The sequence below is a fragment of the Micromys minutus genome, assembly GCF_963924665.1.
Source record: "Micromys minutus genome assembly, chromosome: 5".
Taxonomy (NCBI): Eukaryota; Metazoa; Chordata; class Mammalia; order Rodentia; family Muridae; genus Micromys; species Micromys minutus.
In genome coordinates this window covers 31,287,368-31,359,456 of record NC_137974.1, presented here as the reverse complement: position 1 = coordinate 31,359,456, position 72,089 = coordinate 31,287,368, and positions in this window count along the sequence as shown.

The following is a 72,089-nucleotide window of genomic DNA, read 5'->3' as shown; positions in this document are numbered from 1 at the left end:
TATGAGTCAGTTTTTACCAAGAGTTTAGAATGAGAAGAGAACACCCTCCCCCGAAAAAAAGAATATATTTACTAAATTGTTCATTTATCAGATAAAAATGTATGAGAAAACTGACCAGCATTTATGAATTTTAAATTAAAAAGTCATTGGAAACTATGAAGATTATAAATTATGTGCATACTAATTAAACTAATGGTTAGGCAATAGATTATGTAGCTGAAACTGAGTACATTAATTAAAATTACACCCCTTCCAATAATTTCATTGAATATAAAAAATAATCGACATGTAAGTTGATTCCATATTCTGAGTGTGTACCTGTACTCATAGGGACCATCCCGGGTTCATAAGGTGGTGTTTTAACTTTTAAGTAATTTCTATATCTCTGGACTAATTAGAATTTTCAAAATGGGCAGTGCATGAACATCTTTTCTGCATGGGGCGAGTCATGCTATATAGGTAAAATAGTAATTGGACAAGCTTTCAGCTCTTCACTGACTCTGCTGTGTCAGCATACAGTCTGGTACTGTGAGACCAGCCTTCTGCCATAACAGTGGGCATCATGTAGGAGCTTGGGGCTTCAAGGATTTCCTGTCACTGGGTTTTAGTACATAACGTCCTCAAGGAGACTGCAGACAGTCTCAGGCTCAGTTCTCTTCTTCCTCCGGGGAATAAAAATATTTTTTCTTTGCAATGTGCTGTTTGGAATGTGTTGAAGGATATGTAGATAGTGAAAAACTATATTATAATCTTTCCTTCTGTTACTGTGATGGTTTTATCTTTTATGGTAATTTCTAAATAATGAGATTATTCATGTGTAGTTACATACACTGATTCTGGGACAGATATGTTATAGAAAGGTCCACTCTCTCATCTTACTGGCATCTATGATCTATGATCTGAAGACTACTCTTTTGATACAGAAAAAAACTAAAGGTATGAACCAGGTACACCCCATTTTTTACAAGTAAAAGATTTCACATGCAAGTAAGTGAATTATCTTTTGTAAGCAATAACACATGGAGTAGCAAAGAAGAAAGTGAAGTTAGAGAATTAGCAAGCAGAGAATGTTCTTTATATCAGTGTAAGGAATAAAAATATGCTATGAAGGTGTCTGGTCAGGTCCTTTGCCACCTGAAATAGCAGAAATCCATGGACAGAGGCCTGGTGATACTGCACAGTAAGTAACCAAAGGACAGAGAGGGCTAGGCAGAGCATGCTGAAAACCTGCCCCTCTGGTCCTCAGTGGAGAATATGAACTAAGAGGCACAGTAAATATCTTCAACAAAATCATAGCAAAAACCTTCCCTACCCTTAAGAATGAGGTGACCATGAGCATAAAAGAAGCCCAAAGAACTCCAAATAGAGTGGACCAAAAATGAAATTCTTCCTGACACATAATAGTCAAAATGTCAAGTGTTCAAAACAAAGAAAGAATACTAAAAACAGTAAGGAAAAAAGGTCATGTAACATGTAAAGGCAGACCAAACAGAATTACATCCGACTTCTCAACAGAGACTATGAAAGCTAGAAGAAACTGGACAGACATCATACAGACCCTAAGAGAAAATAAATGTCAGCCCAGACTGCTATACCCAGCAAAACTCTCAATCACCATAGATTTGAGAGAGACAAAGATATTTCAGGACAAAACTACATTTACACAATATCTGACCACAAATCCAGCCCTACAAAGAATATTAGATTTAAAACCCAACACAAGAAGGAAAACTACATCCTAGAAAAAAAAAAAAAAAAAAACAGGAAAATAACTAAGCAAGAAAACCAAAGAAAAAAGACACACGGGCATAATTCTACCTCTAAAAGCAAACATAGCAGGAAACAGTAACCACTATTCCTTAATATCTGTTAACATAAATGGACTCAATTCCCCAATAAAGAGATATAGGCTATAAGACTGGATACATAAATAGAATCCAGCATTTTGCTGCATACAGGAAACTCATCTCAGAGACAAAGAAAGACAATGTCTCAGAGTAAAAGGCTGGGCAAAAACCTTACAAGCAAACGGACCCAAGAAACAAGCTGGAATAGCCATTCTAATATTGAATAAAGTAGATTTTCAACCAAAAGATATCAAAAAGATAAGGAAGGACACTTTTTACTCATTACAGGGAAAATTTATCAGGAGGAATTTTCAATCCTTAACATATATGCTCCAAATACAAAAGCACCCATATTCATAAAAGAAACCTTACTAAAGCTCAAAACATACATTGCACCACACACAATAATAGTGGGAGACTTCAGCATCACACTTTCATCAATGGACAAAGCATGGAAGCAGAAACTGAACAAGGACACAGTGAAACTAGCAGACATTATTAATAGACATTTACAGAACATTTCACAATAAAACAAAAGACTACACGTTCTTCTCAGCACCTCACAACACCTTCTCCAAAATTTACCATATAGCCGATCACAAAACAAGCCTCAATAGATATAAGAACATTGAAATACTCCCATGCATCCTATCAGATCACCATAGACTAAGGCTAGTCTTTAATAACAACAAAGACATCAAAAAGCCCATATACACATGGAAGCTGAACAATGCTCTACTAAACAAATGCATGGTCAAAGAAGAAATAAAGAAATTAAGGATTTTATTTAATGAAAATAAAAGCACAATATACCCAAACCTATAGGATGCAAGAAAAGCAGTACTAAGAGGAAAACTCATGGCTTGAGTGCCTCCAAAAACTGGAGCGAGCATACACTAGAAACTTGACAGCACAGGTGAAAGTTCTAGAACAAAAGGAAGCAGATACAACCAAGAGGAGTAGACAGCAAGAAATAAACTCAGAAGAAATTGACCAAATAGAAACAAAAAGAAACATTCAAAGAATCAACAAAACCAAGAGCTGATTCTATGAGAAAATTAACAAAATTAAGAAACCCTTAGCCAGACTAACAAGAGGGCAAAGAGAGAGTATCCAAATTAACAAAATCAGAAATGAAAGTGGAAACATAACAACTGAAATGAAGAAATTGAAGAAAACATCAGATCCTACTACAAAAGCCTATACTCAACAAAACTGGAAAATCTGGAGGAAATGAATGAATTCCTAGACAGATTCCAGATACTAAAGTTAAACCAGGACCATGTAAACCATCTAAATAATCCCATAACACCTAAAGAAATAGAACCAGTTATCAAAAGCCTCCCAACCAAAAAAAGCCCAGGTCCAGATGGGCTCAGTGCAGAATTCTATCAGACATTTAATGACTACCTAAAACCAACACTCTCCAAACTATTCCAAAAATAGAGTCAGATGGAACACTACCTAACTCATTTTTCAAGGCCATAATAACCCTCATTTTTAAACCACACAAAGACCCTACATGGAAAGAGAACTTCAGACCAATCTCACTTATGAACATCGATGCAAAAACACTGAACAAAACTCTTACAGACCGAATCCAAGAACACATCAAAACAATCATTCACTATGGTCAAGTAGGCTTCATCCCTGGGATGCAGGGATAGTTTAATATAAGGAAACCCATCAACCTAATCCACCATATAAACAAACTCAAAGAAAAAAACAACATTGTCATCTCAGTAGATGCTGAGAAAGCATCTGACAAAATTCAGCACCCCTTCATGTTAAAAGTCTTGGAAAGAACAGGAATCCAAGGCCCATAACTACCCATAATAAAAGCAATATACAGCAAACCAACAGCCAACATCAAACATAATGGTGAGAAACTTGAAGTAATCCCACTAAAATCAGGGACTAGACAAGGCTGCCCACTCTCCCCCTACCTATTCAACATAGTACTGGAAGCAATTAGACAGCAAAAGGAAATCAAAGGGATACAAATCGGAAAGGAAGAAGTAAAAACATCACTATTTGCAGATGACATGATAGTATACTTAAGTGACACCAAAAATTCCACCAGAGAAATTTTACAGCTGAGAAACAAGTTCAGCAAAGTGGCTGGATATAAAATTAACTCAAACAAATCAGTAGCCTTCCTCTACTCAAAGGACAAACATGCGGAGAAAGAAATTAGGGAAAATGTACCCTTCACAATCGTTACAAAAACTATGAAATACCTTGATGTGACTCTAACTAAGCAAGTGAAGAACCTATATGACAAGAACTTAAAAACTCTAAGGAAGGAAATCGAGGAAGATCTCAGAAAATGGAAAGATCTCCCATGCTCATGGATTAGCAGGATCAACATTGTAAAAATGGCCATCGTACCAAAAGCAATCTACAGATTCAATGCAATTCCCATCAAAATTCATACTCAATTTTTTATAGGTTTGAAAAGAGCAATTTGCAAATTCATCTGGAAAAACAAGAAACCTAGAATATTGAACTCCATCCTCAACAAGAAAACATCTGTGGGAATCACTATCCCTGACCTCAAGCTATATTACAAGGTAATTTGTTTAAAACTGCCTGGTAATGGTAAAGAGATAGGCATGTTGATCAATGGAACAGAATAGAAGATCCAGAAATGAACCCTCACACATATGGTTTCTTGATATTTGACAAAGGAGCTGAAAACATTCAATGGAAAAGGACAGCCTCTTTAACAAATGGTGTTGGTCCAACTGGCACTCAGCATGCAGAAGAATGAAAATACACCCTCTCTTATCTGCTTGTACAAAGCTCAAGTGCATGTGGATCAAAGATCTCCATATTAAACCAGGTACATTTAAACTATTAGAAGAGAAATTAGGGAAAACCTTAACACATAGGCACAGGGGGAAATTTCCAGAACAGAATACCAATGGCTTGGCCATATGAAGCTCAAAAAAGAAAAAAAAAAAAAAGGCCAAAAAGTGAAAGCCTCAGTCCTTCTTAGGAAAAAAAAAATAAATGTATAGCACCCTCTCAGAGTATGGTACACCTGGACCTTAAATCATTAATAATCCACAAGCTAAGAATATAACCTTTGGACAATTTTTGGTATTCCAAGATCATTATGCTTAATGTATACACACCAAAAAAATCTTGACTGTTTCCATGTTATGTTCTGTCCTACATATACTTTATGCTTATGGTAACTAGTGGGATTTCAATGTATGCTATCAAACCTCTAAAAGAATTAAGTACTGACAAATATATACGCATATAGTGTTATGCCAAAATGCCTTTAAAAACCAGGGGGAAAAAAGTGCCTGTAATTATCATGGTCTGAGAATGAAAACCTGGCTTAAAATTTGGGGCTGGCAAACAGGAGAAGGCAGCACAAACAGAAGACACACATGAAAAGAAAGGAACCTGGTACATCACAGGAAATAAAGAGCAGAGAACAAAATTACAGAAAGCTATTAAAGCAATTTCAAAAATAACAACTCATTGTAATTATTCTTATAAGGTATTTTCTGAAACTTGAGAGAAACAATTAAACCCAGGGTACATTGGAACATATAAAAGGTGAATGAAAGAAACTTAAAGGGTAACAGACGGCTGAGAAAAATGTGTTTGGTAAGTTATTTCAAGTATCTCCAGAAAAGTATTTATCTGGCAGGAGCAGGAGAGTTTAGAAAGTCATTTTGTCCTCTGAATGCCCCATTTGCTATTCAAAAACAATGAAAGAAATGAGAAATAAACAGTATGCTCAGGACAAGACATCAAAGTTGTCATTCCTCAGATATTGATACAGTAAAACACAGAACAAAAATCTATTTTTTATTGGATACTTTTTGTACTTACATTTCAAATGTTATTCCCTTCCCTTCTCTCCAATTCCCCTCCCCCTCCACTTATCTCCATGAAGGTGCTCCCTTTTCCAACCAACCTCTCCACCTCAGTGCCTTGGCATTTCCCCTATATTGGAAAAACACACCCTCACTGGACCAAAGAAAAGGCCTCTTCTCACATTGATGCCAGATGGTGCTATGCTCTGCTACATATGCAAATGGAGCTGTGGGTCTCTCCATGTGTGCTCAGTGGTTGGAGTTTTAGTTCACTGTAGTTCTGGGGGCTTTGGTTGGTTGATAATGTTCTTCCCATAATGTTGCAACCCCTTTTAGATCCTTCAGTCCTTTCTCTAGCTCCTTCATTGGGGTCCCCATGTTCAATCTGATGGTTAGATGCAAGCATGCTCAACTGTATCTGTATGACTCTGGCAGGGCCCCTGAAGAGGAATTCATATCCGGTTCCTGACGGTAAGTACTTCTTGGCATCAGCAATAGTGCTTGGGTTTAGTGGCTGCATATGGGGTGGATCCCAAAATAAAGCAGACTATGAATCATCTTTTCTTCAATCCCTGTTCCTCTATTTGACCTTGTACTTCTGCCTGAGAGTATTTTGTTCTTCCTTCTATGAAAAACTGAGGCATCCACATTTGGCCTTCTTTCTGTTTGAGCTTCATAAGGTCTGTGAATTGTTTCTTGGGTATTCTGAGCTTTCTGGGGCTAGTATCCACTTATCAGTGAGTGCATACCATGTGTGTTTTTTTATGACTGGGTTACCTCACTCAGGATGATAGTTTCTGGTTTCATCTATTTGCCTAGGAATTTCATAGAGTCATTGTTTCTACTACCTGATTAGTACTCCATTGTGTAAACATACCATGATTTCTGTATCCATTCCTCTTTTGAAGGACATCTTGGTTCTCTCCAGATTCTGGCTATTATAAATAAGGATTCTATGAATATGGTGTCCTTGTTAGATGTTGAAGCATCTTTGGGGTATATGCTCAAAAGTGGAATAACTGGGTCTTCAGGTAGTACTATGTCCAATTTTCTGAGGATCTGCCAGACTAATTTCCAGGGTGGTTGTACCAGCTGTCAATCCTACCAAAAATGGAGTATTCCTCTTTCTCCATATCCTCATAAGCATCTGCTCTCATTTGAGTTTTTGATCTTAGTCATTCTGACTGGTATAGCATGGAATCTCAGGGTTGTTTTGATTTGCATTTCTCTGATGACTAGGGATGCTGAGTGTTTCTTTAATTGCTTCTGGACCATTCGGTATTCCTCAGTTGAGAATTCTTTGTTTAGCTCTGTACCCCATTTTTAATAGTGTTGATAGATTTTCCACAGTCTAATTTCTTGTGTTCTTTGTATATATTGGATATTAGCCCTCTGTCAGATGTAGGATTGGTAAAGATCCTTTCCCAATCTGTTGGCTGCCGTTTTGACTTCTTGACAATATCCTTAGCCTTACAGAAACACTGCAATTTCATGAGGTCCCATTTTTTCGATTCTTGATCATAGAGCATAAGCCACTGGTGTTCTGTTTAGGAAATTTTCTCCTATGCCTATGTGCTCTAAGCTTGTCCCCACTTTCTCTTTTAATAGTTTCAGTGTATCTTGGTTTTTATGTGGAGATCTTTGAATCACTTGCACTTGAGCTTTGTACAAGGAGGTAAGAATGAATCTAATTGCATTCTTCTGCATGTTGACTGCCAATTGAACCAACACCACTTGTTGAACAGGCTGTCATTTCTCGAGGAGGTACTGATCTCCACACCAGATCACCTGAGTTTTAATCTGATAACTTACACATGGGAAGGAGAGACTAACTACCATGTTATCCTTTGGTCTCTCATATATGCCTTAGCATACTGTAAAATAATTGTTGTACAGCAACATGGATGATCTGGCAAGGGATCACATCCAAAGACCTATGTCTGTCTGATCCTGGTAGGATAACACACATTTAGTTTCTTTGGATGTGATAAAGACATGCCTTTAGTATACACCTTTTATTCCAAATAATAAAGGTAAAGTTAGTTTGTAGAAGGAAGCAGCTTCATTTGAAAATGATGGTCAATTGAGGCAGAAAAAAATGATGAGTCAGAATGATTCAGAGACAGGATACTCCCAACTCTAAAGAGGACAGCAGAGGAAAGATAGGCAACTTAGAGAGTCTCTCTCTCTCTCTCTCTCTCTCTCTCTCTCCCTCTCTCTCTCTCTCTCTCTCCCTCTCTCTCTCCTCTCTCCCTCACACACACATACACACACACACTTACACACACACACACACACACACACACATACACACCACAGAGCGAGATAGACACAGACAGACAGACAGACACAAACACAGAAAGAGACAGAGACAGAGACAGAGAGAGAGAGAAAAAGAGAGAGAGAGAGAGAGTCGTTTTACAGTAGCAGGTTGCATGTAAAGACAGAACAAGCCAGAGAACGAGAAGGAGCCAGAAAATTAGAAGAGATTGTCTGAGTTAGTTTGAGGCCAAGTAGAGCAATTTAGTCAGAAAGCCAAAAGAAGCCAGTTTGAATAAGTCATCTGGGAGAGGAGTTTGAGCCAGAACAAATGAATTGAAGCAGCTAACCAAAGTTTGTAAAGAGCTAGTAAGGGGGATTTATTCAACTGGAAATTTCTGAGACAACAATTACTTCTGACAAATAAGTTACATTTATAGCACACAAGTATGTAAATAAATAGGTAAATTAGATAAATAGATCTAATATTCAAAATAAAATCTTAATTATTATAAGTATTTTAAAGATGAGGTCTTCTGAATTATTTGGAAGTCCTTTCTTCTCCAAGCTATGTGCTATCCTGTGGACATCTCTCCTATAGGTCCCATTCTATAATGTTGTAAGTCATGTGACACAGAGAGGCCCTGGTCCAATTTACTCATCACTGTTATCACGGTGTATAGCTTCTAGTTATCTCACATTATAAACTAAGCTTTAAGACACTGTTATAATAGCAGTACTAATAGCACTATCATACAGTGTGTGTGTGACATACACTATCCTTACACATAAGATGGGCTGGTAGTTTCTTATAAAAAGATGCAAGAGCAAATGTTCTCCAGTATGAAAGCAGCAGAGTTGTCAGAGCTGATGCAATTGCTTCCAAAGTAAGAAAAACAAATTAAACCAGATTTTTCTCTCTAAAAATTGCCAGTTGGTAAGCTTAGGAAGACAGGAGGTTTCTAATATATTAAGTACTCATTCAATGACTGGTAGCAATTAAGCAAATAAACAGAATCCTGAGGCAAATTAACATCAAAAGTTTAACTATCCTGCAAACTCATTTATACAAAAAAACTGGCTACCACATCTGGAAAATGGTTCATACGGAGGATGTCAACTATTCCTGATATTGTCAAACAACAAAAGAGAACCAAACAAACAAAAACAAGATTAAGACAACAGATGAGTGAAAGCAGTGATAATCTATTTCTGAATTTTGTTGCAACTTTAAGTATAAATAAATAAATAAATAGATCTTTCCAAGTGGGTTTCAAAGTTTAAAATTTATGATTACCTTGTAAACCAATTTTAAAGTGAAAAGCTATTTATAAATATGGGCTGTAACAAATTGAGAATATTACATTTAAATGAGATATAAGCATTTAGAAAATTAAATTTAAGGTGAAGACACTGGACTTAAAAAACACATTAGAAAGCTGCTTTGATGTACAATGTAGTAAAGTAATCCCTTTATGTAAGTTATAAATGTGGTGAATTGTAAAGCTCATTGACAACTCTTTTAACTTGAGGAAACACTTATCTACACAAATCCTGGGTCTTCCAGAGCAGTGCTCAACAGTTCTGTTTGAATCTGCATGCCATAAAATATAGTGTTGACTATATTATTTCTACAGATCTGGCCAACAGTGAAAGGTACAATTCAAATTCTGCATCGGCATCAAAAGATCTACCTCCTATCACAGCACCATGCATAAGACACAGGCATGCCACTGTCAAGAAAGCATGTTCAAAACCAGAAACATGTTTATTTGTTTTTCAAGGTGTTCTACTTTAATCATAGAGCCAGAAAGGGAAAAATGAACATTTTCTGGTCAACATTTTCAACATATACAGTGAGTTCATACTAGGTAAACAACCAAGAGGGAAGGGTGGTGCATTATGCTATTCAGGGGAACAAATAGTAAAGCAAGTAGGAGCCATGACTTCTCAGAGTCTGTTCTAGGCTGGAGATCCCAAACCCAGGTCGCAGATACTGCAACACGTTATGCTATGTGGCTGGGCACTGTCACAAAGAGCCTTAAATATTATGCCAAAGAAACTGGAGTTTAGTGTATGGGCAGTTTTACCATAATAAAGTGACAACCTCCAAGAAATAATTTTAAACCCAAAGTAAAATGAAGTGCAAAGAATGGGACTGTTTATTTGGGAAAATTGACATTGGATGACCACTTCTGAAACATCACTGAAAAAATGTGCAGGAAGCAAGATTCTCTAAAGCACTTTGCTCTCAAGATCAGAAAAAGAAATGTACAAGAGAGTTTGAAGAGCTTACTATTGCTACTGTTAAATAAATGACAAATAGTTAATCTGAGCAAGAAGTTATGAGGTTCTCAAGTTGATATAGAACAAATAAGAAAGAAAACCCCTCACTGTTTGCCTTGGGAAAAGTTAATAATTTCACTGAGATGGAACTTACAGAAGTTTTAGTTATAACTTTAATATTAATCAAAATGACAGGTGAGCAAATATGAAAATGTATATATTTAAGGAATTGTAGTATAAGATGTTGGTGCAAGACAAAAGGCTAAATAGCATCATGTATTCCACATGCAATAAAGGAGTTGTAAAATAAATAAAACTGCTACAGATACTTTGAGGAAGAAAAGTATTCAAGTTAAATCAGCAGTCTTCAATTAGAAGTGCTACATTCCCATAACATTTATGATATTTATCCATTCAAAACTTGCCTGCATCTACTTTATTGTGTTGGTTTTAACAAAATCTCAGTAGTTTGATTTTTTTCAGGAGCTGGATGCTAGGGTGAAAGCCTGCTGGCTCAGAAAGGCAGAGAAAGCACCCAATAGACATTCCTCCACAGCCAGAGTGGCAAAAGGAAAAGCAAGCTCTCCTCAGAAACCCTCCAACTGAATGTCCCTTTCTTCTAGTTCCTCTCAACAGGTGGCTTGCACTTTGACTGTGGTAGACTTTAATCCTGCTTATAATAAACAGAAAGTTCTTGGATTAAAGGTGTGTGGTGGTTTGAATTTTCTTGGCCCATGGGAAGTGGCACCATTAGGAAGTGTGGCCTTGTTGGAGTAGGTGTGGCCTAGTTGATGGAAATGTGTCACTGAGAGACTCTCCTCCTGGCTGCCTGAGGAAGACAGTCTTCAAGTTACCTTTGGAACAAGATGTAGAACTTGTCCCCCATGTCCTCTTCATTCTTCTCAAACCAAGCATTACCTAGGCAAGTCTTAAACATTACCAAGTCAAGCTGCAGCACGAGATACAACCTTGGCTATCTCCAGAACACACAGACAATACTTCTCACTGAGATTTCACCTCAGTGATACTGGTCTCTTTTTAATAACCTTTAATTTCTTAGCTCCAGCTAACCAGCATCAATTGTCCCAGTAGTCTTCTCCTCTTGAATATAAAGCCAAAGCCATGTGGCTAACACTGCTGAATTCTGCTACTTTTTGTGGCTGGAACATGGTCCCCTTGTTCTATTACATTATCATAGGCTTTCTGTTTTCCAATTCCTTCACTGCCTAAGCTTAGTTGTCAACTTCTGGGTAGTGCATACCTAAAATGCAGAATCATCAAAAAACCAGGTCCTAGTCTTCTCTTTCTCAGTCAACTGACACTAGGGACCACCACATGAGGCTATAGGTGCATGCCTGAGAGCAGACAGCATTGTAACAAGAACAGGCATTTGGGTGACTTCTTCATGTAATTTGCTTATGCCTTCAGGACCTGCTCAGATCTGATCACATACATACCATTTCCACTTGATAACGGACTGCTTCTATGCATGTCCTACTTTATGACTTGGTGGGTCCAGTAACACCCAGATCATAATGGGCAGTTCAGGTCACATGGTAACTTTGTGTCTTATTGTCAAACATTCAAACATTCATTTTCTACTAAGACCCAATATCAGGTCAAGAGCTGGTTTTCTAAGGGAGAACAGTTGTTTGCAGATGATGGTAGAGTATTACTCTAAAATACCAAAGGTCTATTCTATGATTCAACCTTTAGGGGGCCTGCCAAATAAATGTTTCAAACTATATCTCTATCTGCCACTGACACCAAGTACCACTGGGTCTGCTGGATCATATGACTCAAGTTGCAGTGCAGCCTGCACAGGAGCCTGGACCTTTGAAGAGCCTTCTCCTGTTCCAGGCCCCAAACAAAGCTAGCAACTTTGTGAGTCCTGTGATAAATATGCCTGGGTAACACACCCAAGTGAGAAATGTGCTGTCTCCAGTCCAAAAAGACCCAATAAATGATGTGCTTATTTCTTAGTGGTGGGAGGAGCCAGGCGCAATAACTTTTCTTTCATCTTAGAAGGAATAACTCTGCACGCCTTACATCACTGGACTCCTAAGAATTTCACTGAGATAAAAGGTTCTTGATTTTTGGTTGGATTTATTTACCATCCTCTGATACTCATGTGTTACCCTATGAATCCAAAGTGGTTGCTACATCCTACTCACTTGACCCAATCAGCAAAATGTCATCAATATAATACAAGATGTAATATTTTGTGGAAGAGACAGACGTTCAACAGCCCTTCTAACAAAGTTAAAATACAGGACATGAGAGTTGATCTATCTTTAAGACAAAAATTGTAAAGGTATACTGTTGGTCTTGCCAACTGAGATCAAATTGCTTCTGGTCGTCCTTATGAACAAGTACTTTAAAAAAAGGTTTTTGATAGACCAATAGCTGCACACCATGTCCCAGAAGATGTGCTAATTTTCCTAAGAAAGGAAGCTACTTCTGGTACAGCAACTGCAGTCAGTTACTACCTGATTTAGTTTTCAATAGTCAACTGTCATCCTCCACATTCCACCTATGCCTATTTTCTGCACTGGCCAGACAGAAGAGTTAAAGGTAAATGTGGTGGGAACAAGCATCCCTGCATCTTTCAAGACTTTGATGGTGGCTCTAATTTCTGCAATTCATTCAGGAGTAAAATTCTTAAGTAAGTAAATTTTTAGAAAGGTAGAAATTAATAGAAGACACCAATATCCATCCTCAGTCCTCCATATACACATGCATGTACATGTGTATAGGCTGCACGCAAATACACCCAAATGTGTACACACACGTACACACACATACACACTCACTCACTCACACAAATCCCATATCATTAGAATCCACACACGCTCAACGTTTTCATCCTTAAGTATAGACACTTTATCTATGTTTTTCACAATATTTTCTAGTTCAGAATTTTATTTCATTGAAGCATTGATTTAAAAAGTCAAAAGTTCCTTTAAATATTACCCATGTCTTTAATATAAGTTGTTACTCTGAAGTCTTTAGCTAATGAAAATCTACACATAGTAATTTTGAAATCCTACCAAAAACATCTATGCCAATATATGCAAAATATTTCTACAGGTTACCCAAGCTATATTTAATAAAAATGTAAACACCATAAAGGTTTCTAATAATCCTGCTTAATTAAAATTGTACCCTTGTATAATGAATTATGAGGAAATATTCCCTTATTTCTTCTTACCAACACCAAACTCCATGGCTTTCTCTTCACCTCTGCCCTGATCTTTCTTATTAATAAATTATTTGTATTTCTGACAAGGTAAATTAAAACCAACTTCTTATGTTTTTCTGCCCTCCTTTTCACCCTTAACCTGGACTTGGCAACCTGACAGTTGGAAATGAGGGGAATGATGTCAGCTCTTCTCTGAGCTTTTCACTCCCTTCCTTCCAATTTCCTCTCAGGCTGTACTCATCCTTTACTTTCCTTGGCTTGTGAGAGAAAGTAACTCGCATGATGAGACAAACTGGAAGGGGCTGAACCTTAGAGCCAACACTTGAGCTCCTAATGTGAACTTCAGAGCAATGAAGAGAATTCCAGAACTGAGTAGCATATTTTTATGTAATCAGGAAAGATGAAGTCTCAATGTTGCCTTTTGGTTGTTTACTATCTTCTTTGACTTACTTGTATTTTTACATCCCTGGTCAGCTATGATGACCAAAGTATTGTGTTTCCCAAGTTGCAACATTCGACTGTGGATGTTTGAATACTAACTTGAAGCTCTCAAAAACCATTTGCAATTCTCAGAATATTTTAAATTTGTCTGAATGTTGAAACTCCTATGAATATGTCCTTAAAACTACATATATCCTTAAAGCCAGAAAGCTTAATTGGTCTTCCCATATGATGCTCTCTACATGACTGTGCTGATGTTGTTTTTGAGTTCTGGCTTCAGCCTACTTTGACCTTCTTCCTCTTTCCCTTCCCAGTAACAAGAATGTATCTTTCTACTGGCACCTTTCTGTTTGGATCTTGTGAGGGAATATGATGCTATGTCTCAAGAAATGTTTTATTCAGTACCAAAATAATCCCATAAGTGCTTGTTGATTTAATTACAAAATGTGACACTTCTTTCATGATTGCATTTCTCCCTTTACCATACCTGCCACAGAGTTCTGGATGGTTCCTTGGAGGATGACCCTTCTGCATTTCATCAATGTGATTAAGTTTTCTCCTACATGATGCTATTAGAATACTAAATGCTCTGTGTGATGTGAATTTCCACATATTTAATTTTGCTATTTCTTAACTAAGAGGTTTATACAACATGTTTTTTGATCTTATTTACCCCATCTGATATAACTCTTCTCAAATTCAGCCCCCTTTCCTTAATCACCTAAATTCTCTTTCTCCCTCCCTCCTTCCCTTCCCTCCCACTCTCTCTCTCATATGCATGCACGCGCATACACGCACACACTGTTATTTCAAAGCACATTACATCATAGCAAATCCAAATAAAATGGTGAAGATTGTATACACCAAAGCTGTCTAAATTTTCTACTTTGTGAAAAACCAGGGACAGTCACTATAAGATAAATCACTCTAAAATTGAGAGCTTGGGGACATGTGCACTGGAAGCACACAATGGTTTATATCATCATTGCCTTGAATTCTACACATTTTCTTTTTTGGCCCTTTGTAGTAAAGTAAAGAATCAAAACAAAAAAAGAAGCCTTTATATAACTCTGGGTCTTGCTACAGAAGCCTCTTCTCCCAGCACACCACCACCAAGGAACTCTATGTTCTAGGATCCCCTTAGTCCTTTCCCACCTGCCCTTTACACTTTTCGTAATGGTCCATCTCTGGTTTTCATGACATTCACCAGGCCAGAGAAGCACTCTAAGAGCCACCAAGAACAGACTACCTACCCAGGAAACACGCAGTCAGATGTCTATAGGAAGAGACGTTTCAAATGTCATAATTCCAGATCTAGCACAAAAAGAAAAACATGAACAGTCAGGACAATATGCTTCCTTCAGAATCTTACAGCCCTATTGTAACACGTTCTGAGAAAAGCAACTTACCTTAAGGGTATCAATAACAGCCCTAATAAAGAGGATGAAAACACAACTAAAGGAACCAAATAATTGTAAGAAATAATGAAAAAAATTCAAGAACTGAAAGTAAAATATGACAAAGTAAAGAAGCGCTAAAGGAAATCCAAACTGAAAATGAAAACCTCAGTATGTCAAACAAATACCTCAGAGGTAAGCCTCACCAAAAGATTAAATGAATGCAAGAGAGAATTTCAAGTCTTAAAGACAAGGTAGAAGGACATAGATAGCTCCATCAAAGAAGCTATTAAACCTAAAATTTTCAGCACAAAATATCAGAGAATTTGGGAAACTATGACAAAAGCAAACCTATGAATAGTAACTATAGTTAGGGGATGAAACTATGGTCAAAGGCACAGAAAATATTTCCAGCAAAATCATAGTACAAAATTTCTTTAATGTAAAGAAACAATTGTCTATCAATGTGCAAGAAGTATTAAAAAGAAAAAACAGACAGGATGACAAAAAAAAAAAAACTCCTCGTGACTCATAATAATCAAAATATTAAATGTATAAGACAAAAATATATTAGGAGCAGCAAGGGAAAAACAAGCAAGTTATATATAAAAGCACACCCATTAAAACAACATCTGACTTTGTGAAAGAGTGTATGAAAGCCAAAAGTATCTTGACAAGCTCCACAAGCTCTGAGAGACAACGGCCAGCCCAGTCTACAAATCTACCAGAACTATCAATAACAGCAGGACAGGAGTGGTGTGTGCCTTTAAAACCAACACTCAGGGGGCAGAGACAGATGTATCTCTGTGAGTTTGAGGCCAGGCTTGCTTAAAGAGACAGTTCCAGGAAAGCCAGTGATACACAAAGAAACCCTGTCTCCAACAAACAAAACAACAAAGCTATCAATCACAATGAATTGAGAAATTAAAATATCCCATGATGAAAACCACATTTAAGTAATTTCTGTGCACTAATCCAAATATACAGAAGTTACTCATTCATACAGAAGTCACTCATTCACACAGAAGAATAACCTCATTCTGAAGAGGTTAACTGTACCCAACATGACACAAAGAATAAATAATGAAAAATAATCAAGACAGAGGGGGAAATCCCAAGTGAGAAAAAATAACTGGAATCACTCAACATTGTTTATTAATAACATAAGACACAAACTAACAGACTAGATGAGAAAACAGGATCCTTTTATTGGTTAATAAGACTTCAAACCAAAACTAACCAGAAGAGATAGGAAAGAAGTACATATTCCATTTAAAGATCTACTAAAAGTTTATCACATTTCTAAACATGTATGCACCAAACATAAGAGCAAACAAGTTCTTAAAAGCAATCCTACTACAATTAAAATCACAATATTGTCCTAACACTGGGTGACTTCAATACCCCCATCTCACCGAAACACAATGGAGTAATTATTCAGCTATTAATAAAAAATCAGTTATGAAGTTTTCAGGTAGTTGTATGAAACTAGAGAAATCATCCTGTGTAACATAAGACAGACACAAAACACCAAAGAGTTCTCCTTTATCAATGTGTTACCTTTTAAAATTTCTATAGTGTTTCTAAATAACAGAGGTTGGGCACCTAGTAAAGCAACAGGAAGAAGGAGGAGCTTTTCCAAAAAAGAGAAACTAGGTACTATTAAAAGATAAAGGAGAAACTACACTGGGTGTATTACATGGGAAGAGGGTAGAAGAACAGAATAAAAAAGGAAATATAAGGTGGGATTAGTAACACTAAAGGACTTTTAAATCCATGGAAACCTACTACTATAGAAACTGCCTCAAATGGATATATGAAAGGAATTCAGAGTCACAATATCATGGGGGAGAGAATGCCCAAAAGAGACATCTTATGCCACCAAGTAAAACCTTCAATGCCAGAAATGAGTTTTTACATCTTGTTTTACTGTTGTCTTAAGGAATCCTACTGCCCTACTCCAAATATCACAATATATTACCAAGGCTACTGGTTCCTCTCTATGGCATCTTATAGTAACATCCTATTGCTGAAGAGACCACTTGCTTATGTCATCAAACATGCAGAAATAGAACGTGTATCCAACTAAAAGCTTCAACTAAAAGCCCCATGGTACTAAAATGTGGCTGCACAGTGCTGGAGGGTAATTAGTGATATCCCCAGATACAGTCCTGAACTGCCCGCAAGACATACTGGTATTAGTGTAACCAATTTTCCACGAGGAAACCACTTTTGGGTTTGATTTAAGGCCCACTCTACACATGGATTCCATGCCTGGAAGTGCTGAAGCGGCCTAGGACCAGAGATTAGATAGGAAATGAGCCTAATGCGAAACTAACCCTATTATTCTGCTAAAGAAACATAACAACAAAATGTCTCCTAATAACAAACATTCTTTAATCACAGATCAGTACTTAATGCTCATCAGAGAAGCTTTTTCTTTCAGTACAGGGTAATTATACAAAGACCCACAATTATACAACATTGTGTACTGTAAACCCCAGTACTAGGAATGGGAAGTAAACACAAAGGCTCACTCCAAATCAGGAAGCTACTTATAGTCAATATCTGTTGGAAAGGGTAAAATAATCAATTATCTCCAGTAGAGTGTCAGTGGGCATATCAATAACACTCCAGGGCAGACTCTATGTCCGCAGTAGTTAGATAACACAATGAACTCCATGTTTTACAAGAATTTCCTTTGTTATATTTTCTCTTAGAAATTTTGTTAACTTTAATTTCTATACATTTCGGGGGGCAATCTTTTTGAGGGGGAGATAAAAGGGATTAGGAAATTGAGGAGGATCTGGGAGAAGTTGGAGAAGGAAAATGTAATCAAAATATAATTTATAGAAAAATTAACTGAAGAAAACTAACGTATTTTCTTAATTTTCAAAAATCTTATGAATCATTTAAGGCAATATTATATTTCTTTAAACATTAATATCTATGAAATAAAATGACTTAGGACAATATCTCAAGTAAAAAAACCAGTATACAGACTGTCTCTGACATAACAAGTGGTTTATTTATGGTTTTTAAGCTTCAGAAGTTTGAAAACATTTCCCATTTTATATAGACAGTGCTTAGAATTTTGATCTGTATGTCTGATGATAAGCAATGAAATACCTTCTTGTAATGCTGAGAATGAACAATAAACAGTTTCTAGGCAGCCACATGACCAGAAAAGGAAACAACCAACACTTCCTTGTGTATTGTATCATCAAACAATGATGTATGTGTGCTAGGTAAGCAAGAATATCTGACTAAGGTCCAGTCACTCATAGACCTTAACCTACAGGCAGGATCCTCAAACCCCATGTTATAGACAGAGACATGAGGTTCATACTCAGTTAAATTAAAGAAATGAAAGAAAACAGTGCGCGTGTATTTTGACTCAAGTCCTTCTCTATATAAAATTTATAGTCATTTTCATTATCTTTGGCTGTCTTATAATCACCTATCCCAAGACATAATTGAGACTTAAAATACCTGACATATTTATAAACAAGTGTTTTCTGGTTGAACTGAATGCTTGTTCCATAGGAGGAAAGTCATGTCTGGTACTACAAACCAGACAAAAACCCAAGGCTATAGAGGTCATACATCCTTCAGGGGAAGCTACTCTATTGTTCTGCTAAACATCGTACATAAAACTATGTACTTATAATCAAGTTACTTTTTAATAAGGTCTGTTATTCTCATATAATAATGTTGCTGTCAGCTTATATCGGGGAAGATTCTTTTTACCATGGTCAGGAAGCACTTCAGAGATGCATAACATTTTGTTGACATGTAAACCCACCCCACACCCTAGCCCCACCAGTAAAACTGTAGCCCTTTTGTTCCATGCCTGCCAACTATTTCATAGTTGTCATAATCTGCCTGCCAGTAATTGACAAAGAAAACTTGATTCAGAGCAGGTCCATGCTGACCACATACCCTGTTGTGTTCCTATTTGTTAGTCTTAAGAAATTCCACAACGTTTTGTGTAGTGCCCATGAAATTATAGGTCACTATGAACTGTTATGTATAAAATAGCTTGAGTCAGAGCTGACCAATGGGGTAGCCCTTCCTGCACCTGCGTCCGAGCTCATTGTACTGTTTGTAGCTTTTCCTTTATAAGATGACATAGAAAGATGTTAAGTGTCATAGCCTCAGATAATTCTGAGCTATATCCCTGATTGATCAATATTAGGGTATGTGCTCAATAAAACATCCCTGCGTGACAAAAGATCAGTGTTTGTGAGGTCTGTGGAGGTGACTCATAGACCGCCAAAAGGGAATAAATTACTAAATTAAATGCCCAGACATAAATGGGACATCTGTGTCACTCAGGGCTCAGGGGACATTATAGACAAAATCTTCAGAAGAATGTAAGAACATGAGAAAGTTGGATAAGTGGTGTAGAACACAGACTCCTGGCTATGATATGACTAAGGTACCCTGGAGCTCACAGCAGCTGTGATACCTGTACAAGGTCTACATGTGCCTAATGTTGTCATGGGAAGAGTGCGGGGTCATGGGACTCCACCTCTCCCCCAAAGATCCATACGCAGTTCATAGTTGTTGAGAAACAAGAAGATATTTTCCACATTTTTGTAACTACTGACATTGTGGCCTTTGCTTCTGCAAACAAGTTCTCACCCATGTTCCTATAAGCAAACTTAAAAAAAAAACTGATAGGATTACACACACACACACACACACACACACACACACACACACACACACATTCACTCACTCAGGATGCTACCACCTACATGAACAATTTCACTTCAGTAATACTGTCAGCTTTCAACACAAGCCTGCTGCCCAGAAATATGAGTATGTGGAACCTGTCCATCTAGCTGGTGTTCCATAACCTGTATCTTTTTATATTGTATATATTTAAGTACTTACCATTCACTATTCTCTTTGTAGCCTAGATGCTGATGTCATTACTGCAGAGACATAAATATAAGCTAAAAAGTGAGCAGGTTAACTGATACCAACGGTCAATTAGTGCTTCAAAAGGACTGGCTCTGAGCTTTACACACAGAGAACATGAAAGATTCTAGTCTGTTGTGGCAAATCTCTGTTATTTTGGTCAGAGCTATGTATGTTGTGGGATGGATTCTTCAGGAACAAAGCAAGTTTCTCACTGGTTGCCAAATGGTATGGTTGCATTGTGGGAAACAATGTTATCATATAATTTGAACCTATTAGCTTTCCCTTTCTAAAGCTTCAGACTAAACCCACTATGGCTCTGTTCAGGTCAAAAGTCTTCTTAATCTCTGTGTTATGCTGATCAAACCTCTAACTGTCGGCTCAAATCATTTCCAAAAGACTAGTTCTATTTGTGATTAATTAAAATTTCTTCCTGGTTGCATACAGTTCTTTTAAATGTATAATCCCTTTATTGTGTGGCGAATTAAGAATATGGTCCTAAATTAAAAACAAATATTCATTTGAGCTTCTTGGTATAATGCAAATCAGAAATTTCAGTAAAAAAATTTAAAAAAATAAAACATTTTGCTATTTTTTGCATGAGCATCTGAGTGTCATTGCCAAGAACCTATGTGTCTTAGGAAGTGTCTATCAGTGTATAAGATTTGATTGAGGAGGCAATGTTTGATATTAATACAATGTATATAATTTTACCCAGACATAATTTAGTTTTGAAACAACTCAAATGATGACTAAAGTTTTCCTCATTAGACTAAGAGGTAAACATTGTACAGCTTTTCATTTGGGCTATTGTATGATTAAATATAAAATAGTAGTTTTCTGTGTTAGACTTTCTCTATATATAATTTTATTCCAATTGGCTACATGATTATTTCTTGTATACTTAGTACAGGAAATAGAAAACTTTGTTCTTTTATTCATTTTCTCCCTACTAAGAAAAGAGCTGAGTTGTGTTTGTTAGAACCTATACAGCAATTTTCAGATAGGGAAGAAGGTTGTGAAACATTTGTTCTTTACAAAAGTAAGTTTGGCTACTCTCAAAATTAGTTGCTGAGAATAATGAACTCTGCAGGTGAAAAGGCAAGAAGCAGAGATGTCAGGGAAGAGAATCAAAGAGGAAGAAATTTCCGAGCCTACAGAAGAGGGATATCTACAAAGCTGTCATGTAAAACGAGAAAGGGGCTCCGCTCCAAGATACATTACTAGTGGTGACATATTGGAGGAGCCATAGGACAGGGAAGGGAGTAAAGTCACATGACCTCCAGGAAGTGCTCAAGTGCGTCTCTCCCTGGCGTTGCCATTGGTCTGGATTGGAGCTATCATGATTAGAGAAAATGACAGATGAAACATTTCCTGATAAGACAGAAACAGAATAACAATGTAAGTAAATGACAACACAGTTCTCTCCTTGACAGAACCATAGCCCAGCTAAGATCCAGCTGTACTAAAGTGTTCTGCTTAGTCCATCTGTTAAGATGAACATTCGCAGGGACCACCATATTTAGTCCATTTTTTGTTTTGGTGGTAAATATATTTCAGTCTCAAAGGAGATTTATTTAACTTTTATTCTGGGAGTTAAAAAGAATCTCACTGTCCCACTGGGAGCTGCTGAGTATCCCCTGGCGTTACAATGGCAGTGGCATATGCAAGATTACACAGAGATAATGCGCCAAGCTCATGCTTCTGAAAAAAATGTTTTCTTGATAACTAAATAGAATTATATGAACTCCTTGCAAGGACAGTGTCTTCAATGAGACAATTCTTTCCCATTGACATGTATGCCCTTAAGTCTCAGCAATTTGCCACATCACCATACTGAGGACCAAGCTCCTCACAATCTTTTATCTCTAGTCTCTGATCTACTCCTTCAGTTCTTCATCATCCCTCGGGAAATATGTGAAGTCTGATCATTCTAACCTGTCTTGAGGAAGAATCCTGTTAGGTTGATTTAGTTTTCCACTTCGAATTTTATACATAAAAAATAATCATCATGAAGCTGAAAGAATGGCTCAGTACCTAAAAGCACATGCAGTTCTTTCAGAAGTCCCAAGTTTGGTACCCAGTATCCACATCAGGCAGCTCACAAACAACTGTAACTGCAGAGCCAATTGATCTGATACTCTTTTGGCTTCCACCACAATCTGCACACATAGGATGCACATGCATATACATACATACATACATACATACATATATATATATATATTTAAACACACATACATAAAATTAAAACATAATTATAAGAAAATAGCTATTAAACTGAGAAGTACTTGAAAGTGTTGTGAATGAGTTGAAAAGATGAATCATTGTTTATCTTGTATTGTATAAACTTTTTAAATATAATTTGGAGGAACTTTATTTGGAGGCTTAAGTTTTTTGAAAGAAATATACTGTTATTATTTTATTTATTTACATTTCAAATATTGTCCCCTTTCCCATCTCCCCTTCACAAATCTTCCTCTCCCCTTTGCCTCTAAGAGGGTACTCACCCACACACCATCCTGCCTCACCCCTCCAGCATCCTCCTTTGCTGGGGCAACAAGCCTCCACAGAACCAAGTATCTCCCCTCCTACTGATGACAGATATGATAGTCCTCTACTACATATGAATTTGAATCCATGGACTTACCCATATATACTCTTTGGTTGGTGGTTTAGTCTCTAGGAGCTCTGTGGTGTTCAATAAGTTCATAGCAACTTTATTCGAAATAGCCAAATATCTCTCAGCCAAAGACTGGATACAGAAAATGTACACCTACATATGGATTATTATACAGTTACTAAAAACAAGTTCATCATAAATTTTGCAGGCAAATGGATGGAATTAGAAAATATCATGAATGAGGTAATCCAGATGCAAAAGGACATTCATTGTATGTACTCGCCAATACATGAATATTAGCCATAAAGTAGAGAATATCCATGACATACCCCACATGCACAAAAAGTTAAACAAGAAGGAAGACCCAAGCAAGGATGTTTGCATCACACTTAGAAGGGAAAACAAAATAGTCATAGGAGACAATGAGAGAGGAAACTGGAGGAAAGGGGGGCAGGGATAGGGAACAGGATTAGGTACAGAGAGAAACAGGAGAAGGTACAGTTAGCCAGGAGAATAAATAGAAATGTGCAGCTACCTGGTTTGCAGAGAGAAGAGAATCTAGAAAGTTCCAGCGATCAATGACAGTGAAGGCTCCCAGGAGTCCCTGTGGGTAACCTTAGCCAAGACACCCAACAATAGGGACATGAAACCTGAAGAGGCCATCTCCTGTAGCAAGACAGGACCCATGATGGAAGGATATAGACACCAACCTACCCACTAAACTTTCAACCTAAAATGTATTCTGTCTAAAAGAAATGCAGGGATGAAGCAGAGACTTAGCCCAACCAATAACAGGACAAATTCGAAACTCATCAGAGGAATAACCAATTTCTGACATTATTAATGATACGCTGTTAGGCTTGTAGACAGGAGCCTAGCATAACTGTCCTCTGAGAAGCTCTACCCAGAAAAGGAGTGAAAAAGAAGCATATACCAACAGCCAAAGATTAGTGAGAGATCAAAGACACTTATGGAAGAGTTGGGGGAAAGACTAAAGTCCCAGAAGTTGATGGAAACCACAAAGGAAGACTAAACGAGTCTGAGCCAACAACCAAAAACCACATGAGGGCTAGAACAAGGTCTCTGAGCATGTATGTAGCAGGCAGGCAGCTCGGTGGCTTCCCTATCTGGCCTCAGTGGGAGAGGATGTGCCAAATCTGACAGACACTTTATGTGTCAGGGTAGGAGGATATCCAAGATAGTGGGTCCATCCCTTCCAAAGAGAAGTATATGGGAATCAGGGTGGGACATGATGAGGAAGGGACCAGGAGGGGAAGCAGTGTTTGGGATGTAAATAAATACATTTTTAAAAGACGTGATGAAAATTTTTTGAGCTTTTCTTGGCCTCAATTCTCTTCCCCTTCCTTTCTAACTGGGAAATTATCAAATTTGAGTTTTCCATTTTGAATTTCTCTATGTTCCTTTTTATTCCTTATCTTTGATTCAGTTCCTAAAATTACACTCCCCACCCCTACTACTTCCAGTAACCAAAGGCTTGAGTGATTCCAGAAGGAGATAAACGTCTGAATTTTTTTCAATGAGGTAGAGAAGAAATCCTACTGAATAAACACATCCGTTTGACTCATAAAGTTGTCATCAATTTTAAACCATATCCATAAAGCTGAGGTTTCCCAGCATCTCCAAGCCACCTCATATACCTCAAGATTATACAATTTAGGCAGTCAATTGCTCAAGAAATGTCCTTCTCCAACACAAACATTCAGCCATCCTCCCCATCTTTCTCTCAGAGTCACTTGTCATAACACTTCTCATTTATGAGACTCCTCCACTTGTAGCTGAGTTTTAATCAATTCAAAAATTTAGCTAATTTTAAAAAACAACTTATATGTAAGGAGACTGATCCAAGTAATTTATTCTCTATGTTCATGGCTGTTTAAAGTATAGAATACTTAAATTGGTATGTGCGGATATGACTCAACTGATAGAATGCTTACCAGTACAATATAAAATCTGGTGTGGTGATCTTAAGTGTTTAAGAGCTGGAGGCAAGTAGATTGAGTTCAAGGTCATCCTTAACAACTAAGGGAGTATGAGGATAATCTGGTTAGTTAGGACAATGTCAGGAGATCCAGGGACACAGGTCTGGTGAGACCACGTTCCGAGTAGCCGGGGAGTAGAGAGGTCCGGGCTGAGCATACAGAAAAAGTGCGCCGCCCCCCCCCCCCCCCCATTGGTTCAAAGGAGCTGGAACCCTGCCTTAGGGTGTCTGTTTCCAGTCGGCGGCCCTTGCATGCAGAACAGACGCTCAGGTCATCTGCGATGAGGAACAGCAGAGATCTAGAAACACAGGCCTGGTGAGACAGTGTTCCCAGTAGCTGAGGAGCAGAGAGGTCTGTGCCAAGAACTCGGAAAGTGTGCCCCACCCTAATTGCTTCAGAGGAGCAGGAACCCTGCCTTAGGGTGTCTGTTTCCGTGCATGCAGAACACGAGCTCAGGACATCTGCCACCAGGCACAGCAGAGATCCAGGGACACAGGCCTGGTAAGATGGTGCTCTAAGTAGCTGGGGAACAGAGAGGTCTGTGAGGAGCGCTCAGAAAGGGCGCCCCACAACCAGAGATTGGTTTAGGGGAGCAGGATACCTGCCTTCTGGTGTCTGTTTCCAGAAGACAGCCCATGTGTGCAGAACAGGTGCTCAGGCCATCTGCCACGAGGAACAGCAGAGATCCAATGACACAGGCCAGGTACAAGGAAGAGATGAGAACCAATCACTGACAACAAGACCACGTATAATCACAGACAACCAGATGGGAAGAGGAAAGCAAAAGAACTTAAGCAATGAAAACCAAGACAGCCTGGCAACACCAGAACCCAGCTCTCCCATCACAGCAAAGAGCAGAATCCAAATCACTCCAGAAAAAGAAGACCCAGACTCGAAATCATATCTCAAGATGATGATACATATCCTTAAACAATAATAGGAGGAAAAGCATAAAGAAATAGAAACTTTTAAAGAGAAAACAAGAAAAACACTCAAAAAAATTCAAAGAACTAGAGGAAAACAGAACCAAAGACATGAAGGAATGGAAGAAGGAATTTAAAATAGAAAAGGAAACAATAAAGAAACCACTAAAAGTGACAACACAGGAGGCAGAAAACATAAAGGAGAAATAAGGAGTCACAGATGCAAGCATCTCTGAGAGACTATAAGAGATGGAAAAGAGAATCTTTGGGGCCTAAGACAACATTGAAAACATAGACAAAACAGTCAGAAAGATGCAAAAACCAAAGAGCTCCTAACCCAAAATGTTCAGGAGATCCAAACCACAATGAGAAGACCAAATCTAAGGATAATAGGAATAGAAGAGGGCAAAGAATATCAACTAAGAGGCACAGTAAATATCTTCAACAAAATCATAGAAGAAAACATACCTACCCTTAAGAATGAAATGACCATGAGCATAAAACAAGCCTACAGAACTCCAAATAGGTTGGACCAGAAAAAAAATTCCTCCCGACACATAATAGTCAAAACACCAAGTGCCCAAAGCAAAGAAAGAATACTAAAAGCAGTAGGGAAAAAGGTCATGCAACATGTAAAGGCAGATCAATCAGAATCACACCCGATTTCTCAACAGAGACTATGAAAGCTAGAAGAGCCTGGACAGACATCATGCACACCCTAAGAGAGCACAAGTGTCAGCACAAGCTGCTATACCAAGCAAAACTCACAATCACCATAGATGGAGAGACCAAGATATTCCGAGACAAAACTAAATTTACACAATATCTGACCACAAACCCAGCACTACAACGAATTATAGATGGAAAACCCAATACAATGAGGGGAACTACATCCTAGTAAAAACAAGAAAACTCCTAAGCAAGAAAACCAAAAGAAGAAAGACACACAGACACAACTCTACCTCCAAATACAAGAGCACCCATATTCATAAAAGAAACCCTACAAAAGCTCAAAAAATGCATTGTACTCAACACAATAATAGTGGGAGACCATGACACCCCACTCTCATCAATGGACAAATCATGGAAACAGAAACTGAACAAGGAAGCATTAAAATTAGCAGAGGTTATGAAGCAACTGGAATTAATAGGTATCTATAGAACATATCTTGTAAAGAACAGGAATCCAAGGCCCATACCTAAACATAATAAAAGCTAATATACAGCTAACATCAAACTTAACGGTGAGAAACTTGAAGCAATCCCACTAAATCAGGGACTAGACAAGGCTGCCCACTCTCCCCCTACCTATTCAACATAGTACTGGAAGTCCTGGCCAGAGCAATTAGACAGCAAAAGGAAATCAAAGGGATACAAATTGGAAAGGAAGAAGTAAAATCATCACTGTTTGCAGATGACATGATAGTGTATGTAAGTGACCCCAAGTGGATGAATATAAATTTAACTCAAACACATCAGTAGCCTTCCTCTACTCAAAGGACAAACATGCAGAGAAAGAAATTAGGGAAAAGATACCCTTTATAATAGACACAAACAATATGAATTACCTTGGTGTGACTCTAACTAAGCAAGTGAAGGACCTGTATGACAAGAACTTCAAATCTCTAAAGAAGGAAATCTAGGAAGATCTCAGAAAATGGAAAGATCTCCCATGCTCATCTATTGGAAGGATCAACATTTTAAAAATGGCCATCTTACCAAAAGCAATCTACACATGCAATGCAATCCTCATCAAAATTCCAACACTACTCTTTATAAGTTGGAAAGAGCAATGTGCACTCTGATCGAGAATAACAAAAGACATAGAATAGAGAAATCCATCCTCAACAACAAGAAAACATCTGCGGGAATCACCATCCCTGACCTCAAGCTATATTACAAGGCAATTGTTCTTAAAAACTGCATGGTACTGGTACAGAGATAGGCACGTGGATAATTGGAGTAGAAGATCCAGAAATGAGCCCTAACTTATATGGTCACTTGATTTTTGCCAAAGGAGCTGAAAACATTCAATGGAAAAAGGACAGCCTCTTCAACAAATGGTGTTGGTCCAACTGGCACTCAGCATGCAGAAGAGTAAAAATAGACCCTTTCTTATGTCCTTGTACAATGTGCAGGTACAAGTGGATCAAAGATCTCCACATTAAACTAGGTACACTGAAATTATTAGAAGAGAAAGTAGGGAAAACCTTAGAACACATAGGCACAGGAGAAAATTTCCTGAACAAAACACCAATGGCTCCTGCTCTAAGGCCAAACATCAACAAACAGGACTTAATGAGATTGCAAAGTTTCTGTAAGGCTAAGGATACTGTCAAGAAAACAAAATGGCAGCCAACAGATTGGCAAAAGATCTTTACCAACCCCACATCTGATAGAGGCCTATATCCAAGGTATACAAAGAACTCAAGAAGTTAGACACTAGAGAATCAAAGAAGCCTATTAAAAATGGGATACAGAGCTAAACAAAAAGTTCTCAATTGAGTAATATTGAATGGCTGAGAAACATCTAAGGAAGTGCTCGACATCATTAGCCATCAGTGAAATGCAAATCAAAACAACCCTGAGATTCTACCTCACACCAACCAGAATGGCTAAAATCAAATATTCAGATGACAGCAGATGCTGGCGAGGATGTAGAGAAAGAGGAACACTTCTCCACTGTTGGTGGGGTTGTAAACTGGTACAACCACTCTGAAAATCAGTCTGGGGATTTCTCAGAAAAAATGGACATAGTACTACCTGAAGACCTAGTTATTCCACTTCTGGGCATATACCCCAGAGAAGCTCCAACATACAACAAAGATGCATGCACTACAATGTTCATAGCAGCTCTATTTATAATAGCCAGAAGCTGAAAAGAACCCAGATGTCCTTCAGTAGATGAATGGATACAAAAATTGTCGTATATTTACACAATGGAGTACTACTCAGCTCTCAGAAACAATGACTTAACAAAATTCTTAAGAAAATGGATGCATCTAGAAAATATCATCCTCAGTGAGATAACCCAGTCACAAAAGAACAAACATAATATGCAGTCACTGATAATGGGATACTAACCCCAGAAAGCTCTGAACACCCCAGAAACAACTCACAGACTGTGTGAAGTTCAACAAAGAAAAAAAACGAACATACTTTAATTAAAATAGAACTGTATCACACATACCCCTTTCCTCCCTACAGTCCCTCCTAGTCTCTCTCCTATCCCCTCACATTAATAGCCTCTTTTCCTATATTATTGTTACATATATATGTGTATGTATATGTACCCACAAATACTTAATTACAACCTTAAAAATGTATTCGTATACTTTTATGCAAAAATGCTGAAAATTTGTACATTTATCTTTGTTTTTTAAAATAAAAATAAAGTTTTTCAATTTAAAAAAGGGGGCAGGTATTTATGAACTCAGAGGAACTATTTCATTAGGCACAAGCCCTGTACAAGCTTAATCCTATCCAATTCCCAGGACAGATGAGGCAAGTGGGCAAACTTCTCACCAACTGCTCACCAAAAGGTCTTTACAAATACAGTTGCTGAGAGGAAAGGAACCATACATTAGGCAGGCCCCATCCTCTTGATTAGCTGCAATCAAATGTAGCACTGACTCTATGGTTGGTTGGTTAGTTAGTTTGGAATGGGGTTATTTTGTTTTAATACAGAGAAAAGACATATTTTGGTTGGTAGGAAGACAGAATCAGGTCGAGGAAGCATTAGGGGAGAGGAAAAAAATATGAACAGAGAAAGTTGTATAGCATTCTCTAAGAATGATAAAAATTTAGAAAGAGAAAAGGAAATTTAAGTAGGGCTGGAGAGAACTCTCAGTGGTTACTGGTACTTACCTCTCTTCTAGAGGACCTGAGTGTAGTTACTAGCACCTACAATAAAGTGTCTCACAGTAAATTCAAACTCCAGCTCCAGAAAATCCAAAGCCTCTGGCCTCTGAAGACACTTATACTGGCACGCACAAACTTACACCCAAATATAGAGAAATGATTAATAATAATAATAATTAAAGTTTTTAAGATTTAAATAACAATCAAATTATCTTCAGAAATAAAGATATTTTAAGTATACCTTACATGTTTTTGAGATGCATTATGTACATCCTTACATTATATTATATATACAAAATTCCTTTTTTGGGAAAAATAATTTAGAACACCTTCACACTATGTTATAATCCTAGCATAAAGGGCATACATCCTTGGTAACATGACTATCTAAAATACCATCTGGAGTTCTGTTCAGGAAATAGCTATGGTGATGAGTAGTTAAAATGTTCCAAATTAAGTAAATTCAATGCTTTTGAAATACTTAATGCATTGTGATCCATCTCATACATATAACTCAATGGATGGGTCTTTCTGAATTCTCCATGGTGTTGTGGAAAGTCCCTTCATCACACTAGTATTTAATATAGCATAAAAGAAAAACATACATAAAAGTTATAATAAAAATCTATATAGTAGAACATGAAAGCAAGCTAAATCTCCTGAGTGTCAGAGATCTACAGAGGACGATTAATAATCTCTGGAAAACGGAAACCAGTACAAGTGTGCACAAAATCACAGGAGGAAATACGGGGACAAAGAGTGGGTTTAGACTGTAAAACTAGAGAGGAGACCATGAATGTGTCAAGCACTGAGGAAGTGAAAGGAGAGCAATGGGGTAAAGGTGACACAAGAGCAGGAAAGAGGCTGGAAAGGGAGGGTAAGTAAAATAAACAAACAAAACCAACAAAATCATCATGAGCCAGGCAGTGGTAGTGTAGACTTTAATCCCAGCACTCGAGAGCCGGAAGGAAGGAAGGAAGGAAGGAAGGAAGGAAGGAAGGAAGGAAGAAAGGAAGGGGTGATAATACTTTACATGTTAATACAAAATAATGTTTTAATTAGATGTTCGATCATATTGTTAATGATATAGTTTTAGGCCAATAAGTAGGTTTAATATCTGAATAATGTAGTCAAGAGTTAAAAAAATGCAATCATTTTTTCCTTTACTTACTGAAGACTTTGTGATGATGTGTGTAAATGTAAAAGCATTGTAACTATAATAAATTAACTTATATGGAAATAATTTTACATTTTCACCTAACTTATCTAATACCACTTTATACAAATTTATAGAGAACTGGGAAAGATTTAAATTATAAGTCTCTGGGTATAGGCGAAAAGTCAGTAAGTAAAATAAAAATACAATTACAAATTTGTTTCTTCAGCATGCTAGGTTATATTGATTAACCCAACTTCACCATAAAATTCATAGAAAAATAACTTTTTACAAACAAATGCTGCAAATAAACATGAGTTATTTTTGACTCATGTCCTCAACCTAGAAACTTTACTCCTTGCTCTTCCCCACCCCCAGCAGCTCATACACTTTAAATACAAAGATCTCCAAATCCAAAAATGTCAAAAGATTATTTTTGTATGTTGGAAGATTCAATCCATGCCTCTTAAAAATGTAGAACTTGTTTGCCTCTAACGTGGAGCGCATTTTGAAATGGCTTCATGTTAGCTACAAATAACCATATTTCCCCCTAGCAACCAGGCTCTGTTTGAGCACAAGCTCTTGCAGACTTTCTCACTGGCTTTGCACCAACCAAACACCCTGGCATCACAATTATAGGAAGGGATGAAGGGAGAAGAGCAAGGGGATGGCTGGGAGGGAGGAAGAAAGGGATAGAGAAAACTTTAAAATTAAGTTAGTGCAAAGTTACATGGGTAAAAGGCATGTACATTTTCTTACTTGCTTAGTATGTTTTGCAATGGAGTCATCACTAAGCAGTAAGTTTACTGCTTATAAAGGCACTAGTTACCTTCTTGTAATTATGTACCTTTTCTGAGAAAAAGGGGGAAGTTTATTTGAAAATGAACCACACCAATATGTTCCTACAGCAACCAAAATTTTTGGTATCAAAAAAAAAGTTGTCTTCATTTCAGTCAACATGCAATACATGGAGAAGGAAAATGTAAGGAGGCAATACTCACCATTTCAGTGTTTTCAAATGTGACCTCCCCTATCTGGCTCTGAGCCATAGTTCTAACATGGGTATTCAAGCCCTTCAATAGCGCAATATTTCATTTCTATTAATTAAATAACTATACCAAGCGGTGATAACTGTTGACAGAATTTGTGCTTGGACAAAGCAGTGATTAACTTATATAATGATGCTCATACCATTCTGCAGTGTAAGAAAAAATAACCATAGTGTTTGGGCTTTCTTTTTTTCTTCCTTTTTTATTATTAAATATTGACTACATTTACATTTTCTTCCTCTCCCTTCTATTCCCACCGTGAGGTGTGCCCTCTCCCACCTCAGCACATTGTCATTCCCTACACTGGGAAAATGATCCTTCATCTCAGGGATGAAGCCTACTTGATCATGGTGAACAATCACTTTCTTGTGTTTTTGGATTTGGTTTGCAAGAATTTTATTATTTTTGTTTCAATGTTCTTAATTGAGATTGGTCTGAAGTTCTCTTTCCTTGTAGGGTCTTTGTGTTTTAGGAATGAGAGTTATTGTGGTTTCAAAGAATGAGTTGGATAGTGTTCCATCAGACTCCATTTTGTGGAATAATTTGGAGAGTATTGGCATTAGGTCATCAATAAACATCTGATAGAATTCTGCACTGAACCCATCTAGTCCTGGGCTTTTTTGGTTGTGAGGCTTTTCATGACTCCTTCTACTTCTTTAGGTGTTATGGGATTGTTTAGATGGTTTATCTGGTCCTGATTTAACTGTGGTATCTGGTAGCTGTCTAAAAATTTGCCCATTTACTCAAGATTTTCCAGTTTTGTTGAGTATTGGCTTTTGTAGTAGGATCTGATGATTTCTTCAATTTTTTCCATTTCTGTTGTTTTGTCTTCCCTTTCATTTCTGATTTTATTAATTTGGATACTCCCTCTTTGCCCTTTAGTTAGTCTGGCTAAGGATTTATCAATCTTTTTAATTTCCTCAAAGAACCAGCTGTTGGTTTTGTTGATTCTTTGTATGGTTCTTTTTGTTTCTTCTTGGTGGATTTCTGCTCTGAGTTTGATTATTTCCTGCTGTCTACTCCTCTTGGGTGCACAGCCTTTCAGGGAAGATCCAGCTTCCCTCCTACTGTGGCTGGAAAGGAACCTTTGTGACAAGCTCTTCTAAGCACTCTCTGAGCTTTGGGTACTCATGGTACAACCTCACCAAGCCTGTGCCCCCGGTTCTCTGAGAACTTTTTTCTATAATTGTGTTGAAGATACTGCGACTTTCAGTTGGGAGCTTTGGTTCTCTTCTTCACCTATTAGTCTTAGGTTTGGTCTTCTCATTGTGTCCTGATATCTTGGAGGTTTGGGGTTAGGAGCTTTTAAATTTTTACATTTTCTCTGATTGTTTTGTCAATGCTTTCTATGTTATAATCTGCCCCTGAGATTCTCTCTTCCATCTCTTGTATTCTGTTGGTGATGCTTGTGTCTACGACTACTGCCTCTTTCTTAGGTTTTCTATCTCCAGGGTTGTTTTTCTTTGTGTTTTCTTTATTGATTCCATTTCCATTTTTAGATTCTGGATATTTTTATTCAATTCCTTCATTTGTTTGCTTGTGTTTTCCTGTGTTTCTCTAAGGGTTTTTACTTAGGGTTTTTGTGTTTTCCTGTATTTCTTTAAGGGAGTTATTTGTGTACTTATCAAGGCCCTCTATCATCAGTATGAGACACAATTTTAAGTTTAAATCTTGTTTTCCTGGTGTGCTGGGAAATGCACTGCTTGCTGTGGTTGAAGAGCTGGGTTCTGATATTGCCAGTTGTCTTGGTTTTTGTTGCTGAGATTCTTGTGCTTGACTCTTGACATCTTCTTATCTTTGATGTTAGTTGATCTTGGTGTCTCTGAATGGAGCCTGTCTCTCCTGTGTGTCTGTGGAAACTGGGTTCAGACTGAACACGGGGACCCCAGAGAAGGAGCTAGAGAAAGAACTGCAGGAGCAGAAAGGGTCTGCAACCTCATGAAAAGAAAAAAGTATCAACTAACCAAACCCACCATAGGTCCCAGGGTCTAAGACTCCAACCAATGAATCGCATGTAAATACCCAGAGCCCCAGGTGCATATTCAACAGAGGATAGAATTTTCTGACATCAATGGGAGGAGAAGCCTTTGGTCCAGTGAAGACTCCTTTTCCCAGTTTAGGGGATGCCAAGGTGCTGAGGTGGGAGGAGGAGGTTGGGAGAGGGGAGCACCTTCACAGAGGCAATGGGAGGGGGAGGGGATGGTTTTGTGGAAAAGGGATAACATCTGAAATATAAATGCAGAGAATACCCAATTTAAAAATATTTGGAAAATAAGATAGTGCCAATATTTTGTGCATACTTATAAAATACTATTTTATTAAATTAATATACACAGTGTATGGAGAACTTATTTTTCTAGCTTTTTACTTATGAGTATCTGAATAATTTCAAAACTATGTAAATTATGTTGACTAAAATTAACTGTTTTTAATATTATCAAATGCTGTGATAATTGTTCAGTTGATAAGTTTGTAGAATGGATTAAATCATAAATGGTTTACTATCTTCTTAGAAAAACTACCTCTCTCTTTCAAAACTGCACACTAGTCTCTTATGTGTTTAGGAGACTAATTGCAGAAGTATAGGGAAGGTCTGCATTTCACGCTTTCATGAATGCATATTCTCTTCCTCACCCTCTCTGAGCTTCCTAAGCCTCTGTCCTCTGCTAGATCCTCTTGCTTTCCCTGTAGTTCCACTTTTGCTTTCATTCTCTTTTCTCCCCGATGATGTGCATGAAAGAAAACTCCCTTGCCCTTCTAAGTCATGTTTATTTAGTTTCCTATTATTGTCTTCTAATCATTTTCCTGCAAAGACATGTTGTTTACTAGGCACCAATTGATAGGTACCTAGATTAAATTCATAATTGAGTAAAAATAGATCTAAGTGTTTCTTCATTGTCTATAGATTTTGATTCTGAAAAACATCTAGAAACAATATAGCCTGGTCATCTGAAAGTGGCAATCTGAAATCCCAAGGTGCCTCTATATTGATTTATACAGTGGCTATGCCAGTCTACAGTCCTACAAACAATATTTAATGTTTTTCCCTCTTTCCTCCACACCTTATCAGTGAGTTGGGCATGAAGCTCACTGATAAAATGCTTTGAAGTTCTGGGTTATAGCACTATAAACAACAATAATAAAGACCTTCCTGCTATATGATTTATCACTAACATTCTTTTCCTTTGTAATTTTTTCTTTTTTTTTTTCCTTTGTAATTTTAACACACTAGAAAACATTTTGAGAAGGCAGGGTCTGATTTTCTGGATATAGTCCAGATGTGATGATAAAATTTACAGATAAAATATATGGAATAATCTGAGAAGCATTCTGGAGGAGGAAGAGAAAGCTGTGCATTTGATAATAAGTGTCACCCAAGGCTTCAAGCTTCACTCACTTCACATGTAATTTCTCAGTGAACACATTCATATTTTGAGTCATTGGATTTGGGAAATCAAATTATTACTAGTCTGCTGGCTAAATTACTCTTTCCATCTGCTAGTACATTGCCATGATCATTTGAGCTCTAGCTTTATATTAGCAGAAATTATAAGTAACAATGTCTTTAAATTCTAGCTGACTATATAACATAGGAACAAAATAAATATTTGTACCAGATTTGTCTATTTTAAAAGGAATGCAAAATATACATTTAATTTAATCAAGCTAAAATTACAGCACATTGAAGGTCATGGTATCTAATGCTCTGTGTTGGTTGCCACACGCACGTCTTTTGGATGATGTTTTTGGTTCAGACTGTTGAGAACAAAGAGGCTTCTGCTTTAATGCATAGCCAAACAGTGGGGACATTTATGTTGTTTGTTTAATTAGCATGACTCGATCTACTCTTGAAGTAATGTTAATACTTTAAGTGCATTTGTCAAGCTTGTTTGGTCATTGGTTTCTTTGTTGTTGCAGAGAAGACTAAACCTGAAGTCACTGAACAATGACTGATTACATCTAAGCATCACAACTTGATCTCCACATTACTTGTAAATTTTATGAAGACCACCATTAAGACTGAAAGAAAGGAAGTGTGGTGAAGTTGTGTAGGAGTCTTCAATTTGCATTCATTATTGTCATTAGAATGAAAATCCTACGCATTCTGTCTACTTTATTATAATAAACTAAATAATTAAATTTTAAGATATTTATTGTTGATTTATATGAAGCATTGTGGTAATGTTATATACAAACCTGTCACATTTGAAATTGTGTGCTTTTAGAAATCTACCTAAGAATACAAGCACATTTACCCTTAGGTTTCATACCAGTTTGTATCTCCTTTCTCATAGATTGTTCACTCTTCCTCAGGTACTCACTTAAAAAATTATTTTGAAAGTAGGCATGTCTACTTTTAAGGCTGGATTCTACACAGCATGGGGATGTAGTATATGCCTGTTGTTAACATTGCCATATCAACAGTTTCAAGATCTCACTTGTCTAAGTATCCTTGATCAGTGTGTGTAGACTATGGGAATTGCTACTGGGGCAGCAAGTAAAGACCTTAAGGAAGTTACAAGTTACTGTGTGAAGTCTGCTCTAGTTTTGAAAAGTAGTTCAGATTTATATGCACTGACATTTGCAAATACAGTTGAGATACCTCATAAAATGCTGACATGTGAGCTGTTTTGAAGCAATAAATGAGGAACAAATACTAAAGAAGTGAGAAATTGGTTATACAACAACCTATGCTGTTTGTTACAAAATGGTCAGGCAGAGTATGGACAGGGAGAAACCTGGAGAAATTCTGGACCAGATTATTAGAGTTTGATCAGCAGAACTAAGGAAATTTAGATTGTTATTAAAGGAACTGTTGAAAAATTTAGGGTAAGATTGTTACAATTTGGTATATTGTCTGAAACATTCCATTTTGATTGAATTCTTGTGCTCTCAATTTTAAAACATTTTATAAAGTGGAACTTTACTTAAGTCTTTTAAACTACTGTAAGTTGTTCAATCCCTAGGGTGCAACTATTTGTAAATAAATCTTTAGTATTTGTATATGTGGCACATGCATGTGTGTGAACATGAGTTTGCAAGTTCATTTCTTTGTGTCTGCAAATAACAGGTGGAAGAGGAATTAAAGGAACAGATTAAAGAATAACAAGTTCAGCCTCCGTGAAGATGGTGATCAGCCTAAGTAGATTAACACATTTGTAGGCAGGTTTCCCAAAAATCATTTTGTGCCTTCCCAAACACTTATTTCCTTATCATCTATTACATATGCTAGGATCTGTGTTTGAATTCATATGATATTTACACAGTTTAAATGTGGATTTATTTGCATAATTCAAATGATCAAAAAATGAGGCAAAAACCAAGAATATTATGAAGAAAATTTATAGACTTCCCAAATAATTAATACTAAAATTTGGGAATTAATTGTTTTTATTCAAAATCTCCATGCCTTATAATTGATATTCATTACAATTTAGGGGGGTTATTTGATATAGTTAAGATCTGTAGCTTTATCAGAAAGAATATTGGGAATGAATACACTAAAATGACTTAAAATATCAGTAAACTTTTAAAATACATTATTTTTAATTTCAACATTATATCTATTCTATCTATCATCTATAATTTATCTGTCTCTCTCTACCTATTTACCTATCAATTATATATTCCAAAGTTATACATAAAAATTCAAAGTTCATCTACATTTTTTCAGTTCATGTTTCAAAATGCAACTCAATTAAAAAGAAAGAATTGGCTAAAACTTTGAAAACATTAGAAGACTCGGATGTTACCTGTAGAAAATTTTTAAAGAATCAAGACTAGGTCAACAGAAGAAATGTGCCATTTTTGTTTGAACTCCGTTGTGCTTCTACCAATAGGATTTCACTGATGCTAAGAACTTTTGTCTATCCATCTTAAACTGCTTTTATTTTTATAAGACTTATCTATGTGCTTGGAAATTTCAATGCCATGTTTATAGTGTAGAAAATTATTTTTGAAATTACAGCATATCCATCTTAGAAAGCTTTGAGTGCACTTAAGAAAGCAAGGTAAAATGTTCTTATGCTTTCCTCACTTGCTTATGGATCGTAACACATTTTCATTTAAGAAAACAAAAAGTATGAGACATGAAAGTTGTTTAAATTTAGTTTGGTTTACTTGTAAAGAGAAATGGCATTTAGTTGCAAAACTTCCTGTCGAAACTGAAAATAACAATAACCTAGAGTGTTTGCTGCTTTAATTTCCTCCGGTATTTCTTAGTCCTGAAACCTGGAGAAAAGAGAATTAATTGGTAGAATTCATTGTCTTTGTTTTTAACTAAGATTTAAAAGTTCCCAGGGAGAGAACTTTTCCCAGAAATAATGGTACACAGCACCCGAGGAACAGCACCCAAGGTTGACTTTTGAACTCTATACACACACACACATGTGCACATGTATAAACACATATGTGCATGCACTCATACAGTTAGGAATGTTGAAATCTCTGTACTATTCTGACAAGCCAAGTTAACTGGTTATCTTTCACGTTTTCACTCAGAATTATAAAAGCAACTAAGATAATAGTAATTATCTGACTTGTTTCTTCAAAAGAAATGTCCAGATTAGTCTGTTTTGAGACAATTCTGACCAATAGAAAAGACTTTTGTTGGACGCTTGTGAAAGACAATGGTATTTTTATAAAGCACTCCTGCTTAATTTTTAAGTTTTTTTTTTTTTTAGATTGATGACATCATGCCTCTTAACATGTTGAAAATGTTAAATAGTTCATTATCAGTTTTGCTGAAGTTCCTCCATAGTTAGAAACCCCTCTCAAAAGTAACAGTTTGAAAGGAGCTTGAGTTTATTTTCTTATATTCTTTAGAAGGTAAACAGTTCCAGCCCTAGAATAGAAACCTATAATCCACAGATCCTCTGATGGGTAGCCAAAAGAATTGCTTGGCTGCATAGACTTTAACATTTTTTGCAACAAAATTATACATATCCAAATGTAGAATCTGGCAATTTGGAATACCATGTCAACATGAAGAATTCCCAAGGGGCCTCTGGAACTCTCGGAGAGCACTCCTGGATTATAGCAGTTACATGGTAGGCAGAGCTCTTCAATAGTCATAACAAAATATGATCTGTAAAATACTTTGTGTTCTCAATAATACCAGTATAATATGAAGCAGGTGACTAATATTGCTTAACTCTTTAAGTATACCACATGTGATAAAATATAGCCAAATTGTAATTATTTCCATCAAACAGCAGATACATTCCAACATTTCAAAACTATATGGCTAGGGTCATGAACTCTGAGGCTATATATATAATGTGTATTGCCATACTCTTTCTAGTTTATTATGTCTAATCAATTATTTAAAAAAAAAACTGAGACTCTTCAAATATTCTGGAAGAGAGTAACATCTCTTTTATGTGAATAAACTACTTCTCCAAGACAACATTCCTAAGGAACATGTTTTCCGGTGCTGAGCTGAGCAGTTGTATTGTTCAACCTCATTTGAATGACTACATAGCTCACGGTCACAGCTTTAATCCTTCAGTGTACCACAGATAGCTGCCATGTTACAACTACAATCCAGATCCAACCAAAGGTGCCCCTTGGGAAAATCCAAAGTATTTTCACCAATATTGTATCAGTAAATTCATATTACATTGAAATTTTACATAATGAGACCAAGGAGCTGAGATATATAAAAATGTTAATACACAACAATGAGTCTTCCCAGGTCTTCCTCGTGATGGTCATTTGTTCTCAAGCTACGTCACCTGTTTGAGAGACTATTAGCTGAAGTCAGTATCAGTGTGATGAAACTAGTATTTGTCATTGTCAAACAGTGTCCTTATTCTATACATTATAGGGAAAAGGTTAATCACTGCTGTATTTGAAAACAGAAACAGTTGTACATGACTGAGTTAAAGAGAATCGTCATCCCATCCTTATAGAGAAATAGAGGCCGAGACAGAATGATTTTGAAAGGACATTTACCAATTCTACCTAACCTGGGGACAGATTTTCAGATTATGAGAATCAGGACACTATAGACCTGCACATTCAACCAAAGGCTAAAGCCATGTGGCCTATCATATGCAAAAAAGAGCACCAACAGCAATAGCAAAATGAAAAAGAAAGATATTGCTCTCATATTAACTTTCTTCACTCAATGTATAATCTAGTCGAGTCTTTGATAATCAGGGTGCCATGCCAGCCTAATTCCATCATGTCAGAGACTGAGGCAGAAGACTAGGAGTGTAAGGAACTTTTCTACTTTTTACTCTTCCTATAGTGTTTAAACATCGAAATATAATATAGTCTTTATTCACAGTGCTGTGTCATCAGGTTCACAGCATGGGGCAGATAGCTTCCTGAACACACTGAGCTAAAAACCACTCGGTACTTCTGGGTCTTTTCCTGGTTCTCATTGCTCTTCCATCACCTTGGCTACAAACACTCCTATTAAGAAAAGCCAAGGCCCAGAGCCCAGAGCCAAAGGCAGAGCAGGTACATTGCCATCCGACTGACCTTTCCAAGACTTTTAAAATGAAGGGGTGTTAAATTTTGTCAAGTGCTTTCTCAGCATCTAGAGAGATGATCATGTGGTTTTTTGTTTTTTGTTTTTTTTTTTTTTGTTTTTTTTTTTTGTATTTATTTTTTAACTTTGAGTTTGTTTATACAGTAGGTGACATTAATGGAATTCCATATATTGAACCATTGCATCTCTGGCATGAAGCCAACTTGATCATGGTGAATGATTATTTTGATGTGTTCTTAGATTCAGTTTGCAAGAATTTTATTGAGTATTTTTCCATCAATGTTCATGAGGAAAATTGGTCTAAAGTTCTCTTTCATTGTAGTATCTTTTGTGTGGTTTAGGAATGAGCATAATTGTGGCTTTGAAAAATTAGTTGCTTAGTATTTCCACTTTTTCTGTTCTGTGGAATAGTTTGGAGAGTATTGGTATTAGGTCATCAATAAATGTCTGATAGTATTCTGCACTAAACCCATCAGGGCCTGCTCTTTTTCTGGTTGAAAGGCTTTTGATGACTGCTTCTATTTCTTTAGGGGTTATGGGACTGTTTAGATGGTTTATCTGATCCTCATTTAACTTTGGTAACTGGTATCCATCTTGAAAGTTGTCCATTTTATCTAGATTTTCCAGTTTGGTTGAGTTTAGGCTTTTGTAGTAGGATCTGATGACTTCTTGAATTTTCTCAGTTTCAGTTATTATGTCTCCACTTTCATTTCTGATTTCTTAATTTGGATACTCTCTCTTTGCCCTCTAATTAGTCTGACTAAGGGTTTATCAATCTTGTTGATTTTCTCAAAGAAACAGATCTTGATTTTGTTGATTGTTTGTATAGTTCTTTTTATTTCTATTTGTTTGGTTTCAGCTCAAATTTTGATTATTTCTTGCCATCTACTCCTCTTTGGTTCTGTACCTGCTTCTTTTTGTTCTAGAACTTTCAGGTGTGCTGTCAAGTTGTTAGTGTATGCTGTCTCCAGTTTCTTTTTGGAGGCACCCAGATCTATGATTTTTCCCCATAGTACTGTTTTTATTGTGTCCCATAATTTTGGGTATGTTGTTCCTTCATTTTCTTTAAATTCTAAAAAGTCTTTGATTTCTTTATTTCTTCCTTGACCAAGCTGTCATTGAGTAGAGCACTGTTTAGCTTCCATGTGTATGTGAACTTTCTGTTGTTTTTGTTGTTATTGAAGATGAGCCTTAGTCCACGGTGGTCTGACAGGATGGATGGGATTATTAAGATGTTCTTGTATCTGTTTTAAGACCAACTATATGGTCAATTTTTGAGAAGGTGCCATGAGGCATATTTGCAGTATCTTAAAGGAAAATGATTACCAGGGTATCTGCCTATGCTTGATCAAGCTCTCCATTTCTTTACATTTAAGAACATCTTGATTCTTAAGTATAAGCTGGGCAAAATTCTATCCCAGTATTTATCATCAAGCTGTCTGCATGTCAAAAGGCTCCATCCACTTGAAAAATACACACACTTTCCTTTCTTTTTTTCATAATATATCTTATTTATTTTTATTTGTTAACAATCTACCCATTGCCACCCTCCAGGGATCCCTTCCAGTTCCTCACTATATTTCTTCTCGCCCTGATCCCAAGAGACTGTTGTGTCCTGTGTGCTCCCACCCAACCATCCCTACTGCCACTACTGCCCACCAGACCTCCTCCTTTCCTAGAGTCTCAAGTCTATCAAGAATTAAGTGGATCTTTTCCCACTGAAGCCAAACCAGGCAGTCCTCTGCTATATATATGTCAATGGCCTCAGAAAAGCTTATGTATGCTACCTGGTTGGTGGCTCAATGTCTGAGAGACTACAATACCTCTCCCTTCCATGGTTTGTATACATAGAAAATGAATACCTGAGTTGAACCACACTACAGAGCAAAGAAGCCTATTCAGCATTTAAAGAACATTTCATCAAATTGCAACAAAAAACAACAACAAAAAATACTCTCTTTCCATTTCTTCATGGTACATCATCAAGAACAGATCAAGTTTAAGGCTGCATTAATTTTCTTTTTAACACTATAAATTAGAACACGACACTTCTCAGGGTACCATAGGATAACACAATTAATTACCGTGAGTAACAGTTGGAAATGTATAGGACTTATTAAATAACATGCTTCTAAATGAACACAATGTATTTCAAAATACAAAGGAGAAATAGGAATTCTTAAAAAATATAATCATCAAAATGTGGTATGAAGCCAGGCACAAATACACATCCCTAAAATCTCAGCATTTGGAAAAGTGAGGAAAATGATGACTGTGAATTCCAGGACAGAATTGGCTCAATGTATTACTTAAAATCTATTAATTAGAAAAATTACAGCAATAAATATACTTACCAAATAGATTGCAAATAAACATTACACTGCATATAAAATATTTACTAAAGGAAAAAAATACTCACTAGACTATAGAAGAAAACAAAATCAAGAATATTACAAGATAGTATAAACTATTTCTATACCTCAAAAATATGTATAAATTCTCTGTGCTAAAATCTATCACTAATAGGGAGGTCTAGGTGACCTCCATCACGATGTAGGACCCACCCTCAGAGAGAACAGCCTCACAAGTGCTCTCCCATAGTCTCCTATATTCAACAAAACTAGAAAACCTGGAGGAAATGAACAAATTTCTAGGCAGATACCAGATACTAAAGTTAAATCAAAATTACATAAACCATCCTGTAGATTTCCCTGAAGCTGTTCACATTTTAATGTTAATTTTACTTCCCCAAGAAGTGCTGCCTAGTCACTTAGGACTTCATCAAAACCTTCCCAATTTTAATTAGTAAAATAAAGATGAGAGCCAATGATTGGGCAAGAAGCAAGGTGGAGAGAGAGGGTCCGAGGTCAGAGGACAGTGGAGGACTGAGAAAGAAATTTCAATATGGATGTCAGGAAAGATGAATTAGATCCAGGTGGGCTTAGTTGGAAATAAGCAGCTATGAATATTAAGGATTTTATAGTTCTTATATCTCACATAGAAGGGCAGTTTGTATCTCTGTCTATTTGATGTAATCGTATTGTGTAGAGGGTTTGAGGATTGAGAGTTTATATATAGAGTTGTGTTTCTACTGGATTTGAGGTAAAGAGACACACAAGTACAGAGGCAGTAGGGAAGGCAGAATAAACAGCCAGGGAAGGAAGTCTTGCAGTGGAGTGAGACTGTGGGGGCACCTTACACCAAGCTACAGAGTCCATGCATGGGGTTCCATACTAGAAGCGGGCCCTCGGAATAAGACTTCGGGGCCTGAGGTCCCTGGGAGTACGGAAGAGCTGCAGAAACACTTTCCATCATAAGCGGAAGGGTGAGTCGACTATTTTACCCATGTTCTACCTCGGGAAAAGCTGCAGAGAGCTCTCACTGTTCAAGCAGAAATTAATAGGGGTGCACACTTCCGGCCCAAAGCCAAACCTGGCCCAGCCACATTTGGAAGGGCGGCCCTTCAAAGCACAGGTCACTAGAAGCTCAGAAGAGCTGCAGTGACGTTTTCCATCCTAAGCAGAAGAATCCAGGCTCCACACAGAGACAAGAAGATCACCTATAATCACAAATAACAAGATGGCAAGATGAAAGCAGAAGAACCTAAGCAAGACAATCTGGCTACATCAGAACTGAGCTCTCCCACCACAGCAAAAAGTGGATTGCCAAACACAACAGGAAAACAAAACTCAGACTTTAAATCATACTTCATGATGATGAGGGAGATCTTAGAGAAGTGCATAAATAACTCCCTTAAACAATTACAGGAGAACCAGAAAATATCACTCAAAGAACTACATGAAAACACAAACAAGCAGATAAAGTAATTGATAACAGAAATACAAACAATAAAGAAAACACAAAAAAGAGACAACCCTGAAGAAAGATAACCTAAAAAAGAAATCAGGAGGTACAAATGCAAGCATTGCCAACAGACTACAAGAGATGGAAAAAAGTCTCTCAGAGGCCAAAGACAACATATAAGACCTAGACAAAACAGTCAGAGAAAGTGAACAAACCATTAAGCTCTTAACCCAAAAGGACCAGGAGATCCAGGACACAATGAGAAAACAAAACCTAAAATGTAAGGAGCCGCAGCCAACGCCCTACAAAGATGGCGCCGGTTTCCGGGACCGTGAGTCAGCTAAAACTGACAAACAACCTAAAAGTGCATGCGTGAAGAGCAAGGCGAGCCAAAGTCACAGCCCATCTCGGGGCGTAATCATCAGACCACCAGTAAGCATCCAATCAGGTAGAGACACGCTTCCCCCACGTCCCTCAAGGGTATAAAACTGGGTGCTTTTCCGCCCTTCGGGGTCTTCCTCCATTAAAGTTTTGCTGCAGAAGGATCCTTGTGTACCGCATCTGTTCTTGCTGGCGAGACGGTGGCGTGGAACATCTGGTGCCGAGAACCTGGGACAAGCCTTAACATCGCCGGCGCCGGCACCGAGGAGACCCTCCGGCCATGGAGAGGATCCAGAACTGCAGGATAAAGGTAGGCTCTGAGAGATATGTTTGGTCCTGATATCGCTGACTGGGGCGCAGGAGAAGCTCTGATACTCGTCCTCATCAACTTGCAGCCATTCTCTTCCTTTTGGTTTCGTTGTTTTCATCACTTTGATTGTTAGGCAGTGCGTCAGTCGGACATAGAGAAGCCGCTGAGCTGTTTTTGCTCACCCATAAGAACTCCTGTAGATTAAGGAGCACGATGGGCAATTCACATTCTTTCCTGATGGCACTTCAGACCGTCCTTAAAGATCATGATTTAAAATTGTCTAACAAAACCTACAGGGCTTCCTGAAGGAAGTGGACCGAGTTGCAACCTGGTTCCTGTGCTCCGGATCCTTGACCCTGGCCTCTTGGACAAAATTAGAACAAGATCTTAAGAGGGAGTTACTGTACAGCCAGCTTAAACCAGGAACGATGGGCATATGGCGAATGGTTAAAGACTGCCTGAGAAGAGATATATACAAGCCCGTTAATTCAGCAGAACAGGAGGCCCTAGATGAGATTCAGGATAGCATGTCAGAAACAGAGCGAAGTGAGAGACTGCAATTAGGCAGGGAACTGACCGATCTAAGAAAACAGGCCCTACAGGAGCCAGCAAGGCCCCTGTAGTGACAGAGGAGGGAAAGCACGCCCTCATGGAAGATAGCTTGCCTCCCACCAGTAATTCTGGCAGAGAGGGACCTTCAAATAAGCCTTTACTGGCAATTGATCCCTCTGGGGCACCACTTAAGCCTTTGGCACTGGGGGCCTCTCAGGAGAACATCCAAAAAAGAAAACATCATAAAAAAGAACCTCCAAAGACTCATGGACTTTACCCACTGGCAGACTTGGAGGCTATTGGCCTAGATTATGATCTCGATCCCTCAAAAGAGGAGGATCTAGAGGAAAAGGCCGCCCACTATGAAGCGGAGCGATACCATCCTGATGAGCAGCGAGGTCGGCGCCCTCTACTGAAAAGACTGACCGCCCCACCTCCGTACGACCCCGGGCCGACATTTGACTCCTTTTTTTACTAAGGATGTACATAACAAGATCTTTCAGTCCTTCCCTGTTTTTGAGGCAGCGAAAGGGGGACGCGTTCATGTGCCCGTAGAGTTCACTCAAATAAAAGAACTTGCAGAGTCAGTTTGCAAGTATGGGGTCAATGCCAATTTTACAGTATCCCAGGTTGAGCACCTGGCTACTGCCGCGCTGACTCCTGGAGATTGGCAGACCACAATGAAGGCAGTCTTACCCAGTATGGGCCAATATATGGAGTGGAAGGCTCTATGGCATGAGGCCACACACACCCAAGTAAAAGTTAATCTAGCCAATGAAGGACCGCAGAGAAACTGGAGCTTTGAGATGTTGACCAGACAGGGTCAATACACCAATAACCAAATCAATTATGATTGGGGAGCCTATGTCCAAATTGCGGCATCAGCGGTAAAAGCTTGGAAAGCACTGTCGAAAAAGGGCAGAGGTGAAAATCAATTGACAAAAATTATACAAGGCCCCCAAGAACCATTTTCAGACTTTGTGGATAAGATGATTGAAGCAGCCACTAGAATCTTTGGGGATCCAGATCAAGCCATGCCCTTTATTGAACAACTAGTCTTTGAGAAAACACCCAAGAATGTAAGGCTGCTATAACTCCTAGGAAGAATAAGGGTCTACAAGATTGGCTCCGAGTCTGTCATGAATTAGGTGGTTCTCTGACCAATGCTGGCCTTGCGGCGGCCATGATCCAAGAACTCCAGCATCTAAATCTTAAAGGAAACAAAGGTCCTAAAGTCTGTTTTAACTGTGGAAAGTCTAGACACTTTAAAAAAGATTGCCCAGGACAAGGACAAAAGAGGCCTCCAGGTATCTGTACTAGGTGTAAAAAGGGATATCACTGGGCATCAGAGTGTCGGTCCATTAAAGATCTGCAGGGACGAGTACTTCCCCCACCACAGCAAGGAATACCCGAGTCAAGTATGCCAAAAAACGGGTTTCGGGGCCACAGGTCTCAGGCCCCCAAAACATATGGGACCAATGCCGGCAGCACTGGGTCCCTCAAACAGGGCTCCCCCAGGCTGCCAGCCCACAAGATTGGACCTCAGTTCCACCACCCAGCTCATGCTAGTGCCAGACATGGGTTTTCAACCAATCCCCACCGTTTTAACTTTACAAATGCCTCTGGGCACTACGGGGTTGGTACTAGGAACTGCTACCATGACAAAGAAGGGTATGATAGTGCTGCCAGCTATACTAGATAGTGCTCATCAGGGTGAACTTCAAATCCTGTGTTCCAGCCCCACCGGAGTCATCTCCATATCCGTGGGAGATATTATTGCACAACTGATGATACTATTACCAAAATGTATGCCCAACAATAGCCAGTCACCTGATGCTCCCAGAGCTTATTTGGCCATTGACTTACAGACTCTCCCCTCACTCAAATTGGTTGTAGAAGGAAAAACGTTTACTGGCATTCTTGATACTGGGGCTGATAAAAGTATCATCTCATCGACTTGGTGGCCTAATTCCTGGCCTGTTACACAGTCCTCCCACTCCTTGCAGGGATTAGGATATGAGTCTAGCCCCACCATCAGTTCAAAATCATTACATTGGCTAGCACCTGAGGGCCAATCAGGACATTTTATCCCATATGTTCTTCCTCTTCCAGTCATCCTTTGGGGGAGAGACATATTGTCCAGACTTGGACTTACTTTGACTAATGAATATTCCCCACAAGCACGTAATATGAAAAAGATGGGATATACTGAGGGAAAAGGTTTAGGAGCATTTGAACAAGGAAGACTAGAGCCAGTCCCCTCTTCAGGTCATCAAGGAAGACAGGGACTGGGTTTTTCTTAGGGGCTGTTGAGAACTTGCTACCCATTCCATGGCTAACAGAGGAGGCAGTTTGGGTGCCTCAATGGCCTCTATCCTCTGAAAAATTATCGGCAGCTACAAAATTGGTTAAAGAACAGCTAAATCTTGGACACCTAGAGCCCTCCACATCTCCATTGAACACCCCTATATTTGTCATCAGGAAAAAAATCTAGAAAATGGAGATTGCTCCACGACATGCAAGCCATTAATGCCCAGATGTGCTTATTTGGCTCAGTACAGCGAGGCCTGCCATTGTTATCAGCTGTGCCAAAATTCTGGAAAATTATCATTATAGACATAAAAGACTGTTTCTTTTCCATTCCCCTTCATTGTAAAGATAGGCAACGTTTTGCTTTCACCCTACCTACAGTTAATCATTCAGAACCAGATAGACATTTTCAGTGGAAAGTTTTGCCTCAGAGAATGGCCAATAGTCCTACTATGTGCCAGTTATTTGTGCAGATGGCTCTGGCACCTATATAACAGCAGTTTCCTACTCTCTTGCTTGTCCATTACATGGATGATATTTTAATGTCTCATGCAGATACTAATATTCTCCAACAAGCATATCCTCTGCTGCTTAATGTCCTTAAATCACGGGGTTTTCAAATCGCTACCGAAAAGGTTCAATTTGCAGACATAGGGTCATTTCTGGGTTCAAGGATTCTCCCTGACAAAATTGTTCCACAAAAAAGAGATTCGAAGAGATCATTTACATACTTTAAATGATTTTCAAAAGTTGTTGGGAGATATTAATTGGCTGAGACCTTTTCTCAAGATACCCACAGTAGAGCTTAAGCCCTTATTTGACACACTCGAAGGTGATCCTCACATCACCTCCCTCAGAAAGTTAACACCCTCAGCAAAGAGGGCACTACAGTTGGTAGAGAGTGCTTTACAATCTGCCCAGCTGCAGTGAATTGATGACAGTCAACCCTTTGATTTGTGTGTGTTCAAAACCCTGCAACTTCCAACTGCTGTCTTGTGGCAAGGGGAACCCCTACTATGGGTCCATCCCAATGCCTCCCCTGCAAAAGTCATTGATTAGTACCCTGATGCGGTGGCCTCATTAGCCATCAGAGGCATAAAATTAGCAATATCACACTTTGGTAGGCAACCAAAGACGCTGATTGTCCCATTTACTGCAGCGCACAAGTGCTTGCAGCTGCCTCAGATAACTGAGCAGTTTTGGTAACCCTTTTTTCAGGTACAATTGACAAGCCTTCGTCCACTACAAATTTGGCAAATGGATGTGACACACATCCAGTCATTTGGAAAACTTAAGTATCTCCATGTGTCCATTGATACGTGCTCAGGCGTGGTCTTTGCCTCTCCTTTAGGAGGAGAAAAGGCCTCACACGTTATCCAACATTGCCTTGAGGCATGGAGTGCCTGGGGACAACCAAAAATTTTAAAAACTGACAATGGACCTGCTTATGCCTCACAAAACTTTCAGCAATTCTGCAAACAAATGGGAGTAACCCATATGACTGGCCTCCCTTATAATCCTCAAGGACAGGGCATTGTTGAACGTGCCCATTGTACAATCAAATCCTATTTAATAAAACAAAAAGGGGGAATAGAGGACGTACTGTCCTCCACACCCCGGACTTCAGTATCAATAGCTCTTTGTACACTTAATTTTCTAAATTTGGATGACCATGGAAGGAATGCGGCTGAGCAATACTGCTCCAAGCCTGCCACACCTAAAGAAATGGTCAAATGGAAAGATGTCTTGACAGGACAATGGAAAGGCCCGGATCCTATTTTGATAAGATCCAGGGGAGCTGTTTGTTTTCCCACAGAATGAAGACAATCCCTTTTGGATCCCAGAGCGCCTTACCAGGAAGATACCCCACGGCAGGGATGATGACCACCAGAGGAAACCGGAGATGGAAGATGATCCTGCTACTCCTCTTTTGGATACTGGTTCCTAGCACTTTGGGAGACCCTGGATGGGGGATTATGTCTACCTTCCCCTTACCCATGCCTGTTATGCATACAGCTCATGTATTCCCACGCTTTTTTGCTACAAATAGGAAATTAGGAGTTGCATAGTTGCCGTTAGATAATCAGATTCAGAGCCTACAGGACAATCGGACACTTTTTGTCAAAGGCAGCCTCTGCTCTACAGTGGTTCTAACACTGGGGGACCATAGTAACTGCATACTGCTATACAACCAATCAGCAGCCTGGCTTAAAGATGCAACCTGGGGCTCGACCTCTAATATAGTAGCTAACGCCTCTGTAATTTCTGGATGGTGGCCTAGCCGTTCGGGTGATGATGTCCCACCACAGCAGCCCAGGCTGGCGCCATTTTGCAAGGGGATTATGACTGATGATCTAATGCTTCCTTGGACTGGATGCCAGGCCAGAAGGTCATCATGGGCCGTTAAAGGTTATTTTTCCTTTTCCCCATATATTGGCACCTCCTTTAATAGTTCCTTTGCAGGATATAATTTTACCTTTAGAGATCCTAGCAAAGCTGATGCTAACCCCTTTGATCAGTGGCTTCTTTGTGGAATTAATGGGAGTTTTACTGACCTATCACCAATGGCAATGTTACAGGGAGGATATGCAGAAAAGGGACAATTAGGCTTTGATTGGAAGGGTCGCATGGCCGCAGGCTTGCGAACCGGAAAGTATTCAGGGAGCTTCAAATGGAAGACCTCCAGTGTAAAATATACAACTTATAAGAGAGTGAAGCACTTGGCTTCCCCTGTTTGTGTGTGGCCCCCTTTTATTTGGATAGTAAGTAACATCGGTATGATCCAGGGTCAAGACAGCTTAGATTGCTCCCCAAGTAATTGTTTTTATGCCTTATGCTGGGATGTGGCTGTTTATCCTTCGGCTGTGGTTACTCGCATGTCCTGCTTCGTCCCTGTTCCAGTGGACGCCCCCAGTAGCCTGAGCCTGCTGAGAGGGAAAAGAGATTTTGGAATCTCTGCTGTTATCGTGGGTCTGATTGCCACTGCAGCTGTGGCGGCCTCAGTTACGGCCTCGGCACTGGCACTCTCGACATCAGAGCAGACTGTACAAACCATCAATGAGCTTTCGGATCAGGTGATGTCTGCCTTGGACCTCCAGGCCACGGCCAATTCCCAGATACAGGGAGGCATAATGCTGATTAATCAGCGCATAGACCTCGTCCAAGAACAAGTAGACATCTTGTGGCAGATGGCCCAATTGGACTGTGAACAAAAATTACCTGGACTCTGCATCACTTCTGTGCGATTTGAAAATTTTACCCGAGCGGCCAATTTATCTAAATCCCTTTCTCGGTTTTTAATGCAGAATTGGACCACTGAATTCGAGCAGACGCTTCTCGAATTGAGACCTGCTATCTTGGAAGTGAACTCCACGAGACTGGACCTGTTGCTGACCGAGGGGCTGTCCACTTGGATTTCCTCTATTTTCTCCTACTTTAAGGAATGGGTGGGAGTGGGGTTATTCTTAGTAATCTTATGTTGTGGGATCGTGTTCTTGCTCTGGTTGGTTTGTAAGCTGAGGTCTCAACAAAGACGTGACAAAGCTGTCATTGCTCAAGCGCTTGTTGCTCTTGATCACGGAGCGTCTCCCGAAATACGGCTTTCTATACTCAGACAATAACTAGTAAATTTACCCCCATAGCGCTTGGCCTCCTGCATGGAGTTTAGCCCTAGGATTATTAAGAGGCGAAACGGACTATCAGCTGTGATACTCAGTGATGGGCAACCTTCCTCTGGTGTAGACCAATCTAAGACAGGACCCCTGAGGCGATGAGGGAATCCTAAAACGGATAAGGCTACATTGAGAGTGATTGACCTAAGACAGAGATCACAGCACGAGAATATCTCTAGTCCAGGCCTCTTAGCCTAGACCACCCACTGTTTGAAAAAACAAAAAGGAGGAGATGTAAGAGGCTGCAGCCAATGTCCTGCAAAGATGGCGCTGGTTTCCGGGACCGTGAGTCAGCTAAAACTGACAAACAACCTAAAAGTGCATGCGTGAAGAGCAAGGCGAGCCAAAGTCACAGCCCATCTCGGAGCGTAATCATCAGACCACCAGCGAGCAGCCAATCAGGTAGAGACACGCTTCCCCCACCTCCCTCAAGGGTATAAAACTGGTGCTTTTCCGCCCTTCGGGGTCTTCCTCCATTAAAGTTTTGCTGCAGAAGGATCCTTGTGTACCGCGTCTGTTCTTGCTGTCCAGACGGTGGCACGGGACACCTAAAAATAATAGATGTAGAAGAGGCTAAAAAATATCAACTAAAAGGCACAGTAAATATCTTCAACAAACCACAGAAGAAAACTTTCATTCCCTTAAGAACAAAATGACCATGAACATACAGGAAGCCTACAGAACTCCAAATAGAGTGGACCAGAAAAGAAACTCCTCCCAACACATAATAGTCAAAACACCAAATATTTGAAAAAAGAAAGAATCCTAAAACCTGTAAGGGAAAAAGGACAAGTAATATATAAAAGCAGACCAATCAGAATTATACCAGACTTTTCAACAGAGACTATGAAAGCTAGACGATCCTGGACAGACATCATACAGACCCTAAGAGAACAAAAATGACAGCCCAGGTCACTATATCCAGCAAAACTCTCAAAATTCCAGGATAAAACCAAATTTACACAACGCCTGTCCACAAATCCAGCCCTACAAAGGATGATAAATGAAAATTCCAACACAAGGAAGGAAACTACACTCAAGAAAAAGCAAAAATAATAATAATAATAATAATCACACACACAAGAAAAGAAGAAAAACACACAAATATAAGTCTAAATCTAACAAGAAAAATACCAGGAAACAAAAATCACGATTTTATATTTTCTTTTAACATCAATGGATTCAATTCTCAATAAAAAGACATAGACTATCAGACAGGATATGTAAACAGGATCCAGCATTTTGTCGCCTACGGGAAACTCATCTCAAAAACAAAGACAGACTACTACCTCAGAATAAAAGTGTGGGAAAAAAACCTTCTAAGCAAATGGGCCCAGGAAAAAAGCTGGAGTACCTATTCTAATATCAAGTAAAATAGATTTTCAAACAAAAGTTATCAAAAAAGATAATGAAGGATACTTTTTACTCATCACAGGAAAAATCTAACAAGATGAACTCTCAATCTTGAACATCTATGCTCCAAACAGAAGGGCACCCACATTTGTAAGAGAAATTGACTTAGGTTCAAAGCATGTATTACACTACACACAATGATAGTGGGAGACTTCAAGACCCTACTCTCATCAAAGGACAGATCATGGAGACCGAAACTGAACAGAGACACAGCTAAACTAGCAGATGTTATGAATCAACTGGAATTAACAGACATCTATAGGACATTTCATCTAAAAACAAAAGAATTTACTTTCTTCTCAGCACCTCACAGTACCTCCACCAAAATTGACCATATATTCAGGAACAAAACAGGCCTCAACAAATAGAAGAAGATCAAAATACTCCCATGCATCCTATCAGATCACATGGACTAAGGCTGGTCTTTAACAACAACAAAAACAACAAAAATCCCACACATACATGTAAGCTGAACAATGCTCTGCTCAATGATAGCTTGGTCAAGGAAGAAATAAAGAAAAAAATTAAGGATTTTCTAGAGCTCAATGAAAATGAAAACACAACATACCCAAACTATAGGATGCAATGAGTACTGAGAGGCAAACTCATAGCTCTGAGTGTCCCCAAAAAGAAACTGAAGAGAGCATACACTGACAGCTTAACAGCACACCTGAAATCTCTAGAACAAAAAGAAGCAGATACAACAAAGAGGAGTAGACAGCAGGAAATAATCAAACTCAGAGCAGAAATGAACCAAATAGAGACAAAAGGAAATATACAAAGAATCAACAAAGCCAAGAGCTGGTTTTTTGAGAAAATCAACAAAATCGATAAGCTCTTAGCCAGACTAACTAGAGGCCAAAAAGAGAATATCCAAATTAATAAAATCAGAAATGAAATGGGAGACATAACAACAGAAACTAAGGAAATTCAAGAAATCATCAGGTCCTATTACAAAAGCCTATACTCAACAAAACTGGAAAACATGGAGGAAATGTATAAATTTCTAGACAGATACCAGATACCAAAGTTAAATTAGGATCAGATAAACCATATAAACACTCCTGTAACACCTAAATAAATAGAAGCAGACATCAAAAGCCTCCCAACCAATAAAGCCCAGGACCAGATAGGTTTAGTGGAGAATTCAATCAGACTTTTATAGAAGACCTAATACCTATACTCTCCAACTATTCCACAAAATATAAACAGAAGGAACACTGCCTAAATTGTTCTGCGAAGCCACAATTACTCTCATACCTAAACCACACAAAGACACTATAAAGAAAAAGAATGTCAGGCCAATGTCTCTGTGACTATTGAGGCAAAAATATTCAGTAAAATTCTTGCAAACCAAAAGCAAGAACACATCAAAACAATCATCTACCTTGACCAAGTAGGCTTTATCCCAGGGATTCAAGGATAGTTCAACATAAGAAAATCCATCAACATAATCCACCATACTAACAAACTTAAAGAAAAAAAAAAAGCACATGATCCTCTCACTTGATGCTGAGAAAGCATTTGACAAACTCAACACCCCTTCATAATAAAAGTCTTGGAAAGATCAGGAATCCAAGGCCCATACCTAAACATAGTAAAAGCAATATATAGCAAGCCAGTAGCCAACATCAAACTAATTGGAAAGAAACTTGAAGGAATCCCATTAAAATCATGGACTAGACAAAGCTGCCCAATGTCCCCCTACCTATACAATATAGTACTAGAAGTCCTGTCCAGAGCAATTAGACAACAGAAAGAAATTAAAGGGATTCACATTGGAAAGGAAGAAGTCAAAATATCACTATTTGCAGATGATATGATACTATACTTAAGTGACCCCAAAAATTCCACCAGAGAACTTTTACAACTAATAAATAACTTCAGCAAAGTGGAAGGGTATAAAATTAATTCAAACAAATGAGTAGCCTTTTTCTACTCAAAAGATAAACAGGCTGAGAAAGAAATTAGAGAACTGACACCCTTCACAATAGTCACAAACACTATAAAATACCTGGGGTGTCCCTAACCAAGAAAGTGAAGGATCTGTATTATAAGAACTTTAAGACTCTTGAGAAGAAAATTTAAGAAGATCTCAGAAGATGGAAAAATCTCCCATGCTCATGGATTGGCAGGATCAATATTGTAAAAATGGACATCTTGCCTAAAGCAATCTACAGATTCAATTCAAGTCCCATCAAAATTCTAACTTAATTCTTCATAGAGTTGGAAAAGGCATATTGTAAATTGATCTGGAATAACAAAAACCCTAGAATACCAAAATTTATTCTCAAGAATAAAACCAGTTCTGGGGAAATCACCTTCCTTGATCTCAAGCTATATTACAAAGCAATTGTGATAAAAACTTCATGGTACTGGTACAGAGATAGGCAAGTAGATCAATGGAACAAAATTAAAAACCCACACACCTATGGTCACTCCATCTTTAACAAAGTAGCTAAAAACATTCAATGGAAAAAAGACAGCCTCTTCAACAAATGGTGTTGGTTCAACTTGCAGACAGCATGCAGAAGAATGCAAATCTATCCTTTCCTATCCCTTTGTACAAAGCTCAAGTGCAAAGATCAAAGATCTCCCATAAAATGAGGTACACTGAAACTAATAGAACAGAAAGTAGAAAAGAGTTTAGAACACATAGGCATAGGGGAAATTTTCCTGAAGAGAACACCAATGGCTTATGCTCTAAGATCAAGAATTGACAAATGGGACCTCATGAAATTGCAAAGTTTCTGTAAGGCTAAGGACACTGTTAAGAAAACAAAATGGCAGACTAAAGATTGGAAAAGAATCTTTACCAATTCTCCATCTGATAGAGGTCTAATATCCAATATATATAAAGAACTCAGAAAGCTAGACTATAGAAAATTAAATAATCCTATTTAAAAATGGGGTATAGAGCTAAACAAAGAATTCTCAACTGAGGAACATCAAATGGCTGAGAAGCACCTAAAGAAATGCTCAACATCCTTAGTCATCAGGGAAATGCAAATCAAAACAACCCTGAGATTCTCCCTCACACCAGTCAAAATGGCTAAGATAAAAAACTCAGAAGACAGCAGATGCTGGTGAAGATGTGGAGAAATAGAAATACTCCTCCACTGTTGGTGAGGTTGTAAGCTTGTACAACCACTCTGGAAATCAGTCTGGCCATTTTTCAGAAAATGGAACATAGTACTACCTGAAAACCCAGCCACTCCACTCCTAGGCATATGCCCTAAAGATGCTCCACCATGTTCATAGCAGCCTTATTTATAATCGCCAGAAGCTGGAAAGAACCCAGATGTCCATCAACAGATGAATGGATATAAAATGTGGTATACTTACACAATGGAGTACCACTAAGCTATTAGAAACAATGACTTCATGAAATTTCTAGGCAAATGGATGGAACTAGAGACTATCATCCTGAGTGAGGTAACCCAGTCACAAACGAACACACATGGTATGTGCTCACTGATAAGCTGATACTAGCCCCAGAAAGCTTGGAATACCCAGTACCCAAGAAACAATTCACAGATATTTTGAAGCTCAAAAAGAAGGAAGGCAAAAATGAGGATGCCTCAGTCCTTCTTAGAAAAGAGAACAAAATCTCACTGGAGGAAATGCAAGGTCAAATAGAGAAACAGGGATTAAAGAAAAGATCACTCAGAAGCTGCCTAACCTGGGAATCCACCGCATATGCAGTTACCAAATCCAAGCACTATAGCTGGTCCCAAAAAGTACTTACTGGCAGGAACCAGACAGAGATGCCTCCTCAGGAACTGTGCTAGAGTCATATAGATACAGCTGCGAATGCTTGCAGCTAACCATCAGACTGAACACCAGGACCCCAATGAAGGTGCTAAAAAAAAAAATAAAATTAAAAAAAAAAAAAACCTGAAGATCTGAAAGGGTTTGCAACTTCATGGGAAGAACAACATTATCAACCAACCAAACCCTCCAAAACTCCCATGGACTAAAGCACCAACCTTTGTGCACACATTGAGAGACCTATTGATCCTGTTTCATATGTAGCTGAAAGACAGCAGTGTCTGGAATCAATGTGAGAAAAGGCTTTTCCTCCAGGGAGGGCATGTTTTCCTAATATAGGAGAATGCCAAAGCAGTGGGGTAGAGTCGGTGATTAGGAGGGAGTTCAACTTTGTGAAGGCAAATGGAGGAGGAGGGAGTGACGAGAGTGGGGCAGGAGAAAGGGATAACATTTCAAATGTAAATGCATAGTATCTAGTTTTAAAACACAAACAAACATCTGTCATTGATGAAAGAAACCAGGAAGGAATACATATGTGGAAAGATATTCCATGTTCATAAACACTAAAAAATACTGTTATTCACAAATTGACTCCAGTAACATCAGCGGCTCTTATCTAAAGTTTCATGAAGACCAAACATATATAAAATAACATTTAATTGAAGTAGGGACACCTCCAGTCCAATAATAATTAAGACTCTAACACCATTCTATTCCATGTGGATGAAATCAAACACCTGGTTATTCACTTAAATCTGATATAGGGCATTCACTACTGGCAAACCCTTCATTATTAGAGCACTTAGTTCAGACTCAAAGAAAAAGTCTTTTATTCTTAGGTAAGTTAATACTTCAACTGAGAAATAAACATCCAGAAAATTAAATTAAGACTCAAAGTACAATCAGAAGCAAACTAGAAAAGAAAAACAAAACATGACTCATAGAAGTTGAGTAACTTACACAAAGGAGAAATCAGACAATATTTACTTACTTTGAAATAAATTTTCTAATATGACACTGAAAATGAATTTATTTGTATCCTTCATTTTCTTTTATCAAAGAAAAACTATACACTTACTCTAAGTACAATAGAATTTAGCTCTAGAATTTTAAACAGACATAACATTCAAATCACTTCTTTATAGCAAATGATGACCAGAGGAAGGACATGTTGAAACTCCTCAAATATAACCTGAGCAGGTTGATGATTTTTTTACTTTTATTTACTATTACTTATTACTTACTATTATTTACTATTAATTTTATGTACTATTGTTAAAACATCATTTTTCACTTTTATGTGTGTGAGGGCTGATCCACATGTATGTATGTGTATCTTTTTTGTGTCTGGTATCTGTGGAAACCAAAGGAAGGCAATGTAACTCCTGGCAGCAGAGTTAAGGGTGGCTTGAACAGCCACGTTGGCCCTGGAAACTGAACCATGCCACTAACAGGAGGAGCAAAGTCTCTCACAGCCAAGCCACCTCTCCAGCCCCTTGGTGATGAATTTTGAGACAGCTTTAGATTTAGTACCTGAAACAATATTCTAATGTTTATGTTTCTGTGTTCAAATAAACAAATGAAGATTGCATAAAAATAAGATTATATTTCAAATATATCTGTTATGGTCATATTTTTACTATGATATTCTATATTCTAGACTATCAGCTTTCATGGGTTAAGATCAATAAACTCTCTATGACTAGAACATTCGTTCTAAGCAAAGTCATGATTTGGCTATTACTTAGGTAATATTCATCACCTTGTTCTGAAATCCACAATGTAAATATGTACACATTACTCATTAGTATAGGAAAACAGCATATCATTTCTTGTGATCCTCCATTCCCTGGCTAAATAAACCTGGTGGGAAGTATCAGAGAATACTGTAAGCCACAATAAAAGCACAAACCAAGTGAGATGACACCTGGAATACAGACTTGATATGAAGTAGTGATTAATAGATAAAGATATTGTCAAAGACTTACACTGACTGACAACTACTAAATCGTGATCTTATCTACCTAAACATGGATAACGCAGCACTGTGCAGTGCAAACAGGTTGTACTGCATGCGTTTGGAGCCAGTATCTTTTCTATAATGGAGACGTGGCAAATCAGACACTGTCTAAGGAATCTGGGAAGAAATGCACATTTACTGTAATTTTCTACCTAAGATCAAGCCATTGTTTTAAAATCTTCTGTTTCTAGAACAAATTACAGAAGTCCATTTCGATATTGCTTTATCCTTTTTCAATAATTATGACCAAAATAAAGGTCACTCTATAAAAGCTAGATCAATAAAGAATATTTTCTCTGAAATATGTAGGAGAATACAATGCTGAGTGTAGCAAAACATGACTGACACAAAGCACAGACCATCACTCAGTCTTTTAAAAGATGCTGACTCGCACGAGTTAACTGATTAAAGGTAACAATTGAGAATGAAACCTTGATTCTTAGAAAGGTACTCTCTTCTTGACTGCTAAGAAGCTCATAACTCTTTTCTTTTCCTTTTTTTTAATTGTAAATATTGTATTTACATTTCAAATGCTATCCCCTTTCCCAGTTTCTCCTCCATAAACCTCCTATCCCATCCCCCACTCCCCCTGCTTCTATGAGGATGCTCCAGAAACAACTTGTTTGCATCCTGATACTCTGTTACTCTGGGTATGTTTGCAATTTGCAAAATTCAGCAATGTCTTTGCTGTGCTGTGAAAACACAAGTCCTCCGTTATCAAGGGGTTCATAATATCTTGCTGAATCTTATGAAAAAAACACTCAGGTTACCTGCAAAGGAGGCACCTTGGTTAACTTTTAAAAAATTTAGTTCTTTCACAATTTTAAATGATGGTAAAGTGAATAAATTTAGAATATATGCAGTATTATGAACATATAAACAAAAACTACTTTTAAGATATCTGCCTGCTGAGAAAGCATTTGACAAAATTCAACACCCCTTCATGTTAAAAGTACTGGAAAGAACAGAAATCCAAGGTCCATACCTAAACATAATAAAAGCAATATACAACAAACCAACAGCCAACATAAAACTTAACGGTGGGAAACTTGAAGCAATCCCACTAAAATCAGGGACTCGACAAGGCTGCCCACTTTCCCCCTACCTATTCAACATAGTACTGGAAGTCCTGGCTGGAGCAATTAGACAGCAAAAGGAGATCAAGGGGATACAAATCGGAAAGGAAGAGATAAAAACATCACTCTTTGCCGATGACATGATAGTGTACTTGAGTGACCCCAAAAATTCCACCAGAGAACTCCTACAGCTGATAAACAAGTTCAGCAAAGTGGCCGGATACAAAATTAACTCAAACAAATCAGTAGCCTTCCTATACTCAAAGGACAAACATGTGGAGAAAGAAATTAGGGAAAAGGTACCCTTCACAATCGTTACAAAAACTATGAAATACCTTGGTGTGACTCTAACTAAGGAAGTAAAGGACCTGTATGACAAGAATTTCAAACCTCTAAAGAAAGAAATTGAGGAGGATCTCAGAAAATGGAAAGATCTCCCATGCTCATGGATTGGAAAGATCAACATCTTAAAAATGGCCATCCTACCAAAAGCAATCTACAGATTCAATATAATCCCCATCAAAATTCCAACCCAGTTCTTCATTGAGTTGGAAAGATCAATGTGCAATTTCATCTGGAATAACAAAAGACCTAGTATATCAAAATCCATCCTCAACAACAAGAAAACATCTGTGGAAATCACTCTCCCTGACCTCAAGCTATATTACAAGGCAATTGTGCTGAAAACTGCATGGTACTGGTACAGAAATAGGCATGTGGATCAATGGAATAGAATAGAAGGATCCAGAAATGAGCCCTCACATATATGGTCACCTGATTTTTGACAAAGGAGCTTTAAACATTCAATGGAAAAAAGGACAGCCTTTTCAACAAATGGTGTTGGTCCAACTGGCACTCAGCATGCAAAAGAACGAAAATAGACCCTTTCTTATCTCCTTGTACAAAGCTCAAGTGTAAGTGGATCAAAGATCTCCACATTAAACCAGATACACTGAAACTATTAGATGAGAAAGTAGGGAAAACCTTAGAACACATAGGCACAGGAGAAAATTTCCTGAACAAAACACCAATGGCTCAAGCTCTAAGGTCAAAGATTAACAAATGGGACTTAAGGAGATTGCAAAGGTTCTGTAAGGCTAAGAAAACAAAACAGCAGCCAACAGAATGGAAAAAGATCTTTACCAACACCACATCAGATAGAGGCCTAATATCCAAGGTATACAGAGAACTCAAAAAGCTAGACACCAGAGAATCAAACAGCCCTATTAAAAAATGGGATACAGAGCTAAACAAAACGTTCTCAATTGAGGAATATCGAATGGCTGAGAAACATCAAAGGAAGTGCTCAACATCCTTAGCCATCAGGAAAATGCAAATCAAAACAACCCTGAGATTCCACCTCACACCAGTCAGATTGGCCAAGATCCAAAACTCAGATGACAGCAGATGCTGGCGAGGTTTCGAAAAAAAGAGGAACACTTCTCCACAGTTGGTGGGGTTGTAAACTGATACAACCACTCTGGAAATCAGTCTGGCGATACCTCAGAAAATTGGACATAGTACTACCTGAAGACCCAGCTATTCCACTTCTGGGCATATACCCCAGAGACACTTTAATATACAACAAAGATACATGCACCACAATGTTCATAGCAGCTCTATTTATAATAGCCAGAAGCTGGAAAGAACCCAGATGTCCTTCAGAAGATGAATGGATACAAAAATTGTGGTACATTTACACAATGGAATACTACTCAGCCACCAGAAACAATGACTTAACCAAATATTTAAGAAAATGGCTGCATCTAGAGAATATCATCCTGAGTGAGATAACCCAGTCACAAAAGAACAGACATAATATGCAGTCACTGATAATGGGATGCTAACCCCAGAGGCTTGCACTGCCCCAGAAACAACTCACAGACAGTGTGAAGTCCAAGAAAAAAACAAAACAATACAAAACAAAAAAAAAAAGTCATGCTCAATCCTTACACACCAAGAACACATTGACAAATTCCGGGTTACACCCTGTATTACATATACTTTTTGCTCACTGTAAAAAAAGAAAAACGAAAAAAAAAAGAAAAAAATTGTATTGATTGATATTTTCTACAACATTCTTTTCTTTCTGTTAAACTCTCTAAAATGTTTTTCTAAAGTCTTGGACAACCAGGGGACTACTGCCTGCAAATTTTTCACTGCCTTATTTACCATGTGGAAAGAGTTTGGTTAAATTCTTTGTATTAGAAACACTGTGCTTCTCCTTTAGATGTTTTGTGTACTATTGTTTTTTCTAGGAAACCCCATTGTGGTTTTTATTGTTTCTATGTGCCCTTTTACCAATAAAAGACAGTCTATGAAAAAAAAAAAAAAAAAAAAAAAGAAAAAGAAAAAGAAAATGGATGCATCTAGAGAATTTAAAAAAAAAAAAAGGTATCTGCCTATAGCCACACCAACTGGAATGTACCAAATCTTGTCCAGTGGGACCTATGACTTCCTTTTATGTGACATATTCAAGCTAAAAATAACCTGTTTTAAATTATCGGTTGACAATAAAACCACTGCTCTAATCAATTAGAAATTCACTCCAAAAATGCACAGTCTGTCAGTTACTGAATCCAACTGCAAACGCATTCCTTAAATAGTAACATGGTCTACTTTTTCACTCCTGGCCATACTGAATGTTATCAGAGGCGTATCAGATGAGTTAATTTACTATTTCTGTCACACATTTTAAATTTTCCTTTAGTGATATGATAAAAATAATATGAAATGCACATAAGACAAAGAACCAGCTTGCAAGGAAACTTGGACACGATGTTAAAATAGCAATTCATCAATAATAGAAAGAATAGTGAATGCTGGATCGATTTGTAGAGGATGGGATCAAGAATTTATAGAATTAATAAGAAGGTCAAAGTGTGTTAAATTACTACAAACATCCTCCTAGATTCTAAAACACAGCAAGTTGCCAATCAACGGAGAGAGTAATCACAGGTTTCTATGTGTACAGCCCTTCTATTCCAATGAGGAAGTAAAGACAAAACCAAATGTGAAGAATTTAATGTGACCTCTGTCTGGAAAACAAGCAGCTGATGGAGAATGATGATGTAATTTATGACTTGGACAGAATTAAACAGAAATATTTGAGGGTTGTCTATTAATTAACATTTTCTGTGAGCTGAGGTAACATACCAAAATGTTAAACTCACTATGCATATCTGATAGATTTCCTAGAGTACTTTTATATCTTTGAAGAGGTGAAAGACTCCAAGTATGAAAACATAGAAGTTTTCACTAAAGGTTAAAATTAACCAACCACTTCCTCCATACAAAATGATCCTCACAGTGCTAACATAAATCAAAGAAATAACAGATCAGAAAGATTAGTATGATATAAATAGATCAAGTAATGCCAATTTCTCATTTGGCAAGAATGTGTTTATAAAAACTGATGGGATTGTGTGTGTGTGTGTGTGTGTGTGTGTGTGTGTGTGTGTAAAAGAAATTGCTAAAGTTGTTTTCACGTCAAAAGTATGGTATGTGGAAATAGCTAATAAATACAAATTCATTTGAAAGATTTTTGTTAAGATAGAAGCATCTAAAATGGGAGTGCTTCTAGGAATTTTTTTAACTAATAAGAAAAGGAGTATGTATTTCATCCTCTCAGGTTATATGCACAACATGCCAGTTCAAGCCAAGTTGGTAGAAATAAAATCATATACTGATACTCAGGTAATAAGCACATTCCATATGTAGGTAACTGTACTGAGTCTTAAATTACAGTGATATCCTAAAAATATAGATCTCCTATTTGATGTAGTCATACATCAGATTATTGGAACTACCACATAAGTAAAGAATTAAAATATCAGAGGATAGATATAGTAATAGATACACATATAAGACACCTTGGAATAATGCCATTCAATCTGGAAGTAGAGTGCAGCCCTTTTATCAAGTCTAGGGATCCTATCATATCAACCAATCATGGTTGACCTTGTGTCATTTCCATTTTTACTATACTCCTCTTTAAAAATGCTTATGTGATGTCCCTCAATGAATGGGTTTTCTTCTTTCTGACTATATGATTTGTAAGACAATTGAGGGTGAAGTGTCAGTTTTACTCATTTGGTAGTCCCAGACTTCTCTGACTTCTCAGAATATAGAAGTCTCAGAGAGTTGTGTAGCTTTTACGTTTTTTGCACCATTACTGGATATCAAGAAACCATTAGACAGTTTTAAGACAAAAAGTTTAGAAAAAAACTTAGTGACAGCAGCACCTATGTGAGTGAGTGAGTGAGTGTGTGTGTGTGTGTGTGTGTGTGTGTGTGTGTGACATACCAACTATGAGAAGAGTATTTACACTGTGTTAGGTATTTTAAGCAAACTAAAGATGATTTATGGTACAAAGACTAAATGAAAATATTATGGCCTATGCTATGTGTCTCTACCCACTCAAACTGCCATCCCATTGACATGGATTAGGTAGTGCAGTTTGTTGAGCCAACTCAGCAGTTTGCAAAGAACTCATTTCAGCTGGTTAAAAGGTGTACCAAACTCAATAGAAAAGAATTCCAGAAGATTGTCATGGCCACATCAATAGGTTTTGCTAGCATGGGATTCACTGGCTTCTTTGTGAAACTGATCCACATCCCTATTAATAACATTATTGTGGGAGCTGGGTACTTTCTCACTATGGGCACTAGATAACAAATGAGGGTGTGACAAGCTCATGAAGTAAAACATTACCTATAAAAATTATGCAATTATATATGAAATGAGTCATCTCAGACTTTTGTGCTCACTGAGGCAAATGTACATTAAATATTCCATGATGACTGTTTTAGAGAAGTCAAATATTACAAATACTTAAGGCAAAATCTTGTTCACAGATTTGGTGAGCATTTGCATATATATGCATATATATTCCTTAGCATTATAATTCAATTTTTATGTTATATTCTTTATAAATTTTTCTGCTTCTATGACTTTTTTAAAAAATCCTCTGGAAATTCAAGTCTTAAACATCCACAGTTTTCTACCTTGAATCGTAAGTATCATAGAAACAAGCTCATAGCAACAGGTGGTTACCTTCACAGCTGTTCTTTCTCTTATAGCACCTCAGGATGTGGTGTTGGACAACACACCAGTCTAGGAAATAGCTCTTACTTCCTGTGACATTAACACTGATTCTAAAGACAAAAACAGATGTTCAACTAGAAAAAAAATTATTCAAGCGTAGGAGTATGCTTCCTCTGGTGCTTCCATTTACTCTGACCTTCATAATATACAGATGTAGGCTTGCTCCCAACAGAAACATTGGCTCCAAGCTTTTAAGAATAAGAGCTAATGAGTCAAGAACCTTGCTCAAGGATTCTTTTACTAAAACACATATTCCATTAAGCAGCCTAGCACATAATACTGTGGTCCTCAATGCCTTGTTGAGTTTGGTGCATGCTGGCCATCCTTACTCAGCAGAAAATTAAATCTGTAGCACAAAATATACTGTAATGTCAGAGATAATGGTGAGACAGAGGATTATTATCTTTTCTTGCTCAAGGTATTTTAATTCTTCAATTTATTATTCATTTTACTTCATGACATCTTGGTAACAAAGACAAATACTTGGGACTATCCAACACTGGGGACAACAACAACAAAAAAATTGTACAACTAAATGATATCTTCTAATCATTACTTCTCCATGTTTAAGAAAGTAATTATAGGAGATAAACTTCAGTATTATTCTTAGAAGGTTCTTCGTGGGGTAGCACCTATAATATTATTGAAGGAGATTGCTAAATTCAGTGCCTTCTCATGTCTTCCAACAAGAACGGTGCTTTTATTTTTAATACCTTATAATTACTTGAACATAAAACACTTACCTTTGTCCACAGTACTAAAGAACCCAGTGTCATTTCTATAGATAGATAGATAGATAGATAGATAAATAGATAGGTAGGTAGGTAGGTAGGTAGGTAGGTAGGTAGGTAGGTAGGTAGGTAGATAGATAGATAGATAGATAGATAGATAGATAGATAGATATCTTTAAACAGCAGATCACACTTAGGATTGTCTCAAAAGTTGTCCTTACTCATAAAACACTAGACAGCAAATATGCCCTTTCTGCCCTCCCTACACCACCCTACACCACATCTGGTAGAAACTATTTATTATCATATTATACACTAAAATATATCCTTTTAGTATCATTTAGTTGTTGTTAGCTTGCAATATGATAATTAATATCTATTAATAATTGTATTTCTTGGAAAGATATGAAATAACATTGGAAAATATTACTAGGCTGTAGCTGCATATTTCTTTTAAAAAATGAAAGACATTATATGTTGCGTTAAATAATAAAAAATGAACACCATCTCATGTTAGCGCCGGCACCAGAGGGCTGCATGGCACAAGGAAAGTCTTCTCATCATCTTAATCAACCAGACTTGGCAGACTCTCTGGCCCAGAGCTCTTGAATCGTCTCCACCCAAATATCTAAGTTCCCTTGGTAGGTCACAGCCACACCAGCCCCATGCAATGACTGCCTAGCTCATGACTCTCTTGCTACTGACTCTGCTCAGTCACAATTCCCAGTAACCTAGTAAAACCAACTGTAATATATCAATCAGATTTTATCAGTAAATTCTCACCCCATTCTTCTCTTCCTCCATCTTGGTTCTTCTCTTCTCTCCTATCTCTCTTACCTCCCAAAAACTCTGTGCCTGCCTTTCTTTTTCACTGCCCAATCAAGGCTTTGCCTTATCTTGTGCCTGCCTTCACCTGCACATAGACACCAACCCACAATTATACATAAAACATTTATACTAAAGCTATAAATAGTACCAAAAGAAGGCACAAGGTACAATGTTTTAAAAAAAAAAAAAACAATCTTTTTGTTCAAATTAAAATAAGACAAGCTTAATTTTTTTAAGAGTATATTGAGCAGTGGTGGTGCACCCACTTAATCCCAATGTTCCAGAGGCAGAATCAGGTGTTACTCTGTGAGTTCAAGACCAAATTTTTCTACAGAGTGAGTTCCAAGACAGCCAGGACTATACAGTAAAACCCTGACTAAAACAGCCAATGTGTGTGTGTATGTGTGTGTGTGTGTGTGTGTATAAAATCAGTGCACTGGAAAAATGACACGGTGTATAAAGTCCTTGCTGTATATGAAGAAAAACTTGAGTTCAGGCATACATGCACACGCACACACATATGAAGTAAACCCAGATTATTTACACAATCACCTCATTTTTGGCTGCAAAAATAAGTGAATCATAACTACCATTCAAAGACATATATCAAAATAATTTCTACCCTTTGTAAATGACTAATGTCAGAATTGTGTACAGGCAAAGATTAATCCCACATTCCACAAATAGAAGTGAGTGCTTTGATTGAATAAGGAATATCAAACTGAGTGCATGAGTTGGAGAATCAAAGTAGCTCACAAGTAGGTTAGAAACAAAATAACAGAGAAACCAGCATGACACTAAACTCTCCTTTCTAGAGAAAAGGCTGAGGGGGGGATGGGGGGGAGACAGAGATGGAGACTGACAGGGACAGGAAGAAAAGAAATAAATTAACTATACATAGCACATGGGCCCAAACTGGGTCTTTCTATTCTTTGTCAATTAACTTTTAATTGACAAAGAAAAACATGCATTTTTAACATTTACAACAGTTTTTGAAATATATATCCATTGTGGGATGGGTAATGGAAGTAATTAGCATATGCATTACTTCACTTATTTCCATTGTTGAGAAGACATAGCAACTATTCTCTCTCAACTCTTCTCTCAACTATTCTCTCTCAACTATTTATTCTCTCTCAACTATCCTCTCTCAACTATCCTCTCTCAACTATTCTCTCTCAACTATTCTCTCCAGGATTTTTTAAAGAGGAATGTAACATTGTCCTTAGTTACATCCACTGTGTTGTAAAAACACATCTTTTGAATTTATCCCTCCCTACAGAAATTTTGTATCATTTATGAAACATCTGTCTAACCTGAACCTTGACCCCAAAATGACCTGTTCTTATCCTATTATTTGCCTATACAGGTCTATAAAGTATTTGTTACAAAAGTATTATAAATATCTTCATTTTTAAAGAAGATAAAACAGAATAAAATTTTCACATATGTAAAAGTAATATAACTACAAATATGAGCAAATTTTTCTTTAAGAGAAATATATGTTTGAATTTAGTTTAAAGTAAATGCCCAATATACCAAGTTTGACAAACATAGATACATATGCTCATAATAAAATTGCCACAAAAAAAAAATTCAAATTTAAATGAGAATTACTATATTCATAAAAATAAGTACATAAAATGAAAAATTGCTGTGATAAACATTCACAAAACATTAATAAGCTTTGACACCCTTAGGTTAATACTAAGAAAAAATAAAGTGAAAAACATTGTCAAAATGAAACAAAACTACATAGTCTTCACAGAAGAATACATTTAGACAAAGGTTAAATTAACAATATATGAGGTGCAGAGACATTTCCCTATAAAATTGTCAAAAAGTTGTATTCAAATAATATAAATAATGTAGTTTGATATAGTTTAGGATTTAGGAGGTTGAGGGGACCCTCCAAAATGTACCAGAGACCTGGGAGGTGAGAGACTTTCAGGACTCAAAGGGAGGGACCTTAGATGAAATGCCCTACAGTGGGGAGAGGGAACTTGTATAGCCAACCTTCAACAGAAAGACAGGTCATCAAGTGCAGGATGGGGCTGCCATCCCACAGTCAAAACTTTGACCCATAATTGTTCCTGTCTGAAAGAACTACAGGGATGGAAATGGGGAGGAGTCTGAGAAAAAGAAGGTCCAGCAAGAGGCCCAAAGTGGGATCCAACTCAATGGGAGGTCCCAAAGCCTGACACCATTACTGAGGCTATGAAGCACACACAAAAAGGGACCTATCATAACTGCCCTCTGAAGGACCCAATACACAGCTTATAAGAGTCAGATGCAGATATTTGCACCCAACCAACCAACAGAAGCTGCTGAAGGAAGCTGTAGGAAGCTGAGGAAGAGGGTGAACCTGTAGAAGGACCAGCAGCTTCAATTTACCTGGACACCCAAGATCTCTCATATACTGCACCACTAATCAGGTAGCATACACCAGCTGATATGAGGCCCCCAACACACATCAGTCAGAGAAGATACACCTAACCCTCAAGACAACAAGTAGAAGGGAGGAGAGAAACCGAATTATCAAATAAAGTGTTATAACATAAAAGTAACATTTAATTGGAATTACATTTTAATTGAATTTATTACCACAACACAATTGAATAGAAATCAAAAGCAAAGAATTCTTTTAATCATGAACAAGCACAATTCAAAATTGTAAGAAATGTATAAAATATTTATTTTAAAATTATGATTATTTTTGTTTTTCTTATTTTTCTTTAGTTTTTTTCATATCAAAATATAATCACAGCATTTCCTCATGCCCTTTTCTCACTTCAAGTCTTCCAATGTATTGTTCCTTGCACTCTTTCAAATTCGTGGTCTCTTTTTCTGAGAGAGAAAGAGAGGGCATGGAGGGAGGGAGGGGAGGAGAGAGAGGAAAGGAAGGAGGGGGGGAGATGGGGGGAGAGTGGAGGGGGGAGGGAGAGGGAGAGAAACAGAGAGAGAGGGGGAGGGAGAGAGAGAGAGAGAGAGAGAGAGAGAGAGAGAGACAGAGACAGAGACAGAGAGAGAGAGAGAGAGAGAGAGAGAGAGAGAGAGAGAGCGCAGTCCTAACTGCTTAGCCCTTAAATTACATATGTGGTTTCAGAGCTTATTCCTTGCACAAGTTTGATTCTTTGCAGCATGTTTTCAATGAACAGAGCAGAATCAAGTAAGAGGTGCTAAAATTAATCTATGTAATACCAAATGCATACTTAAAAAGGAAAGAAACTGATTTTTAAAAACTAGATATTTAATTCAAAGATAAAAGACAGAAAGATAAAATGCAAACTAACATTTCTGTAACTGGGGAAGGAAGCATCAGTGAAAACGGCGGGACAAACAGGAGGAAACAGCAAGGGCTAGAGTGACACAGTAAGGCAGCCGCTGGTTCTTCCAACATTCCTGTCTACTAGGCTACAGTTTGAGAAGAAAAATACATAAACAGTTCTGGAAGTAAAAAGGTTACAGGTGTGATCCATATCTAATAAATTCAGTAAGGTATTAATGCTTCACTGATGAAATAAGCAAAATATGAAATAACCAAGTTGTCTCAAGCACAGCAGAAAAGCGGGGACATGGGAGAGACCATGTTAGCTGGATAGACACCCCCATTGTTTAAAGTATAAATGTAGATTTTCTGTACACAGAAGATAATCATAATGTCCTCCCTTCTTGGGTTTCTAGCCTTATTTTCTCTTAACCCAATTCATGTGCTTTATATCTTTTTCACAAAATCTTTTCATAATTGCTCAGCATGAGTCAGAATGGGCCTCCCTCTGCAATACTGTAAAGTGTCAAACTACAAACAGTAAAGTGAAGAATATCCATTAGGGAGTTGATGTATGAAAGGGCCATCACAGGATGCTATGGAGAATGGGCCATCACAGTATGCTATGGAGAATGGGCCATCACAGGATGCTATGGAGAATGGGCCATCACAGTATGCTATGGAGAATGGGCCATCACGGGATGCTATGGAGAATGTGCCAAATGAGCATCTAGATCATGAGACCCAGATTATGGACAAAGTAGAAATTAGTTAGAAATGAAAGGTAATCTTATCAAATTAAGAAATAACTATAAATTGAAAAATGCAAACTATAACACTACACAGACAAAACTGGGATAAGGAATATATTTCTCTTTATGTACTCTTGAATGATATATAATTATCCTTGACAAGGCAAGACTGTATAAAAATAAACAGGTATAGAACAAGTTTAGAATGGAACTGTATTTTTTGAAATGCTGCCTAACAAGGTAAAGAAAAAAATAATGATAGTACGGCTATGCAGATAGACAACTGAATAATATCTAGTTCATAACAAAGTAAGGTAAATTTCACACAAGAGTAAGAATTAATCAAATTAAATGAGCCGTATCTTAGAGTAATTATGTATACTTTACTGTATTTCGAAGTGCTAAAGACAACGAATGATATAGTTAATCCTGGTCATTGTAAAGCAAGTTACTGGAGGAAAGTCTCAGATGACGATTAGAAAGGAGGCATGGAGTCATCACCAACAGGCAAGATGAAACTTGTTGCCCACTCATCCAGGGAGGATGTGAAGGCTCAGGGTCCTCCAGTGACCCAGGACAGTATAACTGTACGGGGTCAGGTATCATCGCGAAAATATTCATGAATAAAGAATGGGGGCTTTTCTTTTTCACTTTTGAGGGTAGGGTAGAGAAACATCAAAGAAATGTTATCTTGATGAATTTCACTCATGAGAGTACAAGCACAGGAAAAATTAGCATCTTTCAGAGAGAATGCCCATCTTCCCCATCGTACAAAACGTCAGAGACCCATTCCTGGACACCATTTTCTCTGTGCTCTAAATTCACTTTTGTGTGTGTGTGTGTGTGTGTGTGTGTGTGTGTGTGTGTGTGTGTGTGTGTATGTGTGTGTATGTGTGTGTGATTGTAATTATTTATGATAAAAATTGATGGCAGAAGTTAAAGTTGTACAAAATGCATTTTTTGAATTTGACCTGTGTTCATGGATTTAAGGTTTAAAAGAACTGAACTACAAAATATTTCTATTTAATAAGTTATTGGTATATGAAGCTACATATAATGATTTCCTCAAAGTGTAAAAAGCTGTTCTAATCATTTTGTACTAAATATCACAATTATTTTAAAAAATATTTTGTGGTTTTGGGTCAAGGCCCTAGGATTATGTTCAAATTGTTGTTACATGAAATGTTGAATATCACAAGTAGGATAAATGATAACAAATTGTGTCACAGTTGGAACAACCATTTGACTATGAGAATGAAAACCCCAATTGAGCAATGCAGATCTTTAGCCACAGGTGCAGGGAAAGGGGAGGGTTTCCTATCTTTTTCTTTCCTTGCACAAATACCAATTTTTACAGCAAGAAATGACTAGTAAGAGGAATAAAATCATAGTTGGCACCAGCAATAGCTGCTGAGATAGCTAAATTGAAACTCAACAGCACTTGGGACTACCTTGGCTGAAAATACCATCATGAAAGAATCACAGCTGGACAAAACATTAAAATCACTGAGGCCAGAACTCAGCCCACTTTAGGAATGTACTGTCCCATGTCCCTGGAAGATGGTTCTCTGAGTTCCAACTAAAGTTCAGTACCTTAAAATAAAAAGGTGTTTTTACATTTATACACAAAGAAGTTACTGGATTTCATTTCATATGTATCAAATTTTTTATCATAATTTTATCAATTCATCTTAATTCAGTCATGTTTGAGATGCAGTAGACATACTTTTTACAAAATAAAACTATACACACACATTTCTTTTCTTTGAACTAAATACTGCACA